The 72,089-nt window shown below is 33.8% G+C and overlaps 1 protein-coding gene across 1 annotated transcript; it reads left to right on the top strand.

The window, feature by feature from the left end:
* Positions 1-42,745: 42,745 nt before the first annotated feature.
* LOC131940231 (uncharacterized) lies at positions 42,746-55,806 on the top strand. The gene is made up of 10 exons (XM_059298860.1): positions 42,746-42,881; positions 48,475-48,660; positions 49,492-49,548; positions 50,755-50,895; positions 51,692-51,880; positions 52,295-52,501; positions 53,724-53,915; positions 54,661-54,792; positions 55,357-55,522; positions 55,635-55,806. The coding sequence occupies exons 1-10, from the start codon at positions 42,815-42,817 to the stop codon at positions 55,678-55,680; spliced, it is 1,383 nt and encodes a 460-aa protein (XP_059154843.1). The 5' UTR covers positions 42,746-42,814; the 3' UTR covers positions 55,681-55,806.
* The last annotated feature ends 16,283 nt before the right edge of the window (positions 55,807-72,089 follow it).

Here is a 72,089-nt window from a genome sequence, read left to right as displayed (position 1 = left end):
CATGTGATGGAATTTTCCTCAACCAATAGTCTTATGACTTTGAAGTAACCTCCTTTGGTTTTGATCTTGTTTAAAACACCTGAACACAAAAGCTCAGTGCAGCTTTTGACCAAAGATCTCGAGAGAGTGCCATGTGTGTGTGACGCCATTTTGTGTTGCTTAGTTTGTGGCGGCATTTTCACCCCTATTATAGGAATTTCCTAGTGCCATTCAGTGTTTCCAATATTTTTTTCTAAGTTGTATTCTCTCACCAATGCCACGTCTGTGATATTTGTTATCTCGTCTAGTTATTTATTTTATCAACTGTGAGTTGGCTGTAAGTTGGCTTTTGGATTACTATTTACTCTTAGTTTCTATATTATTTTGGTATAGACCAAGTGTTATTCTTATAATTGTACTTTTATTAAACAGTAGTTGACAGTTTCTCCTAGTTGTGAGTCACATCATTTCTACGTGTCTATACCCCTAGATCATTTTGAAGAGCCCACGTTGTAATTTGTTGTGTTCATACTCTGTCTAGTAGATCTCTGTCATTAACTACATCAAAACGAACCCGGGGTGTTCGCTAGATCTGCGGCTGTCAGATAGCAATCATAATAGCAGCAAAACTGTGTATGTTGCGATTGTATTAAAATAGAATTGAATAGAGCATAATCCTTTTTCAACCCACACTTCACCTAATAAACCTCACGATACACACCAAATCACTCTTCACATACTATACAAAATTCTTCATACATAACACTACCCATACATGACATGAAGGGTATATTGGAATAGAGTGAAGTAAGTAGATTGGAATAAAGAGGTGTTTACATTCAGTAAACTTATAAAAATTATAAACTAATAGTGAACGCTATGTAGGTCTACATCTGACATTATGCATAGAGAAAACGTGTTATATTATTACTTTAATAAAACTTATAGAAACAGTTTTTATAAATACATACACACACACATATATATATATATATCTATATATATATATATATATATATATATATATATATATATAATTTTTATATCACATATCAGTTAACTAATAGCTAAATCTTCAACGTTGCGTAACAACTACTAAGAACAAACAACTCATTATTCATGAAACTACTAACTAATTTAAAAATTACAAACATTTCTAAAACATGTAGATTCATTGGTAAATATATTGAAAATAGTTACAAATAGCTTCAGAAATATCATTTATATTCATTGGCAATCAGTATTAATGATTTGTTTTATACAATGTATTTTAATTTTTTTAACGTTTGGCAGAAGTTCAGTGTCCCTCACCGCCTATTATAGAGAATGGTAACTGGACCTCATGCACCTATGAATACGAAAGTACTTGTGTTATGATCTGTGAAACAGGCTACAAAGCTCAAGGTAACAGAATAATCACGTGTCAAGCAAACAACCTCTGGACGCCTCATGGAAGATGCGTAGGTAAATACTGATTTAGCTATACACATACAAACATAATGAATAATGCTGCATACCCGTGCTTTGCAATGGTGTGAAACTCTGAAATGTACCCTTAAGGTATAGAAACTAATGGCGCTAAACATAAAAGTAGTAGATCTAGTAGATCTCTGTCATTAACTACATCAAAACGAACCCGGGGTGTTCGCTAGATCTGCGGCTGTCAGATAGCTATGTCCAGGAAAGCGATGTCCTGTCCGCGATTTGATTTGTTCTGTAAGTTTTTAAACTAGTTTAAATCTAAGAGTTAATTTTCTCCTTGTTGTGAGGCATTGTAAACGACCTAAGGTTTGAGTTGTGATCTAGGTCAAGAGGTCAAGTGTGTAGAGCCAGTCATAACAAACCCATTGATAGGGAGTTAGAGGCCAGAGTAGCTTTAGAAGAAAAAGAACTAGATGCCAAGGTAGAGTTAGATAGAGAGATACAATTGAAGAGGTTGGAGTATGAGTTTGGTCCTCTTAGTACTGGTGTGAGGTCAGAAGTGTGACCTACACAGTTGTCAATGGCCCAGATTCTGACCAAGTTCAGTAAATTAGTGCCAAAATGTATTGAGTCTGACTTAGTTGTCTTTTTTAACTCTTTCGAGAGCTTAGCAAAATGTTGTGAGTGGCCTGATAATGCAATCACCGCGTTATTGAGCACCGTTTTGGTAGGAAAAGCCGCCACCACATTCCAAGCACTCTCTCGAGATGTCCAGACCAACTATCAACTGGTCAAAGCTGCCATCCTTAAGGCCTATGAATTGACACCAGAGGCCTATAGAATAAAATTCCGTAAACTCAGGAAACAACAGAACCAATCATACGTTGAGTTTCTATTTGAGAAAGAAAAAATCTTCTTAAGGTGGCTCAACTACGAGAATGTCAACGATTTTGATAGACTCAAATATCTGTTCCTGAGAGAGGATTTCCTGAATGCCATACCCGAGGAGATCCGGCTGCACATCCTAGGCAACAGAATATTTGACATCAAGAAAGCTGCGGAGTCCGCAGATACGTACGAGCTGGTTCACAAAAAACCACTGGGGTCTGGTAACCGATTCAACCCGGTACTCCCCCTCATGGGCAACAGTCCCCCTGTTTGCTAATCGCTGAGGTCTCGCCAGTCACCACAGAAGCCCAGAACCACAGCCAGTCAACGAGTAGTATGCCTAAACTACAAGAAGCCTGGACACATTATCAAGGACTGTTTTCTGAGCCAACGAGACAAAAGAGAGGTTATTTGTACATCAGCGCGTAACGCTCTCCCCCATCAGGCAGCAAGTTCAAAGTTGAATCTCTGTCTGCGGGATGACACTACACCCACGTGTCCACAGGGAAGAAACGAAGTTTCCACCACCTACGTTCAGTCATCTTTTGATTATCCTCTCCACCCACCAGTTACTTCAGAGGCAACCGATTTCGAGGGATCGAGAAGGGTTGGGTTCTCTTCATTCATGGCAGATGCTATTATCAGTAACAGATCTGGTCTTCCGACGCTTTTTCCCATCGACTGCTTCGTCTGCCGAACCGTGGTTGGTGAAAAACCAACTATGTGTCCCTCCACCATACCGGCTGGAGATCCTGAAATTGGCCCATGACAACCAGATGTCAGCTCATCCTGGAGTCAGAAAAACGATGGCTAAAATCAAAGAACTTTTTTTTTGGGCGAAAATGCGCAACGATGTCACCCTTTATTGCAAACATTGCAAAGACTGTCAGTTGGTCGGGAAACCCAATCAAAATATTCCCAAGGCCCCGTTGTAACCAATTCCTGTAGTAGACGAACCATTTAGCAAGATTATCATGGACTGCGTCGGCCCTTTGCCGAAAACCAAAGCAGGGAACGAGTATCTACTCACCATCATGTGCACGAGTAGCCACTTTCCTGAGGTGTTCCCCCTGCGGAACATCAAGGCAAAGACCGTCGTTAAGGCCATGACCAGGTTCTTCACAACCTTCGGCCTGCCAAGGATTGTCCAAACTGACCAGGGCAGTAATTTCACTAGTCATCATTTCCAAGAAGCGCTGGCTAAGCTAGGCATATCGCACGTTGTCAGCTCAGCTTATCATCCACAATCGCAAGGAGCTCTCGAGAGTTTTAATCAGACCATGAAAACCATGTTGAGAACTTTTGTGAGAAGCAATACTCAGTGGGACGAAACTCTGCCCTGGGTGATCTTTGCCGTAAGGGACTGTATCCAGGAGTCTTTATGATATTCACCTTTCCAGCTAGTGTTGGGACACACCGTCCGTGGCCCCCCTCAAGCTAATTCAAGAGCAATAGACTGGCACAGGAACCCACCAGGTAGAGAACTTTGCAGACTTTCACCATCGCCTGAAAACTGTGTGTGATTTGGCCCATAAGAACTTGAGAAAGGCCAAAGTGGTTATGAAAGGAAAGTATGACAAAGGTACTCACAAACGAACATTCAAGCCTGGTAAAAAGTACTTGTTCTTCTACCTAACCTTAACAATGCTTTATCCTTAAGGTACTGTGGACCCTTTACTGTCCGTGCTCTCCCTCTCTCTCTCTCTCTCTCTCTCTCTCTACGGAAACCGGCTCAAAAGGTTGACTTCCATTAGCCAGGCAGGCCTCAGTGTAGCAAACTCCGACCACAAGAGTTTACCACACATCGGTCGCTACTTCCGTCGGCTCTCACCGGGCTTTCCTTCCCCACCCACCAGACGCGGGACGTCGTCCTACCGTCTGGTACCCAGCTTGATCGAGGGGGGCGTTCGGCCAGATCAAAAACCTCTAGCTGCTGTTGGCTACCACTAGCCATTCCGCACCCATTAGGGGGGTCATGAGCTTGGTCCGACTAGTGGCACTCTTCCGAAGCCACGTGAAGGCCGCAGCTGAAAGTCAAAATATCTGGTTAGGGTCGAGAGCAAACCCTTTTTGGTTCCCGGCAGTCTTGCACCTCTCCTCCCCCACGCTATTATGTAGGGGACTTGGGAGTCCGACGTACCAGGCTCTTCGGAAACTGTCCGTGCTAGATTGAATGATCTGAACTACGTCATCAACACTCCAGACCAGAGGAAGAAACAACAGATATATCATGTTAACTCATTAAAGAAGTACTATGATGATAGTACTGATTCTTTTTCCACAGCTAAGGTTATTTTACCTATAAGTGTGTTTAATGAATCTGATGATGTTATTCATGACAAGCTTAAGTCCCCAAAGTTGTTAAATTCTTCATTTTTGACCACTTTGTACATCTGTCCACTGATGAAAGTCAGAAATTGTCACAGTTCATTGATACCTTTCCCTCCATTTTTGGGGATATTCCCAAGGAAGCTAATGTACCCCCTCATGATGTTGATGTAGGTGAAGCTAAGGCCGTAAAGCAACATCCCTACAGGTTAAATCCTGAAAAAACTGTTATCATGAAAAAAGAAATTGATTACATTACATGCTAGAAAACGACATCATTGAACCCAGTTTTAGCAATTGGAGTTCCCCCTGTCTTTTGATCCCGAAAAGCGGTGGCTCGTTCAGATTTGTAACTGACTTCAGAAAAGTCAATGCACTTACCAAATCTGACTCTTACCCATTGCCTAGAATTGAGAATGTAATTGATAAAATTGGTCAATCAAAGGTTATTTCCAAAATTGACTTGTTCTTTGGCTCTTTCTGATAAATTATTGGCAAATTCCCTTGTCAGACCGGCCAAAGATATTTCTGCATTTGTTACACCAAGTGGGTTTTACAGGTATAACGCATGCCGTTTGGTATGAGAAACGCTGGGCAAACGTTTCAACGCGTCATAAACTCTGTTATTGCAGATATTAACAAATGTATGCTTACATTGATGATATTATTGTGTACTCTGATTCCTTTGAGGAACACATTGTCCAGTTAACCCAGTTTTTCAAATAATTGTCAGAGATTAATTTCACTGTTAATCTACATAAAAGCGACTTTTGTAAAAGTTCTATTACTTATCTAGGTTATCAGGTGGGTGCTAACCAAGTTAGACCCATTCAAGCTAAGGTTAAAGTTATTGTAAAATTGCCTCCTCCCAAAAATGTGAAAGAAATCAAAAGATTCCTGGGGATGGCAGGTTATTACAGACGTTTTTGTAAGAATTTTTCAGCTGTTGCTGAACCATTGAATGCTTTGTTAAAGAAAAGTGTTGATTTTGTATGGTCAAATGAGTGTCAGAATGCCTTTTAGACATTAAATGCTTTTTGTCTAATGTACCTGTTATGGCTGTTCCATTGGCTCTGTCTTGTTTCAGGAAGACAACCAAGGTATTGACCACCCAAATGTTTTTTTTTCTAGGAAAGTGAATGACAATCAGAAAAATTATTCCACCATTGAAAAGGAAGCATTAGCTTTAGTCTTGTCCTTACAGCATTTTGAGGTTTATGTTACTTCCTCAATAAATCCAGTCATGGTATTTTCTGATCATGATCCTCTTAAATTCACCACTAAGTTAGGACAAAATAACAACAGAATTTTAAGATGGTGTTTTAATTTCCAAAACTTTAATCTGGTTATTTCCCATATTAAAGGAACTTTGTGGCTGACTGTTTGTCAAGAAAGTAATCTCTTTTGATATCCACATTGATCATGTGAAATTTTGTGGTTTAGTATAACCCAGGGGTCGGAAACCTGCGGCTCGCGAGCCGCATGAGGCTCTTTTGATGTCAAAATACGGCTCTCCAACTCCTTTCACAAATATTAATAATTATATTATTTTATTTTTTTCCAAAATTCAAAATAAATATTAGGCCTACACTGTAAAGAAACACAACTTTAAACAGGATAAAAACACTCATCAGAGAACAGTGAGAATAGGTGCAGTAGGAAGAATACGGACAGCCGCTTGGGCACGGGCCCAGCCCTACAGCCGTGCTATTGACAGCACCGTGGCATCAATTCCGTGCTTGCCACTGCCCAAGTGCCGACTTTTTCAAAATCTTTGAATGGGGAATGTTATTTTATTCAGAATGCATTGCCCTATCGGTTAGTAATCATTAGTTTGACCTGAGTGACGTAGTTGTTTTTTGTTATTAGCCTCCTACGGTCGAGCTGGGTACTGGACGGTGGGGTGCGAGTTAACCCTGGACTCTGTGGGGTGGAAGATAAGCCTGGTGAGAACCAAATGACAGAAGTGACCGATACACTGTTATCAAACCGATATTCAAGCCAGTAAGTAAAAGCTTGCCGTGTTGAGGCCTGTCTGGATAATGGCAGACACATCCTCAGCCCGTGATATCCGTAAAGAAAGAAAAAAAAGTTAACAGCTTCTTATTAAGTGGATTGGGAAAGTCCTATTGTTATATTATTTGATTACTAATTTTATTACTCTGGTGAAACGTGTATGTTTTTATATGAATAATAATAATTTCATATTTAAGCTATTTATTTTAAAAAACAAATCAAATTTATTTACATAATGCTAATCAATTACCATATATAGAAAAAAATGTGGCTCTTTCAAAACTGGAAAATTTTGTAAATTGTAACTTTTCGGCAACGTTTGAGACAGAAGAGCCTAAAGTTACAATTTTCAAATTTTTCCAGGTTTTAAAGAGCCAGTAACACTTTTTTAAAATTTCAATCTATATACTACTAAAAGTCAAGTTTGTTTACATGTTTGAATATTTATTTGTTTTTTTGTTTGTTTTTTTGTTTGTTTTTTTGTTTGTCCAATCGAGTATTGTGATATGTTCTACTCTATCTGGAGAGCTGTAAAATAGTATGTAGGTAGAGAATAATTTTTTAATGCAGACAGACTGTTAATCACAAATTTATTTAAAGACGTTAATTAATTTATTGATTTATTCATACGTAGAGTAACCCTATTTTTAAAAAAAATTTAGAACGACCACTACACTCGGCGGGACCGTGACGTCACAGTTTTTTGTTTACTCTTTAGTACAATAAAATGGCGGCGTCTATCGAAGAAAATTGTGTTCCCATTCAAAAGTTTAACGCGTTCTAAATCTAATTTTCTGTCGGTCATAACTTTAAAAATACGTCCGTTTGCTGTATTTATCACGTTCCAACACTTATATCAATTTTCAACTGTCTTTTTTTCATTTAGTTTTACAATAAATGTCTCTAGATCTAAAGATCAGCTGTCGAAGGAAAGTTATGAATCTAGCCTAGATCTAGATCTAGCCTAGATCTAGGTCACTAGACTTAATGTAAATTCTACATCTAGAATCTATTTCAGGCCTTAATACATCTAGAATCTATTTCAGGCCTTAATTATTTTATATAAATCTTTGTTTGGCTAATTTAAGATAAAATTTAATTTGAAAGTTACTACTACTAGACTAAGATCTAGATCTATGCGCGTAAATCAAGTTGCATAAGGAGACTTAAAGTATAGTATAAAAATTCATTTGTGACGTCACGAGTAAATAGCTAAGTTGGTAGCGTAGTCCGCTCTCATGCGGGTGGCACAGGTTCTAGACCAATATGTCAATGATATTTTTTTTCAATTTTTTTTTAGATGTGAATGATAAAGTTGCCTATCTGAACTTGGCAGGATACAGGGCAGGTGAAGTAGAGTTCATCTGTTTCTTTGTCCTAAGCATATGAAAGGATAGTGTGGTCAGAGACATGCTCGGCTGGAATCGTTTTTTAAACGATAAAAACCTGTTGTCTGAGACTTGGCGGGACACTGGGCAGGTGAAGTAGAGTTGAGTAGGTCACATGTGACGTCAGTATATGAAGGGATAGTCCGAAATCGGTGTTTTCGGTGTTTTTAAAAGATAATAAACATATTTTTGAATGTGGGGTCTGTTTATTGTGACGATAAGTGACACTGCAGTAGCGTAGCGAGGAGGGTGGGGGGGGGGGGGAAGGGGAGGCGGGGGGAGGTGGAGGGGGGAAGGGGGGGACATATGTTGGGGCGCCAAAATGGTTTGGAAAAATAAATTGAAAGGTTGAGGGGGGGGGGGGGGTTGAAAATCGAAATCTTGGGTGGGGGGGGGGGGGGGTTATAATCGAAAAGTTTGTCCCCGGTCGCCGGGAAGGGTCGCTATGCCTCTGAGTGACAGACGTGATGTTTTTTGATGGATGACCCCCGAAACCCACAGTTATCCAACGGATGACGGGTATTCTAGTATTTTTAAAATTAGGATTAGGAAGTTAATTTGATTTATTATTTCAAATAAATAGCTTTATGTATGAAATAATATTTATTCATATAAAAAGATAAACCTGTTTCGCCAGAATAATGAAATTAGTAATAAAAATTATAAAAATATAGGATTGTCCTAATCAATTGTAGAAGCTGTTAACTTTTTTTCCTTTCTTGACGGACATCACCGGCTCAGGAGGTGTCTCCCATTAGCCAGCCAGGCCACAACATGGCAAACTCCGACTAACTGGCTTAGGTTTCGGTTTGATTATCGTTCTGTCCTTATCGCTTCTGTCCTTTGGTTCTCACATGCATTATCTCCCACCCCACTTAACGCAGGGTAAACTCGTACACCGCCGTCCAGCACCCGGCTCAACTGTAGGAAGGTAATAACTGAAAAACATAAAGCAACGGTTTTTTAAAGATTCTCTTGAAGTAAACAATGATTTAAAAAATCAGGGAATAAAAAGAATGAAGTTGAGATTTTAAAAAGAACGCAGCTCAACACTCACGACACCATAAACCACACCCCACACCGCTCTCTTAAACCCCATACCAACCTAGCCCGAATGGACAATTGCCCGAATGCGACAAATGCTTGAAAGCCACTTTTAATATTTTAAGTTTTAATATCTTATATTACCTATTATAGAAGATATTAATACATATGAATTTGTCTTTATGATAATCAATATAATCAACAAAATTTTAAACATAAACTTTTTAGTATTATATGTTACCAAGTAGATATACTTAATAATTTTGTATTTGCCTTATGAAAAGTGTAAACACATTTTTTTCTCCTTTTTAAGAACAACAAAATACCATTTTATCTCATTTTTTTAATAAAATTTATCTCACTTTCTTTATTGCGTAATCGCTTTAGTACATCGTATAAATAAGGTGTGTTGAATGGAAGTAAAACATCAGCGACTATATGTAGTGTTTTAATTTCGCCGCTAAGACTGTTCCTAATTCGTTTGTGAAATGATCGCCCAACAGCACAGGATTTAACACTTTAAATCAGACAAAAGCGTATTTTTTAAAGACGCCGCGCCGCCTTCACTGCGTCGCGGCTATAGTGCTGTGGGATACAAAAAAGATGACTGTGGCTCAAGTAGGAAAACACAAATTAACAATTTTTCGTTATCAAAACACCACCCCTATCACAAACCATATCCGACTTTCTAAAACCATTATTATCGAAATATAACGTGTGATTATGCATATACCAAGATTTAAATTGTGCCAATTTTCTGGAAGAAGTCTCATGGTATTTAGCTAACATTATAACAACAAAAGTACCAAAATTTGCAAATAATTATTTTTACTTTCTTGTATACAGAAGTATAAAGGAAGTATTGCAATCTTGCACAAAAGTCTTGAAATTTTGACAGTTTTCTCCGTTTTACACCTCAGTAATTCATCACATACGTAGTATATGGGACTTATTTTAATCAAGCAAAATTTATAAATCGAGATACATCAAAATTTCGGCGTTTTATGCGTAATCGAAAAAACTGGGCTTTGTCCTTATGTCTGTATGTGTGTGTACATGTATATCTGAAAACAAGACAACTTGAATACCTTTATAGCTAGGTTGATGAAATTTCATATTATATCAAATTTGTAGTTCTGTATTAACTTTTCAGCGATTTCCGATAACCGGAGTAGTGACTTTCCTGAAGACCATTGCGATCCACCGCCTATTATAACCAATGGCCACTGGAGCGCTTGCTCCCATGAATTTGAAGGTGTTTGCTTAATGTTATGTAATACTGGCTACAAAGCTCAAGGTAAAAGAACTATAACGTGTCAAGCTAATAAGCTCTGGACAAGCCATGGAAGATGCAAAAGTAAATATTGCTTAACAAATAAAAGCTGGTTTTAAAGATTTTAACGACGAGTAGCTTATTTACAAATAAAAAAAGGGGTAGGCCTACATATCAAAAAGGATAAGCATGAAATTACTGTGGTTGGGAAACTGGCAGTTTTTTTTAAGTTTTTCACATCAAAATAAATATTATGGTGGACTCAATTACAAATTACAAGATACAGTGTACAAACTTCCCTGTAAGTACCTGATTTAATGTAAGTGTGATTAACAAAAAACCGCCCACTTTAGATATAGTAGATATAGAATAGTACACTTTACACGTGGAGTCCCATGCAAAATTAATATAACTTAATATTATAAATCATCAAAATTACAAAAGTGGTCGCAGCTCCGCTGTGGATAAACCACCTAAGGTCGAACGCCCGGTGTTCTAAGCAGTTAGAGTCCATTGCAAGATCTGGCTGGAATTGTTAAAAGTAGGAATAGTCCATTAACACACATAAGTTATAGTACTAATAGTGAATGTAGGAAATATTAACGCAAACTAAAAGAAATTTCAAATGAAACATTGTAAAACAATTTTTGTTACAAATTCCTTATTATATTACTTTTAAAATATGTTCATTGCCAGATATTTCTTCTTTTGATGGTTGTATGGAAGACTGGTATGGTCCTTATTGCCTTTACAGTGAGTATTATGCATTATATTATGATTCATAAACACTGAAATTACATACACTCATACAAGAATTAAAACCCCCAGTATTAAATCTTTACTCTACATCACATATTTCGTAAAAGTGTCCATAAATGTAAATAGGCCTACTTACAATGCAATAATTTAATTTAGTATTATATAGTATTTGAAGAAAAGGAACCTAATTGAATGGAAATAATATTTATAATTTTTAATCTTTATTAACGAGGTATCCCCTAATTGCAAACCGGTTGGCAAATTCTATTAGAAGATATGTTTATCAAATCTTGGTACATTTTAGCGAATATATCAGACGCATGAAAGAAACTCTGTACACAAACCACTTGTAAGATAAGACAAATAAATTAGGTGGTAATGTTAGTGTATTTATTATCAAGTATCGATGACGTCATTAGTTTTGAGTATTTTTCCGGCAATGGCTTTTTAACTCTAGAATCAATGTCATTATATTGTGTTTACTTTTCCATCTTTCGAACTGTAAATATTTCATTTCGTTTAGAAAATATCATATGTTTCATATTGTGCCTTTCGCTATGCAATGTTTTTAATTTCCTTGTGTTATCTGGAGAGCGTTCCAGACAGACAGAAAGACAGACAGAGAGACGGAATAGCGTAATAATTATAGTTAACTAAATCAATCAAGTTTATGATGTGGAAATCAAAAGAGACTCATTTTGCTAATGTGTGATGAGTTCATCTCTCTTAATCTACCTTGAACACTATAATACATGGCATAAAATATGCTGGTATTATTGTATAATTGTGATTTGTAATATGTAATATCTCTGCCATGAAGTTTTAAGGATATTCATTAAAAGATCTAGCAGTTGCCTAAAAACGGCCAATATTTAATTATATATATATATATATATATATATATATATATATATATATATATATATATATATATATATACGTATATACATACATATATATGTATATACATATAAACAAATATATATATATATATATATATATATATATATATATATATGGTTATTAACTAATTATTGGTAATAAGTGCGTTAGTTTATTTCTTGATTCATTGTTCATTTGTTTATTTTAAATGTTTTGTTTATTTAGGAGAGCTTACCTCTTTGAAATTTGAAACGACTCCATCTGGATTACTAAAGGCCGAAAATTGTTCCGAAACTAATAATATTCAAATGAAGTTTATAGATGAAATATATTTTAAATCTCTAATGATCAGGTTCCAAGAAAAAAGTAAGTTTAAAAAAAAATTGTGGGCTGATTTCCTTTTATTTCAAAAGCCCATTTGGAAACTAATCACAACATTAATGTATCAACATTAAAGCAAACGTTAATACAGGGGCTAAAACAACCCTGTCAATCGAATTTGATTTGCCACAGGTCGTTGTTGGACATTTCTGGCAATTTTAAGTCTTCGTCATAGACAACTTTTTGTGAACGAATAAGTCTGTTGTTATTTGACTGTGTTACTATTCAGGTCTCCTAACTATAAAGCATTACTGTCCTCGGATTTATGTTATAGATTCTTATCTTTCCATGTAAGAAAAATGCGATTCGATTCTTCATCGAGCGTAGGAAGTTCAATGTATATTGCCTAGTTGACACTGCTTTACCTTTCTTCGCGACAGCCTGAGTAACAAGAAATTCTATCCTAACAACTACTCTTATGTTAGAGTATACAAGAACGTTTAAGGGTCCTCACTCCCGCTTTAGGATTTCAAAAGCTTTATTAAACACAGAAAAAGAGAATAATAGTTCAAACGAGATTTACATGAGTTGGTATTTTAAAACAATTTTTAGCACTGCGGTCTACATTTTGTAGGTGGGATATTGTGGCAATCGGGCAAACGTCTTTTTAGACACATTCGGAAAAATATCTTTCGGTTATTTTTTCTTAGCCATCTTTACACTATGTAGAGCAATAATGTGTTTTAATGCAATAACTTTATACTTCTACTAATTATACTTTAGGCACCCTTGTCAATGTAACTGTCTCATTGAAATCATTGGATGGAATCATAATAAAATGTGAAAAGATATTGACCTACTGGATCGATAGTTTTACTATGTGGATCGATTGTGTCAAAGATAGATTTGTGATTGAAGTAAACATAAAATTTACTTCATTTGTTTCCGTTTGTCAAGTCAGATTAAACGGCGGTAAGTAGTGCTATAAAATTAATTTTGTTCGAATTGATGAAATAATAAATACTTATGATTATTATTAATGTTGTTACTATTTTCGCTGCCACTTTTTTCGCTGTTTCTGTTATTGTTATTGTTGTTTTTTGCTGTTAGTGTTGTTTTAATTGTGAAGATTATTATTGTTATTATTATTATTGTTATTATAATTATTATTATTATTATTATTATTGTTATTATTATTATAATTATTATTAATGTAATTATTATTGTTATTACTAGTATTATTATTAAATCATGAGTGATTTAAAAAAAAAATCTACAATGTAATAATTCCATTATTTATAATTTATTATATTTTTTAAAATGCTCAAAAACTCGATGTAACATCTAAACAGGAAGAAATGTTATAAAAGAGTCACACATAGAAATTCATTCGAATGGCCTACGTATTCCGCTGAATAATACAGACTTGCTAGGGGTGTTCGATAATAAAGAAGAAGACATCGATTGTTTCACCATTATTAAACCAGGGCAAGATATCATTTGGGAATCTAACTTTGATTGGCCGAGAGTAATATTTCAAATTTTAATTTTTACCACTGGTAAGAATTTGTATTTTTTGCAATGGTATAAGAAACTAAGAGCAGTGGCGTAGCGAGGTCGGGTGCAACCCGGTGCGGCACTTAATGGTGTCACCCCCCCAGAGGCGTAGCGACCCTTCCCGGGGACAAACTTTCAAATTTTCGATTTGCACCCCCCCTCAAACTTTCGATATGCACCCCCCCCCCCGCTCAAGTTTTCGATTTGCACCCCCCCCTCAAGTTTTCGATTTTCACCCCACCCCTCAAGTTTTTCTCTATATATTTTCCTATTTTTTGCCTTGGTGTCACCCCACTAAATGGTGTCACCCGGTGCGATCCACACCCTTCGCCCCCCCCTCCCCCTCGCTACGCCCCTGACTAAGAGCACTGCCTGATTTCGCATACGTTTTAAAAAATTGATACTTAAAATCTTATCCGCTTTACAACCTAAAATGCTTATATTTATATTCTGGCTTATTGAAAATACAATTTTAAAATGTTTATTCAGTATTTTAATTTGAATTTTTCTCTTAAACCGAGGGAAAGAAATTTATTTCCCAAAAGATAAGAAATAAAAAACACAGTGTTTAACTTTTCAAAATAGTAATTATTACATTACAGCTATGTATGAAGCGAATCATTTAAAAAAATATGTAAACATATTTGTTACTCTTCTAATTAAACAATTTTTCTAAATAAAAAAAACAAAGGTTATAAAATCTTTGTAAAATACTATTTACAACAACCGGAGCTTAAAATTGTCCTTTGTAATGATTTAGAATTTTTAGAACTAAACCTATTTTCAACACATCTAGTCTTATTTTCTTACCAGTCGCGTATTTAATGCGACCAAAAGAAAGAAAGGAATTCAATGACAATAGTCATTCTATTTGATATCGTATCATTTTTATTACAACGTCCATTTAAATATGGGAAACATTTCATTTGTATTTAATTCATTTATTCTTGAACTTGCAGATACACACTATGTTTCCTTTCTCCGGTTGGTAGACGAATAAATCAGATTTTTACAAAGCTTAAATACAATTTACAGAAGCATAGTCTCTCCAAATCTAGTCTTTGATTAACGGTTTTAGTTGTTCATTGATGTATTTCCAATAGATATTATTTTTAGACGTGGAATATATGCAACAACTTTCCGATGCTTAATGGCGATCAGATTACTAGTGCAGCTATGCAGAAACTCCAGACACACAGAAATACAAATCACATTCATAATGTTTGTATGATAATTAGTAGTTAGATCAGATTTTTAAATATATAAAATATTTACAAATTTCATCACATTGTTATTCTTTTCGTTCCGGCTATAAATATTATAGTTTGAAGAATTGTTGGTAATTTTGCTATGTTTATAACATGAATTGTTGCTACTTGGTCAATTTTGAAACCAAGCCACGATATTTTAGGTAAGGCGTTAACTTTAATAAGTCTACGGGAAGTGCCCTAAATAAACTGAAATTTAATACTTTGATTAATCTAAAAATTATAAAAAAAACTTAAACTTTTATTTTATAACAGAAAATTCTCCATTCTCAATTATAAAAGCAATTTTTTCAGGAAATTTGAACACATCAATGCACAAATTTAAAGTCGAACTGTACAACGATGAACATGAATTAGTATTTACAGCTGCAATCGACAAGTTCTCTATACCTTATACGTTAAATATTGGAAGAATTGAAATGATCACGAAAATTGTCCTCATTGCAAGCGAGATTATGGCACTGTGTGAATTACAAGCCTTTGGTGGTAAACAGATGTGTGCATTTGAAAAAAACTTTTACATAAACACACACAATATTTTATATATATATATATATATATATATATATATATATATATATATATATATATATATATATATATATATATATATATATATATATAGGCTATATTGTATAGTAATACTTAGTATATATGCTTAAAATAGTAATTAGTTTTTTTACAGCAGATTTCTCGTAAATCCATTTACAATCCTAATTTAAATCACATTATCTAAACATTTAACATGAACTTGATGTCTACAATGATGTATATACCTAATGTAAGGTAATTTTCTGACAACATACTTAATGTAAATTATTTTATGTGACTTAGTGACCAGTAAGTATGCATTCCAAACCTTAGAAAAAAAGATGATTTTAATAACAATATACATCATTTTCTCTGCATTATTTATCTTAAAAAAACTAGTTAATTTAAAATCGCATTACAAAAACTATGCAAATAACAATAAGCAAACAAGCTTACTGTACATAATTAAATGTTAAAGAGCACTACACTGTTTTGTACTTTAGATCAAATATTTTATTTTATTTTTTATTTTATTTTATTTTATTTTATTTTATTCTATTTTATTTTAAAGTAGTAGTGTAATTTTCAATTTAATCCCAACTAAATATAATTAAATTTGATTGTTTACAAAGAATACATATTCTACATTGTTACTTTATATCAGTAAATATAACTTGATTGACAGATTGTACGAATCGTAGATACGGCATAAACTGTAACCATATATGTATGACGACCTGCAAAAACCAAGAGTGCCAGTTTACAGGTGTTTGCAAATTGTGTGTTCCAGGACGAACTGGGGACTATTGTCTATATTGTAAGTGTTTTGAACAATATCTTTTAAAATATCTGTATATATTTAATAGAAAACTAAAACACATCGGTTTAAACATATGAAATAACTCAAACACACATAACCCTATACCCACACACATACAACACATACTCACACAAACTCAAAGTTACACTTATATTTATTCATACAGTTACATTTATACCACATATTTATAGGTATAATGTTCATGTCTATGGTGTATGTGTGCGTGTATGAGCATGCATGTGCCCGTATTCACACGTGTATTCATGTATACATTTATACACATTCACATACGCAGACGCACAGTCGCAGATATACATAGACATAGACATATATATATATATATATATATATATATATATATATATATATATATATATATATATATATATATATATACATAGAGAGAGAGAGAGAGAGAGAGAGATAGACATACACACAATCATTGTTATAGACAAAAAACTTAAACATAAACATCGACAAAGATATTCATAGACAAAAACAGATAAAGAAAGAAATAAAACATAGCTAAAGACATAGACATAACTATAAAAAAATATGCAAAAAAATATTTTGTTTAGCAAATACAACACTTACGTTGCCAAACAATATGGATGAGAACGTTACGATACAACCACTATTGTACTCCGAGCAACAACCCAGTTCAATGTCATGGGAGGAGCTTTTCGTTATCATTTTGGTCTTCATGCTTTGCTTTTTTGCATTGATGCTTATTTTCTTCAGTTGGTAATTTTCTTTTATTTCAATATGTCGTTTTAATAATACATTAATTATAAATTAAACCGTTACTATCTTACCCTTGGCATTACCTAATGAAAATATGCTATTTGTATCTAGTACCTCAAATCCACGCCTAAATTCTACTCAAGAATAATCTTCTTAAATGGGAACCTAGGACCAAGGATTACTGAAAATACCGATGTTTATTGAATTTAAAGAGATGTCTGATTCATTTATATCTATATTGAATTGAAACATTCTACTCCTGAACACTTTAACTAGTCGTCATTAGGTTCTAGAATGTTTTGCGGTTTTGTTGAATTGATGTTTTCCGAATACGACAAAAGCTCAACAATAATTATTAAAGATCAAATTAAATAGGTATGTTTTGTTAAAAATTAAGCCTTTTGTTTAGTTCCGGTTTTATGTTTTTGCTCATTATAACTAATAAATACAAATGTAATATTTTTCTAGACATGTTTGCAAAAAAACATGTCAAGTCAGATTTATATAAATATCAATTATACTAATTATTATTTTTACAGCAGATTTCTCGTAAATTCATTTACAACCTAAGTAATTTTAAACACATTACCTGAAGTTTTAACATGAACTTGGTGTCTACAACAATGTATGTACCTAATGTAAATTATTTTATGTGAATTAGTGACAAGTAAGTATGCATTCCGATACTTAGAAAAAAAGATGATTTTAATAACAATATACATCATTTTCTCTGCATTATTTATCTTTAAAAAGAAACTAGTTATCTCAAAATCGCATGACAAAAACTATGCAAACAAGCTTACTGTATATAATTATTTGTTAAAAAGCACGACATTGTTTTGTACTTTAGATAAAATATTTCGGGACGACGTGCACTAGTGGTAGCGCTTTAGATTGCTAACGTCCCTGAGTCTGATGGGTACATTAACTCATGTTGGTGAGAGTAAAGGAGGCTGGACATAGCGCTGACCACATTATCTCTTCATATATCGAGATCACTTGCCCTATGGACCGTCGGATTCGAAAAGGGTACCTTAACTTAGAGATAACAATCGTTAAACAATCTTGAAATTAATTTTTTTTTAATTAAGACATTTAGACATACAACCGTTTAAGTTACATCGCGGTAGATCGACTAAGTTACTCAAGATTTGATCGCAGGTAATCACTTCTGGTGGACGAAGTATGATTGGCAGTAAAGTTCAATGAAATGATAACTTTCGAAATTTAACTTGGTTTCTCTCATTACTTGCATGGTGCAATGCATGTATTCTGGGTTTACCAGCATCTAAGTTATGATTGATTAGCACTTACACATATAAAAATTAAATTTATCACTTAAATGTAAGATATTTTTATTAACAAATTATTACTAATATCTGAATAATTAAACTCCTCTACATTTAAAAAGAAACTGGCCATGTAAGGTGTAGTAGTGTAAGGGGTTGCAGTGTGTGAAGAAGTTTAGGAATGTAATGTGTAACAGTGTTAGTGTTGTAGATGTGTTACTTGTAACAAATGTCACATGATGATACACTTATATAAGAAACAGCTTATGTAAAATTATAGAAAGTTAATATTGTTGTCAACTTATTAAATTAACTATGTATTTATTTCACTTTATGTTTAATTGAATTAAAATGTATAAATAAAATATACAATGTGTCTTTCCTGTAAGAAATACGGTAATCGAGTGTTTTTATGTTTTCATTTCTATTTTGATGGGATTGGTTTGCGTGTTCCAAAGCATTCACCACAATGCTGCCTTACTTCGTTTTGGATCAGATATCTATGTAGTAATGCAACTAAGGCGTCCTCTATACTATGCATAGTAAAACCCAGTTTGTGAGCTATAGGGCATCCATTACACTTTCAACAACCTAAACGCTGTTATACTCAATCTGTGCACATATTTTTAAAAATGACTAATAATCTTGAAAGTAATTGAACGAATAGTCTGCAATTAAAATAAAAATACGCATACATTAGAAAAATATAACACAATATACAATGTAACAATGTATCTTACACGTAGTGATATTTTATGGAGGAGCTGGTACTCCAAGTATTACACCTAAGAGATAAGACATATTACATCTCACTTTACCAAATCTTTTGCGGGAAAAATGTGAGTTAAAAAATAATTTGTCCTTCCGGCAAATGTGCTACCAGCGCAAATATACATTGAAGTTAAGCATTGGAGTAATTACTCACCGACTCATGATACTTTTAAATGAATCAAGGTTTTCTCTAAGCTGCTATAAATGGTTTAAAAATTTATTCTTCGCACAGATTCTTTGTGTGTTTGTTTTTGTTGTTGCAAAAATATGTATATCAACTGGTCGAATTATTTTTCTTTCTGTCCCAATAAACAAAAATAAAAAAAAATAAAAAACTCAATACACATACCAAAAGGCCCGTAGGGGATGGGTCGGACACACATTAAGAAAAGTAAAAGAAAACATCGCAAAACATGCTTTGGAATGGAATCCCCAGGGAAAAAAGAAGGGTGGACCGGCCAAGGAAGACATGGAGAAGAACGGTTGAAGAGGCGAAAACAGCTGGGCTTACATGGGCACAGATAAAGGGGGTAGCCCAAAACCGAGTCCGCTGGAGATGTGTGGTTGCAGCCCTTTGCTTACCAGGGCCACAAAGGAATGATGATGCTGATGACATACCAAAAGAAAAAAAGCATTTAATGATGTTTTTTTTACAGTAAAAGATTGTGGAATCATGCTGCTATTAAGGCAGACTTATCACTCTTCAAGCTTGCTAAACTTGAATACTTAATATACTTTCATAAAAATAAACATTGTAATAAATGCTTATATTAGTCTTAAAAAATTGGATTTTGCTAGACTTGAAAAGCTAGTTTCAAAAGGTTCCAAATGTTTGTTGCCAGAAAGCATATTTTTCAACAACCATTAAATATTTTATAACATTTGTGTAATAAGTACAAAATTTCTTCCCGTTTTATTAAGGCAAGAAATAGTCAATTAAATAATCACTAGTAATATAATAGTACTTTAGCAAACGCTTTTATTTATACAAGCTTTTATTTAACTCAATTTCTTGTCAGTCTGTCGTCAGTCGTCAGTCTGTCAAGTTTGAAACGCCCGAGCGAAATTGCAGGCACTCCTAACTGACAGATGGTTCGTAGTTGGTACGTGGGTCAAGACATGTAGACAATGCAACATGACATTAAATTTGACTTAATTTGTTGCTTGATTAATTTTTTATGAGTTAATTAAAATTTTGACCAAATTAGTAGGCAGTCTCACCCAACTTTTCCGCACTTTTATACACGGGATATTACGTTCATTAGGTGCGCAATGGTTTTAGTCATGCAACTCTATTGTAAATTTTAAAAAAGTACCATAAAAAACGTTTAAATCACAAACTTTTATGTAATAATGCACTAAAAAGTAGAAAAAATAAATTTCTTAAAATATATATAATATACTACTATTTATATATCTATAAAGAAAAGCGTGGATCACTTATTAGTAAAAGTATCCAAAAGATAATATACTGACCCACGCTTTTCTAGTCTAGTATGATTACTTGTTTTTACTTTCTCATATCTACGTAGTATAGAGAAAGTATTGTAATCGTGCACAATAATAACATGAAATTTTTAAATTTTCACCGTTTTACTCCTCAGTCGTTCATCACACCCGGAGTATAGAGGACTTATTTTAATCAGGCAAAAATTATAAATACAAATATATAAAATATATTCTGTCCGTATGTCTGTGTGTGTGTGTGTCTGTGTGTAAACACGATAACTTTAGTACCGTTACAGCTAGGTTGATGAAATTTCATATAAAAGTACTTTATAAAAATCGTAGATCCTGATCAACTTTTATGCGATTTCCGATAACCGGAAGTGGTACTTTTTCTACTTTGAATTTTTCAAAAGCCTATAACTTGAGTACTATCTCAGATAGATAAATGAAATTTCACATGTAAGTAAATGATCTATCTTTCTACCTTCTGACAAATTTTGAGTAATTTCCCTTGATTGAAAGTACTAATTTACGCTATTTCCGATTTCTCAAAAAACGAATGTAAATTTATAAAGTACTAATAATATCCCGCACTATTATGCATGTTTTATTTGGCGTTCACCTGTGTGCAGTTCTTTTTTCTACGAGATTTTATTCTATTTTAAAAAGTTTAAGTATTTAAAATTGATTAAAATTCATGTCTATATCCCGAGTTCCCATCCCCTGTTCTTTATAAAAGAATATTCGAAAACGTTTAGGGGAGATCGCTCCAGGTTTATTTTTATGCCTATTGAGTTTGGCATATGGTACAGTTTTTTTAAAGTTTATTGTTAATTTTAGGACATTTTTCTATTTTCTTGATGATGAAATTATGAGTATTAATAGTAGGCGATGCGATTCAATGCCTTGTGCAATGGTGGGGTCGGATCATATCCGGCTAAAAATTATCTTTTAACACTGTTAATATTGCTTTTCAGTAAAAGCACTTTGCTGCAACTATTTGCGCACTTTCTAAAGCGCTGACTTTGTCCTATTCATGAACGGTTGTAAACCAAATATGAACAATACATATCCTTAACTTCATACTATAACTCTTCACTAATTTATTATCTTGTTGATATTTTAAAAACATTATAAATTGTTGTGATGTTTTTTTTAAATATAGATTTGATGTAATCTAGATGTAGATATATATGTTGTGATCATTAGTATCGGTAAAGAGATCTAATAGGAGTGTTAAAAAAGCTCAAATAATATGATTTCTTTTCTCGTTGCCGAATTGTAATGTGTAATGAATAGGATTAATTGACTTTCAGTATTATAAATGTATTAGAACTACAGAAAATTGTTTTAACAAATAGCATTTTACCCATTTTTTGGTGTGTTATTTGCTTTTCAGAATGCAGATTTTTACTATTTCAAAGTAAGTATATGCTTAATTGTTGACTAGAAATATGTGTTTCTTCAATTTCTATAAAATATGTTAAATAGGATATTATTAATTTTAAAGGGCTTGGTTATGTTTGAACTTAGACAAACATTTGTTCCAATCACAACAATACAACACATTTTTTAATGTTGGTGTCTATGTTACATATAGAATACAGTTTGGCAGGTTGTACATGAATTAATTGTGCATTAATGTTCTCTTCTTTTTAATATTGCACATTAGGGTGCTTCTATGGTCTAGTTTACAATTATGGTTGCTTGAAAATATAAATAAACTTCTACCGTCTTAAAGTTTTTTTTTTCAAATTAATTTTTTTCCTTGCTGGTCTAAATTACCCTTTTCCCCCATTTTTAATATATTATGTCAAGTCAAATGTTGTGTCGACTATATCCGCTCCGATATAGAAATCTTAACGACTTCACTAATTATACTCATTTTCGAGGACATAGATACACACACAAAAAAAGGCTTATTAATTTAGAAGTGTTTTTCACATAGCCAACTGTCTTAAAAATTAAGAAAAGACTTTTGAATACTTCGAATGACATCAATCACACTTGCCTTACTCCTTGTCGGACGCTTGATAGAAGAAGTGTCAGGTAACGTATTTTTATTTACGTTTTTCCCCTATTACTTTTAACAGTTGAAACGAAATTACAAAACTATAACACGTTGATTTTAAACGAATATTTTACCGATTAATATTAAGTTAAAGTTGACAAAAAACAACATTTACAAAAATCTGTTTTATGTATCACAGAATGCTGAAAAACCATCACATCCTCTTTATAACAATAATTGCAAACATGTTGTTTTGGTTAACTTTAAAACTAAGTTTTCATAATTTGCAAATCCCAAAATTTAGTTTTTTCTATCTTTTTAGTGCTTTCTCACTTTCTCTTTTCTTTTTTTTAAAATCATTACTACTTTTTGCAGTTGAGAATATATATATATACATATATATATATATATATATATATATATATATATATATATATATATATATATATATATATATATATATATATATATATATATATATATATATATATATATATATATATATATATATATATATATATATATATATATACTAGCTGTATCCCGTGCTGTATCCACGGTAAATCTTTTTTAAATGTACCAACTTGGGAACAGAACAAAACTAAACACAACACAAACGAACGCAAAAAAAAAAAACAAACGAAAAAACAAACATGACACTCATAACATAAACACAATTTAAATGCAATCATAAAGGCATATTGCTCACAGTCTAGCCCGTAGCGCCAAAATCGCGCCCTTTCCGAGCGCCGCCGAACGCGTCTGACACAGTGAATGACTATAAAACGGAGGCGTAGCGACCCTTTCCGGCGCCCGGGGAAAAACTTTCGATTTGACTCCCCCCCCCCTAAAACTAACGATTTGCACCCCCTCTCCCCCGATCAGACTTTCGATTTGCATCACTTTTGATTTGAAATTCCCCCCGCTCAAACTGTTGATTTGCACCCTCCCACCGCCCTCAAACTTTCGATTTCACCCACCCACCCCCCCCACGCAATTTTTTACAACCCACTTTGGCGCCCCCTTAGGTCGGCAACCGGGGACATATGTTTCCCCCCCCCTCTCTACGCCTCTCCTATAAAACCCCCAGCAGTATTTAAAATATCCGTGTTTTACCTACCATATTATATCACTTTATCAATTCACGCATTTTTTTCCCCAGTACTATAAATTTTAAAAATTTACAATAGAGTTTCACAACTAAAACCATTGCGCACCTAATGAACGTGATAATTAATATAATCATGGAGAATAGTTTATTAAAAATTATAATTAGTACACAGTACATTCAGTGAATAAAATAAATAAAAGATAGCCTTTTATCAATCAATGCTAATTATAATACTCCAACAATAATGTACTCTTACACGTCTGCATAATTTGCATTCACATTTTGCTAATTATATTATTCCAACAATTTTTCCGTCTTGCAGATTTTGCATTTACATTTTTAGCGTTAGTTAGTTAGTTAGTTAGTTAGTTAGTCCTCTTTGCTCCTTATGGAGCATAGGGCCTCCACCATTTCCTTCCATTTCTTCCTATCCTCGGCTATTAATTTTGACATCTCCCAAGACATCCCTATTGGCTTCAGTTCTTCAAGAAGACTCCGCCTCCAGGTCTGTCTTGGGCGCCCTCTCTTCCGCTTTCCCTGGGGGTTCCACTCAAGCGCTTGGCGTGTAACATTTGTGTGAGCCTTTCGCAGTGTGTGACCCACCCAGCGCCACTTCCTCCTTCTTACTTGCACACCTATAGGCTCCTGCCTAGCTTTCCTCCATAGTTCCAAGTTCGGCACTTTGTCCTGCCATCTCAGTTTCAGTATCTGTCTAAGGCATCTATTCATGAAGGTCTGTATCTTTGCTGTGCTTGCCTTGGAGACTCTCCATGTCTCTGCTCCATACAGCAGAACTGCCTTGACATTAGAGTTAAATATCCTAATTTTTGTGGTAATGGAGATGGCCGAACTTTTCCATATGGGTCGCAGGACTGTGAAAGCGCAGCGGGCTTTATTAACTCTAGCGCGTATGTCCTCCTCTGTGCCTCCCGTTTTGCTGATCTTGCTGCCAAGGTAGACAAACTCTTGCACATCATTTACCTGTCTTCCGTCTATTGACACTGGAGCCTCCTGTTTATTGTTAATTCTCATCATTTCCGTCTTTTCTTTGTTGATCTTCAGACCTACGCGCTGCGAGATGGCTCCTAATGCATCAACTTTTTCTTGCATGTCCTGTAGCCTGTGCGAGAGTAAGGCAAGATCAGCTGCAAACTCCAGATCTTCTAGTTTCCCCGTGAGTGTCCACTGAATACCTTTTCCAGAACTGGCATAGGCTGTGCGTGTCACCCAGTCGAGAACCACCAAGAAGAGGAGGGGCGACAGCAGACATCCTTGTCTCACACCTGTGTTGACCTGGAACTCTTTAGACAGTTTCCCTGCATGGCTAACTTGGCATGAAAATCCATTGTAAAGTTGCTGGATTATTTCCACTAACTTAGCAGGTACACCATAGTGTCTCAACAGATTCCATATTGTTTGCCTATCCACACTATCAAAGGCCTTCTCAAAGTCAACAAAGCAGATGTAAAGCGGGGCCTGCCATTCTATCGTCTGTTCTACAATAATTCTAAGAGTGGCTATCTGATCTGTACAAGATCTTTCCTTCCTGAATCCTGCTTGTTCCTCTCTTAGCTTAAGGTCAACCACATTTTTAGCGTGAGTTCAATGTATTTTTTAAAATTATCTCCCTTGGCAAAATTACTAAACCGTTTAATTAGATTTTTCTACCCTACTGTTATTATGTTATTAAAATGTATCCTTTTTTTCTATGAATACTAAGGAAAACAATATTTGACATTGATCCTTTTAATACGTTTTAGCAATTTGCGTGTATTTAATATTTTCTTTACGTTATGCAAAAAAGTAAAAACTGTGGCAATTATAAAATAGCTCTATGCCGTTATATAAACAAACCCCACTCTATTACTTATTATAAGACACTGCGGTGCACTGAAAAGCACAGCATGGTGCGTAGTTTACTTTTATAGTCCCAAAATTTATAGCGATGACGGACGGACGGACAGACATAGCCCGCTTATATATATACTAGCTGCATCCCGTGCTCCGCCACGGATTATTTTTTTTAATTGTACCAACTTTGGAACAGAACAAAACAAACAAAAACATAACACAAACACAAACAAAACACAACCACAACACAACACAACCACAACACAACAAAACAAACAAAAACATAACACAAACACAAACAAAACACAATCACAATACAACACAACCACAACACAACCACAAACACAACCACAACACAACCACAACATAACCACAACACAACCACAACACAACACAACCACAACACAACCACAACATAACACAACCACAACACAACCACAATACAACCACAACACAACACAACCACAACACAACCACAACACAACCACAACCACAACACAACCACAACACAACCACAACACAACACAACCACAACACAACCACAACAATAGAATCACCAACGAACAACACGCTTTTATTAGGCATCCGCGCCCAGAGAGAGCCTTTCCAGCATTCTCTATACTATAATTCTAAATTTTCACCATCTGTTAACACCGAAAAACAAAAACAAAAAAATAGTGATTTTGAGAGATCATAGTCTAATTAGAAAATAGTGTAAATAATCTTAACATTTTTTCTATTTTACTTAACATATAATAATCAATGTGGAAGTAATAAAAAAAATTAACTTAATTTATTGAGAGTGAGTTGAATATTTAAAAAAAACATTTTCCCATACGTCCGCGCTCAGAGAGAGCCTTTCCATTATTCTCAAAAAGTCTAATTTCACCATCTGTTTTCGTAACACCGAAAAACAAAAGCAAAAAGATAGTGATTTTAGAGAAATCATAGACTAATTAGAAAAAAATAATAAATAATATAAATAATCTTAACATTTTTCTCTTTTAATTATGAACATTAACATATACTAATCAATGCGGTAGTAATACAAAAAAGATTAACTTAAATTATTGTTGAGTTAAATATATTTTCAAATTACCTCCCTTGAAAAAAATTACCACAAAAAAAGTTGAATTAATTAGTTTTTTCGACCTACTTTTATGGAAATGTATCCATTTATTCTAGGAATATAAACTAAAATGATATTTGACATTGATCTTTTTAATATGTTTTAGCAATGTGCAAATATTTAATATTTTCATAACGTTATGCAAAAAAGTAAACACAGTGTCATTTATAAAATAGCTCTATGCCGCTATATAAACAAACCCTACTCTAATACTAATAATAAGACACTGCGGTGCACTGAAAAGCACAGCATGGTGCGTAGTTTACTTTTATAGTCCCAAAATCTATAGCGATGACGGACGGAAGGAAGGAAGGACACGCTCAGCCCGCTTATATATATATATATATATATATATATATATATATATATATATATATATACTAGGCATACTGCCTAGCTTCGCTTAGGTTTTCAAAAAAATGAGGATTTGAATGATTTGCTGCTATGTTTAATTCTTAGGGCCTAAATCTATACAGTGGGGTAATTGTATGTCACTCTGATGTTGATGGAATATTCGCAAACTTATTACTCACACGGTTATTAGAACTGCAAGGGGTTTCTTAATAGTGTCAATCAAATATTAAAATAAATTACTTTCGTGATTAATTTTTAAAATTTCAGTACAATGCAAAACTTAATTTATAACAAAATATTTATTTAAAACAATGCTATACATTATGATTTTTGTTTTTTTTCTTAAAAAGAGTATACAAAATGTTTACAAATTATTACCTTAAGAAGTTACCTCCCCTGTTCATAGACCAAATGACCAAATCTTGTATAATAAGAATTTCACTCGCGGTCAATTTTAGCCCTCTTAGAGGGTTTTAAGTCTGACCAACAGTTTTTCCATACGGCGTAGTCATCTATAGAGGTGTATACAAAAAATTAGCCAGATGTAAAGAGGATAAATGCCCTAAAGTCTGCGTTGAAATGACCCTCTGTTTTTCCCATAAAATACAAAGATTATATAGGGAAATACAACTGGTCAGTTTTGACCGCTTTACGAAGTTTTCCCAGATATGCCGAGTTTTTTATGACACCCCTAGGTGTTCTTCTACCACCTCACAAAATATCAAGGGGGGTCGTCGGAGGAAATTTTTTTTCGTAATATAGCCTATATAAGGCGCCGGTCAGTCGAGGTCAGTTTTGACCCCCTCTCCGTCGACTTTTCGCCAAACCGTCACCGGCCCTCGTGTTCTATCGCCTCAAGGCACCATCGTGCCAAATTTGACGCGCCTGTGGCGCCGGAAAGTGCCCTATCGGGCACCCGACCACTTTGCTTTATATATATATATATATATATATATATATATATATATATATATATATATATATATATATATATATATATATATATATATATGTATATATATATATATATATATATATATATATATATATATATATATATATATATATACCTTTTAGGCTGTGACACCGGATGGTTTGGTGGGAGATGTCAGTACAAATGTCACTGTAATGAAAACAATTGCGACTATCTAGGAGTCTGCCTTCATGGTGTGCAGTGTTCGATAGGTTGGTATGGTCCGGCCTGTCAATATGGTAAGAAATATTTTTTTATCTTTCTTTGAAAGACATATGATTAATGCATAACTAGCTGATCAATGCATACATAGCTGATTAATGCATAAGATTAATGCATACATAGCTGATTAATGCATAAATAGTTGATTAATGCATACATAGCTGATTAATGCCTACATAGTTGATTAATGCATAAATAGCTGATAACAATTTCGTTCAATTTACAGTGGACTTACTAATTGAGAGAGAATCGATCGAGCCGAATGAGCAAAATCTGACGGACGACAGTCGTGAGACATGCGTTCGACAGCTTGACAGGATTACTGTTTCATGGACCATGTCCTTTGATTTCAATTGGATCAGGATAGTACTAGAGCCGTGTACGTTTTTACATTTGTGGTTTTTGATTTTTGAAATAGTTGGCTAAACACACACAAAAACCCACACGCACACACATTAGAATAATTTATATACACAAGCAATTAATATAAAGCGTTTCAGATCTCTGTTGAATGATGTAGCAAAATGCTTTTGGTGACAGAAAATTTATCACATGAATCATTAATGTATACTAAGTTCAAACTATATTCTTCGGATGTTATGGTGTAATTTAAAAGTCAACTATATCTTATTGAGACTTATTTTTATTTTAGATTTTCAGTGCACTTTTAATTTACTCTCTCTCTCTCTCTCTCTCTCTCTCTCTCTCTCTCTCTCTCTCTCTCTCTCTGTCCCTACTCCCTCACTCTGTAAATATTACGTCTCTTTTACTTTTTGCTTTCCTGAGTTTTCAACTGAAATTATAAAATAGGCATGACAAGTCTATGTAATCACAGTAAACGTTTGAAAAAAATCAAAAAAGATAAAATTATATTTACATTTGTAAAATTGAACCCGTTTGGGAACCATCGATTAATATATATATATATATATATATATATATATATATATATATATATATATATATATATATATATATATATATATATATCGAATGTAAGCCATTGAAAAGTCGTTTAGAATTATTTTATCAATTGAAATGTTTTCAAAAACTGCGCTTAAACTCTAATTGAAGACAGCCGGAATGGCCAGGGAGAGTAAGCCCATAACACTTAGAAAAACAACCATCTCACTTATTCCACTATAACACCATGGCAAAAAATGCTGACCACACCTTCCCATTCTACGCCGAGTTCGAGAAACATATAAACCCTACTTTATCTGCCCAAATAGGATTCTTTGCTTTACCTAATACCATGAGACCGTAACTTCGAAATGTGGGAGGCAGATCTTGTATATATATATATATATATATATATATATATATATATATATATATATATATATATATATATATATATATATATATTTATTTATTTATAATTATTTTTTTTTACAAACAGGTGATACTGATAAATGTGTGGTCAACCATACGTTTAAAAACAGTGACGTCATTGTCGACATCGCTTCAATTTTTAACGATCAACCTGAGAATAGAATACTGGATGTATATTTCAACTTAAATAACTTATCAAATCAAGTGGAGATAACTTTTGAACCGAAGAGATCTGTTTGTACGATTTACGTTAGCGGAGGTTAGAAGCAATTAAATTATTTATAGTTAAACAAATATTAACGTCTTGTAATACTCGACCAAACGTTAATGATTTCTTTGTTTTTTAGTGCTAAAATAGTATGTAGAACACCAGTCATCTGTACGCTATTAATATATAAATTACACATGTTATTAATTTTTATGTTTAAAATATTTGTTATGAGTTTCATGTTATTTTTAAGTGACATACATTAAAGTACTTAATGTTAATAGGCATTATTCCTAGCTTTGCCTAGGCTTTCGAAAAAATACATTACCTATACATTACCCGTATACCATCAGTAAGCAGTTCTAAACTTAACACAATTTCTAATTTAATACACACAATTTCAATATAAAATTCGTATTATGTTCATCATGACGTGGATTGTAATGACTGACGAGAAGCCGCGTTGGTTGTTAACAGTCTTTATTATGTACAGACGCCATCATGGTAAGAGAGAGAGAAATGGCGAGAGAGAACTATTTATAGATAACAACATGTAAGGGACATCACTCAAGATAACAATATAAATATAATACTAATACAGAGAGTGAGTTCCCTTGACCTCACAATTATTTCAATCTATTACATCCCTTTACCCTTAGAACACAATAACACATCTCTCAATAGAACAATTGATAGTATCCTAAAATCACCAATTATATTGTAACATGAACACTATGGTAGATTACATCCTTGCAAACAATGCACAATATGCTACAACATAATCAAGATACAAAACAATGATGTCAAAGTCCTTTTGACCTTTAAAATCATAGGTCTAACTTATTTGGGACCTTGATTGTCCTGCTTGACCTTCTCAGTGGCTTTTGATTTGGTGACTCAATATTCTGACCATCTGGATTCTCTATCTCAGGAGGTCTAGGATTTAAATTATTAACTCCAGAATTCTAACAGAACTTGGTTGTTGAACAAACTGAGTTGGTGTGAACTGATCAGACTTGGTGGGATTGATAGATTCACACTTATTATCTGCACAAGTTATTTTTAACTTTATAATGCACAGGTCCTGTACATTGAACAATTTGACCTGGTATCCATTTTTCCTTTCTCCCATAATTTCTTAGATACACATTCTTATTAACACCAAATTCTCTTTCAATGCATGTGTTGTCATGATTTAATGGAACTATTTTTGAATTGGCATCTGGAAGTATTATGCTGTTATTCAGGTCCTTAATTGACATAGATTTCTTTGATTGATCAATTTCCTCAGGTAATCTGATAGTGCTTTCCTGGTAACCAAAAATACTGTTTAAAAGTAATATCCTGGACAATATCACTTTGCAACTGTGATCCAGTATTTGAAATGGGTGTATTAAATGGCAAAAATCTTTTTCTTCTTTTGATGTTACCCTTTTAGTTTCTGTAAGTGCTAATGATGTTAGCAAAGTTGTTTGATGATCACATTCCTTCTTACTAATGTATTTTCTTTAAAACATTTGAAATTGCCATATCACCATAATCATTTATTAAGTTACAAATACTTTGTTTAGGTAGCTCTGACTGATAATGGACTGTATCTTCTCCATCTTTTATATTATCTTCACAAAGGTTTTTATTTCTTATTTAATATGGCCTTAAGTCATCATTCACAGACTCTTCAGGCCAACCATTCTTACAGTACTCATATACTTTTATTAAGCACTCATCTTTTTGTGTTTCTCTCTTAATATCATTCACATTTATATTGGAGTTATCCATGATAGTGAAGAGAACAAAAACATCTTCTGGTACATAGCTCAGGCTTTGGTTTTTTAAAAGGTAATCTGCTAAGACTATCTGCACTATTCTCAGATCCAGGTTTGTATTTCAATTCATAATTGTATGCAGTTAGTGTGATAGCCCATCTTTGAATCCTTGGTGAGGCATGCTCAGGTAGGGTTTTGTTTTCTCCAAATAAACCTAGCAATGGTTTATGATCTGTAAAGATGGTGAATTTCCTACCAAACAGAAACTTATGAAATTTCTTTACACCAAAAATGATGCCTAAGCCTTCCCTATCTAACTGAGAATAATTTTTCTCAGCCTGGTTCAAAGATCTACTGGCAAAAGCAATGGGTCTGTCACCCTTCTCATCCATGTGGGACAAGACTGCTCCTACACTATCTGGTGAAGCATCACATGTTAATACAAGTCTTTTCCCTGGGTCATAGTGAGTTAGTAAGGTGTCAGCAGACAAAGCCTCTTTTGCTGTATTAAAAGCAGCTTCTTGTTGTTTACCCCAGTGCCAAGTTGCATTTTTCTGTAGCAGCTTGTACAGTGGTGATAGTTTACCAGACAGATTTCCTATGAACTTTGCATAGTAATTTATCAAGCCCAAAAAAGCTCTTAGTTGTTGGGTATTTTCAGGTTTGGGTGCTTCTTTAATGGCTTTTGTTTTCTCAGGTTGAGGTCTGATACCTTGCTTGCTTAATATATAACCAAGAAAACTAATTTCTGTCAGCATGAATTGACATTTATCTTTGTTTATCTTTAAACCTTTTTCACCAACAATTTTCAAGACTTTATCAAGTGTTTTAAGATGTTCAGTGTCATTCTTACCAGTTATGTACACATTGTCAAAGTACACACAAACATTTGGAATGTCCTTAAAAATACTGTCCATGACAGCTTGGAAAATTCCAGGGCTGGATGATATGCCAAAACATAGTCTTTCATATTGGTAGAGTCCTTTATGTGTGTTTATTGTCGTATAGACTTTTGAATCTGGATGCAGTTCTAGTTGAGTGTAAGCATGACTAAAGTCTAATTCAGTGAATTTGTCTCCTCCTGCCAAATTCAAAGAAATTTCCTCAATGTTAGGTATAGGGTACCTATTTAGCTCTATTTGCTTATTCAGTGTAGTTTTATAATCTCCACAAATTCTTATAGAACCATCCTTCTTTAACACTGGCACAATGGGTGTCGCCCAATCGGAATAGTCTACCTTCTTTATGATGCCATTAGATTCCAATCTACTTAGCTCATTTTCAATTTTATTCCTCATTGCATAAGGTGGAACTCTAGCTTTGCAGTATCTTGGATTTGTGTCTTTAATGCTTAACTTCACTGTTCTATCATTTAGTAATCCTGGATTACCAAAAACACATTTATTTTCAGATATAACTTTATCTAGTGAAGTAAGACTAGATTCTCTTACATTCTTCAATGAACAAATACTCTCCCAATTTAACTTAAGATCACTTAACCAGTTCCTACCCAGTAATGGCGGTCCATTTCCTTCAACCACAAGAAGAGGAAGTTTAACACTTTGACCATTATAACTTACATGAACCATACACTCTCCTATTACCGGAACATTGTCACCAGTGTATGTTGTTAGACACTTGTGACACGGCTGTAGAGACACTGATCCTTCTGTGACAGCGTCAAAATCTTTCTTTGTTATGACTGTTAGAGATGCTCCAGTGTCAAGTTGGAAGCTGATGCTCTTACCGTTGATATTAACTTGTACATTGATGGGAGCATGACTCATTGATTTCACAGAGAACAGGTTGAAATCCGGCTGCAAATCAATTTGAGCATTTTCACAGGTAGAGTGGTTCATTGGTTGGGTTAGGTAGTCTTGGTGCGAGTTAACATAGTGCTGCCTTTGGTTGCGGTACTGTCTTGACTGGCTAGATTTAGCAACAGACGAAGACTTTGCAAAGCAGGCCTTAGCAATGTGACCTTGCTCACTGCACTTATAACAAGTTGCTAACTTGAACTTGCACCGATGAGATGCATGGGGACCTTTGCATCGATGACATTTTTGATAATTATTACTAGATTTAGATCTAGGATTTGAACGAGCAGGCTGTTTAGCATAAGTTGGAATGCTCTGATGGGGATGATGTTTATTGACTAACCTGCTGTTTACTGCATGGATCTCTGAAGGTGCTAAAGATCTCGCCGCATCTGATGACTGCTGGATTGAAGTTGCGAGTTGTATTGCTTTTTCTAATTTTAGATCTGACTCGAGCAGCAACCTTCTTTGAATATCAGGGCTGTTTACACCTGTCACAAACTTTTCACATAGTCTGTCAGACAGCGTGTCTCCGAATTCACAGAATCTACTTAAATGACGTAAAGCAGCAACATATTCTGTTATTGACTCGTTTGGTGGACGAGTCCTACTGTCAAATCTAGCTCGACATAGAAACTTTAATGGGGTAGGCGCATGGTGGTCTGTTAGCAATTTGCTCAGCTCGTTAAAGCTCTTGGTAGTTAGACTAGCTGGTGCGCATAAGTCTTTTAGTAGCCTAAATTGTTGAGGCCCTATGACTGTTAACAAAACAGCTCTCTTTTTGGCTTCTATCGTCACGTCGTTAGCTTCTAGGTAAAAGCTTAACCTCTCTAGGTAATCTTGAATGATTTCATCATTCGCATCAAATTCTTTTATTTGGCCATACAGCGCCATAATTCTAGAAATAATTAGCTAATAAGCTCTAGCAAACCTCTTTTTTGCGTAATTAGGTGCTCTTTCTAGTAGATGTTTATCCTTCGTCGCCAAATGACGTGGATTGTAATGACTGACGAGAAGCCGCGTTGGTTGTTAACAGTCTTTATTATGTACAGACGCCATCATGGTAAGAGAGAGAGAAATGGCGAGAGAGAACTATTTATAGATAACAACATGTAAGGGACATCACTCAAGATAACAATATAAATATAATACTAATACAGAGAGTGAGTTCCCTTGACCTCACAATTATTTCAATCTATTACACATCATAATATTTTTTCCCTTTATTTTCGGTTACTTTGAATACGTTTCTTTGTGAAGGTTTGGATAAGGTTGAGGGGAGAAGGTGGGTATTAGCACACGACAGCTAACCCAAATCTGTAGGACGTGCCTCATCTCATTCATCCCCGACTGGTATTTATTAATTTAGGGAAAGTAAAATCGGCTAAGCATGGAACTTACAACACTACATCGCATATGCTGAAAACACATACATACGTACATAGAATTTACTTCACCTCAGGTCCGAAACTTTAAAAAATAAAATAACCACAATCAGAGTATCGATTTGGTGCATACATCAACTTAATTATGCTATCACCTCTATCTCAGGTCGCAACGTGGCTTTAAAACAACACACGAATCAAACTGGTGCATACGAAAACTTATACTCCGGCCTGGCGGTAGACGGAAACACTTTACAAAATTTGGATAATCGAACTTGTTCGCACACGGGTCCTAGCATAGAGGAAAGGAGGAATTCTAAATGGAGTTTGTTTTTTGAGAGAAAAATGAATTTACAACGAATTAAAATTTGGAACAGAGGTATATTTTATAGAATTGTTGGCCATTTTTAAAAGTGCGATAGTTGACTTTTCGATGGTGAGTTTTACTGCTTTTTTTGGGAGGGAAACGATTAAATGCAAAGTGGCTGAAGTGAGAATTTTCTACATTCATGAAAACATACAGTATTTAATATCGTGCACGAATCAATTTAAATTAACTTAAAGTTCTATTTATCTATTTATCTTATAATGGTCCATATGTGATTCTGTTATGTGTAATGATTTGCAAAGTTTATGTTCTGCGTTTGCAAGACTATATATATTTATATCAGGGGCGGAACTACAGTGCCGCCAGACCCCGCAATGCGGGGGGGCCCAGACCAATTGGGGGCCCAAAAATCCTGGCTAAATTATTTTTTAAAAAATAAAAAAAATAAAAAAATTAGGTGGAGGTCGAGTTATCTTTCTTCTACAGTTACAAACAAACACGATAGTCGGCAAACGTCTTTGAGAAAAATGCACTGACTATAGCTCGAGAGACCGCCAGACATATAGACAACTTCAAAGACGAAGCATCTGAAATTTGACTGTGCCAGTACGCTTTGAAATCGGGCTGGGGAAATGTTGCGGCGAGGCGACTATCCTGGTCTTCTAGACGATCGGAAAAAGTCGGAACTATTGATGTAGATGTTTATCGGCGCTTTCTTGTCCCCTTCCCTTCCCAACTCTCTCTCCCCCCCTCCCCCCTACCCCTCACTTCTACCCCTCACCACACCCTTACTCTTACAATAAGATGTAATGCATAGATTAACGAACCGTCTATGAACTGTAAACTGACCACTTCTGCACATTTTGTTAAAGACACTAGTCAGTAGTTGTTCATTTACCTGATGAACAGGGGCGGAACTACAGTCCCGCCAGACCCCGCAATGCGCGGGGGGGGGGGGGGGGGAAGGCCGTTTAGGGGCCCACGGCTGACCAAATTTTTTTTTTTTAATTTTGAATTTAATTTTTGCCTTAATATTTGGTTTGTAAAAGAAAAACACTGTAGCTGCGGTACGATTATCTTTATTTTACAGTCACTATACCACGCTCTTCCGCAAAAGATAAAATCCATTACACAAACTACAGTGTAAAATATAGGCAACTCTTCAAATTTTGAATGACTTCTTTGACTCGTTGCCCCCCCCCTCCCTTTGATAGCTAAATAGAGGACACGTAACTGTTTGACCGATCCTCCAAAGTATACTGTTGGCGGATGGGGCAGGGGATGGGGACCAAAAAGGGGGTTAAAAAATTGTCGACAAATTCTTTACATATTTAAAACAGTTATTTATAGTTCTATTTTTTAACCATCGTCAAGGCCGAGTTCTATTTCCCTTACAATCAAACACACGCTGTCGCCGGCAAAATTCTTTTTAAAAAAACAACAAAGTCCATAGCACGAAAAGCCGCTACGTATGAAGTGGGCTTTCAATACTTTCATGATGCGCGGTTCTTATTTGCGGCATTGGTAGGGGACCCGAAATCCATTGTACATTTTTCAATGTTAATATGTGTTTGTGATAGTGGTTGAATTTGTATCCTGTACTATCTTGTATCGTACAAATAATTTAAAAAAAATAATATAATACTAGAAACTTCAGTTTTATATACGTTTACTTGTTTTTGATTTTACAAGAAATATAGTAAACTTTTAAGGCCTATACTTCAAATTATCTCCCCTGAGTAAGTTTTACAATGGGCGATGCTGGCGTACATAGATCAAGGCGTTTTGTTGTCCCTTTCAAGTTTTTTCCCGAGCCGACCCATATCCCATCCCTCTTTCTCAACCTCACAAGTATCGAGGAGATAAATGTATCGTTTATGAACTACTTCCTAACCGTACGATTCACCACTTCAGCACATTTTGTCAGACACTAGACAGCACTAGATCTAGTCAACACAGATTAATTTACTTTCATAGTATTAGGCACATCTAATTCACAAAACAGGGCAGGTAAGATTATTTTTTATATAATTATTTAGAAATTAATTAGAACGTTTAGAATTAATTGAACATTGTTAATAGTCATTGAGGTGGGGGGTGTGTGAGGGTCTGGCTTTTTGTTAATCCCCCCCCCCCTCCCCTAAATCAGAAGGTTATCCAACGCGTGACCTGGCCACATACAGTTGTACATGTGAAAAACATTTTTCTCTCTATTATTATTATGCATTACTGCATCATTCACCCAATCGCCATGAAAACTTGGGAAGCTGTTGAGTACAGCCCCGCAAAGGTTTCTGTCATAGGCCTAACATTTGTACATATTTGAGTGGGGACTCCTAACGGAAATATGTGATTTAGCGCCCCGTGATCCTGCATAAGCGGATGAGGTTACTACTTGAATACAACTGGCGTCAGTGTCATCCTGAGCGCATCACATATGAGCAAGTTGGCCCCCACAGACAGTCGTTTAAAAGTTCCCACAACACTAGGAATAAGTCTCGCTACTACACTCGATGACTAAATCTAATTAGGTCTCGCACCAATGTTTCTTCCAGGGGAGACTGTTTTCGGGGAAGGGGAGGGGGGAGCTCTGCCGGAAGAAACAATGTGTCATACCCATCACCCGTGCAGTAATGTAACCGGTAGCTCCAAGAGCCCCTGACTCCACTGACACCTGGGCCGTCGCCGAGGGATTTACAGCATGCCTTGGCGTGTCTAGTTGGTAGTGTGGACAAACCCGCGCCCTAAGATCCAAGAAATGAACTGCCGACATTGTTAACATTTAATTCAACTTTTGGAAAACAGGGCACACGGTTAGTAACGTTTTGATGAAAGCCTCAGTTTGGTGTGTTGGACTAGATTTAGAAAGGGGCCAGCTCGTGTGTTTGAAAACCTCTGATTTATTCGTGTACCAGATGGAATTTTTTTAAAATTGAGAGCGAACCTTGTTATATATATATATATATATATATATATATATATATGGGCCCAAAAAAATTCTTCGGGGGGGGGGGGGGGGGGGGGGCTTTTTTTCTAGTTCCGCCACTGATGCACATGACATGTTGTTGTGATTAGATTTAATTGAATTTTTTTTTTCAAAACCCGATCAGGCCAGAAATGAGTATCCTATGTTCGTATTGTGTGTTTATATATATATATATATATATATATATATATATATATATATATATATATATATATATATATATATATATATATATATATATATATATACATATATGGGGGCCCAAAAAAAATTTTTGCGGGGTGGCCCATTTTTTTTAGTTCCGCCACTGATTTATATATATATATATATATATATATATATATATATATATATATATATATATATATATATATATATACATACCAGTGGGGTACCTAGGATTTTTTCGCCCCAATGCAAAACTTATCAGTGTGCCCCTTCGTCAACCGTTAGGCTACAATGGAATTAAACGAATAAATCAACTGCTAATCATGATAAAGGATTTTAAATAATATAAATATTCTGTACATTTTATGTTTTATACTATATTACTATGTATTTAAAAAAAAATATTACGGGCTTACAGTTAATTTGGTTTTTTTAAGTAATCTAATACAGTTGCGTGATTTAAGACTGTTGGTAGAGGTGAGGTCTGCATTTGATGACAACATTTATACCTGATACTTTGACAAAACATTATAAAATTTATTGTCATAGCTGTGTTGTATCCAGCTAAATTAATAAAAGATTAATGAGAGTAGGGTGAAATGTAAAATTGCTGTGCATGATAGGGGGACACCTTTAGTAAACGCGTAGGGTAACACTCAACTTTTTGACGCCTCTAACCAAACACATTTTAAAAAAAAATTGCTTATGATTTATTTAGATATGTTTTTTTTTCATACTTTTAATTTTGTAAAATGATTAATAAATTCATTGAGATCTACTTTAGCTGCTTTTGAATGTTTGCTGTTTAGAATAGCCAAGCTACTGACCGAATGGGCTTATCTAAAATTTGTTTCATAATAAATAACATCATCATAATGAGCAAATAATTACATTTAAAAAAGCCATCATAGACATCAAAATCTCCTTCCCGATCTCCGTGGAATGTTAAAGAATGTTTTAACTAACTAGCGTACCCGTCCGCGTTGCTGCGATCTAGTACCACATACCATGGTAATAAAACAATTTGTAAAGGTTTCATCAAAGTGTTACCAATTGCATATTTTTAGTCATGTGAACTTGTTTTTTAAAATTGAGATAGGCCTAGTTAAAATGTAAACAACACCCCTGCTGTTTGTTTCGGGGCTCGGGCTGGTCCACTCTACTGCTCAGATGCACTTGCGTGTGATGTATGAAAGCATTGAGTGTACGTTATTTATCCTCTGTAATAGTGAGTTGAATACTTTTCGGCGACCGCCTGAGTGTCCGGGGCGTCGCGGGAGTGACTAGTTACACTACCGTAGGTAACCAGATGCAACCTTTGGTTCGTTTTATTCATCGAAAGTAGAAGCCCTAATGTAGAATACGCGTGTAATTGTTGTTAAAAATTGTCATCCGTACGCCGAGGGCGTCAAAAGCTGCCCCTGTTGCAGTTTAACCATTGAATCAAGTAGTACCTTGCAAGATGCCCAATCTACGGATCTTGTGTACTCAGGTAGCCGCTGGGGAACTCAGGACACCCATCCTTTACTACTGCTGATGTGCTGGAGAACACCCCTTCATTCGATTAAGGAATCAAATTTAGTTTGTCAGCGTATCCCTAATGTATGGCGCTCATTAAAATAGGCGCCGTAGTGTTCATGGAGGGAGCCCGGGACGCACAGGGTTACACTACCGTCGAGTGTCGGACACCCAATCAACGGACCCCAGGTGCAAAAATAGTCACTGGGGAACTATGATTTTTTTAAATGGCTCAATTGTTAGCATGGATGTTTAGTAAGATATAATTTCCTGGAGGGCAGACAGTTGGGAGAGAGGTTCAGGTCTCTGGTGTGGGGTAGGGAATTACCCAGTTAGTTGAGGTTTGTAGCAATGCACGTAAATGTACGGATGCTGGATGCCGAACTCACAAAAGAGTCAGTTCAAGTTTGTTTATAGGCTAATTCTCTCAATGGCTTGCACGACCATGCGGCAATGCCTGAAGTGATATTATTATGGATTGGTCCTGTTCGACCCCCTTCCACACACACACACACACTAACACACACACACACACACACACAATCTGAATCCCACTACTTGTAAAGTAAGGAATGACAAGGGGCCTTTTTGGGACTTTTAATTATTTCTATAATAGAAAAGAAACTGGATTTTCATTTTCTTTTTAAAACTATTTATATAAAACAAATAATGAAATTGCAATGTAAACGTTTTAATTTTTCAAAGAGGTAAAATGGACCCAAAATGCTTTGGGCCCCTATGCCTTGCTTACGCTAGCTTTACGGTAACTACACCACTGATATATATATATATATATATATATATATATATATATATATATATATATATATATATATATATATATATATGTTGCAGCCTTTTTTTAAAAGTTAGAAATGAAGCTTTCTCAACATCGTAACAACTTGTAATTTCACTTAGCACAAAACTAACGCATTTATTATAGTGATCATTCAATATGTAATAAACATATCTTTAAGGGAAAGAGCACAGTTTGTTTCTCTTTTTTACTATTTAAAATCTGAAGCATTTAAAATACTTTTGACCTATTTGGAACATTAAAGCAAGTGCTAAGCACATAAACAGAGTTAAAAACAAATTAGGTTATTATGGAAACCCGAAAAAACATCGGCCATTTTGAACTACTCCTCACTTTTATAAACACTAAGGCTTATTTATGTAGTTAAAGCAATCTAATTTACACCGCTAATATCTCAATACATATTAAAACTTTTGTCACGACAACGATTTGATAGGGCTATTGCTCTGAATTCTACAATGTCCAAAATATTGCACTAAACTTGACATTCGAAAATTTGAATATTGTGCATATTTTTTACTATAAACGTTTTTATTTTTGAAAGCTGTTACAATTCCCTCGTGAAAAAGATTTATTACAGTAAGAATAAGTACTAAGAATATGGTAGGAATTTGAAAAGTAGTAGGCTTTATTGTCAAAATATTTCAAACTGAAAAAAAACCGGAAAAACTATCAGAATCTAGGTCATGAAAATACAGGTTCTGTGTGATTTGCAAATCCATTTGGAAGCTTTGGTGTGTCTGATTCGAAAGAAATTACAAATAACGGATACCGGAGAAATCCGGCTTTCCAGTGATGCCACAAACAATATGAAGGCGGATATAAAACAGTTCGTAGCTAACGTGTAATAATGGGGAAATATGATTTTTTACATATGTAGGCCTACTCATACAAATATTTTTTTAAAACTTTAGAATTTTTTTTCTAATATAAGTTCTTATTTCTGAATTAAGAAATCGACAAACAAACAAGAATTAAAAGAAACATATTTTAACAAAAAAAATCAGAATTTTAGTGGGTTTTTTTTTTCTAGATCCTTTCCCCATATCTTGTTAAATTACAACTTTAAAATTTTAAAAGTAACATCAAAGACCACGCCTTTTTTTCCCCAGATAGACACCAGTGGCGTCTGTCTGGATTTGTACTAGAAGCGCTAGACAGAAAAAGTGGATTATCACAATATATCTATAGAGATCTTCGAAAACATGGGGAGCAAATATATCACTGGAGTATAAAGGGCGTTCTTGCTGATCATGTGCAGATTTATTTGACAAGAGTTCATGCAATAACACTGTGTGAAGTTGAACTTTTTGGAGGTAGAAAATGAAATTTGTTACATGATCCTATTGCAAATCTTTTATGGGGAGATAAAAGTATTGAATGAATGATAAAGAAGTGTGAGGGAGCGAGTTTAAACAGTCGAGTGAATCAATTTAGAAATTAATATTTTTTTAAGCAAACATCGAATACATTTTCCACTTAGGACAAGAACTACATAGTACAGTCTCGGGCAGATGAGGCTCGTTAGCTGGGGATAGCCACTCTTCTAGGAGAGACAACTCCAAAATTAAACAACTGCTGCCTTGTAGTTAGTTCTTGGTTGGACAAAGGATATGGAAGCAAATCCAAAAAGAAAAGCAGGCTGAAATCGGAGTCAATGGCCTCAATGGCGCATAACCAGTTGACAAATAACGCTTAATTGTGTTGGAGCAAAAAGCTCATGGTTGATAAATTCGAATAAATTCTCTAGATCCTCTTCAACACCAATAATTAAGAACGAAGAAGAAGAAAAAGAATTTTCCACTTAGGACAAGAAGTAGGCCCTACATAGTACAGTCTGCATAAACAAAATAACATGACATTGTTTAGATAACATTCCTAAATTATAATTTCTTTGGGTAACGACCTTAAATATTAGAAACAACATTTAACATGTTATGCAATTAATCAAGCACAACCAACCGTTCTTTACTAGAAATTGTACATGTTTTATTAACTTATTCTGTCATTAATTAATTCTGCTATTTAGATAACAAGTGTGAACACAAATATTTTGGTCTAGAATGCAACAGAACATGTCATTGTAGAAATGTCACAGATTCCTGTATGCAATCTACTGGGGCATGTCCATCAGGCTGTGCTGTGGGATACACAGGAGAGGATTGTAGCTTACGTAAGGAATAGAATATTATATATATATATATATATATATATATATATATATATATATATATATATATATATATATACTAGCGTACCCGTCCCCCGCGCGTTGCCGCGGGGATAGAAGAAGGGTTTCATCCATACGTTACCAATCCAATATTCTTAGACGCGTAACCTTGTTTTCTAAAAGAGAGTTATTTAAATGTAAACAATGCCTGCGCTTCGATCATAAACACCGTGACACGGGTTTACCTACACTACCGCGTGAAAACCTTATGTGTACATTAATCACTCACCTAAATAATCAGGTAGAACACACTTCGGTTACCACCCATGTGTCAGGGAAGTAGAGGGGCGCTCTCAGGAGCATCTGCCCTCGATTACACTACTGCATAAGCGCCATGTACGGCCCCTGGCTCCTTAAAACTAACTGGCGCCATCGTGCCAAATAGCATCGTGTTAATAATGATGCAGATTGCGTCATTCACTAAAGTGACACAAACGAACAGGATTTTTTTCTTCAGCACGTAAAAAAATTATTTGACGTGTTTTAAACATCAGTGTGACTGATCAATATTCAAATTTATATAAATTTATTCAAATTTATTCAAATTCAAATTCAAATTTATTCAAACAGCGTTTACAATTGTAGGCACAAAGGCCTTTTTTCACATTGGCCGTTTAAACAAATAAAACAATTCAATAACACATAGCAGTAACACAGCACTAAAAATGTGGAATAAAGAAACAATGGTACATAACTATCATACATAATGAGATAAAAAAGAGAATATAATAATATGCTAGCGTTACTAATGGTCTATTATTAGATGCTCGATCTCAATTTTTCTGACTGGATTGTCTAATAATAGATGCTTATTGCATCATTCGCAAAGTGACGAAACTCTACAGTAGGCTCCTCATATTTATAAAGTTATTTTTTCATCTTTGGCAAGGTGACAAAACTGTACAGAAGGATTTCCTCGCGTTACAAAGTTATTTTTAAAAGCCTGTTGTAGTTTTACCGCTGAATATAGTAGTACCCTTTACTCGGTATGCAGGACGCTCGATTAACGGATGCCAAGTGCCAACATCGTCGCTCTAAAACTCTGGGCGCCAAACCGTGTATTGACGAAAGTTGTACCCTATATCGCGCTGCCCATAAAAAAATTAAGTTTTCTTTTTCGCAGAAATATTCTCGGGAGTATTCTCATCTACTTTCTAAAGTTTTATTACACTAGGGTGAACAGCATCAGAGTTTGTTTTTTTTAAAATACCGTGTATAGAGAAAAAAAATCGCTACCCCTTGGGGGCGCCGCCCTTGCAATATTAAACAATATTTTTTGCAGAACCCTACAATAGAGTAATCTAATCATCTCCTCAAAGTTTCATGGTACACGGATGAACGGTGTGAAACCGAGATTTTATAAACCGTATATAGAGAAAAATCGCAGCCTCCCGTGGCGCCGCCCTTGCGAAATTAAAAAGGATTTTTTTTACAGAACCCTTCGCTGAATTTGTTCTAATCAACTCCCCAAAGTCTGATGGCTATCGGATAACGGTGTCAGACCAATATCGAGTTTTATTTTTATAAACCGTACATAGAGAAAAATCACACCCTCCCGTGGCGCCGTCCTTGCGAAATTAAAAATGATTTTTTACAGAACCCTTCCCTAGAGTTTTATAATGAACTCCCCAAAGTTTCATGCCTATCGGATGAACGGTGTCACTGCAATTCACTTTTATTATTTTTATATACCGTATATAGAGAAAAATCGGACCCTCCCGCGGCGTCGCCCTCGCGAAATTAAAAATGACTTTTTTACAGAAGGATTTCACCAACGCGTTACTAATCATATGTTCTTGGACGCGTGCCGTCTTTTCTAAAAGTGAGTGATTTAAATGTAAACAATGCCTGCGCTTGGATCATGAATACCGGGACACGGGTTTACCTACACTACCGCGTGAAAACCTTATGTGTACATTAATTACTCACCGAAATAATCAGGTAGAACGCTCTTCGCGACCGCCCATGTGCCAGGGACTTAGAGGGGCGCTCTCTGCAGAACCCCCACCCCCCGATTACACTACCGCATCGGCACCACGTACGACACCTGGTTCCTTAAAACTAACAGACGCCATCGTGCCAAATAGCATCCTGTTAACAATTATGCAGATTTTATCATTCGCAAAAGTGACATAAATGAACAGGATTATTTTCTTTAGCACAAAAAAAGTATTTGACGTGTTTTAAACATCAGTGCGACTGATGCAATATGTTAGCGTTACTAATGGAGAGCCACCCCTGCGAATTTGAAAATGTATTTTAAGCAGAAATCTCCACAGGAATATTCTCAACATATTCCCAAAGTTTCATGGCGATCGTGTGAACGGTGTCACTGCAATTCACTTATATTATTTTTATATACAGTATAAAGAGAAATAAGCACCCTCATGTGGCGCCGCCCTTGCGAAATTAAACATGTTTTAGCGCAGAAACCTCCCCATGAATATTCTCAACATCTTACCAAAGTTTCATGGCGATCGTGTGAACAGTGTCACGGCAATTCATTTTTATTATTTTTATATACCGTATATAGAGAAAAATCGCACCCTCCCGTGGCGCCGCCCTTGTGAAATTAAAAATGATTTCTTTTACAGAACCCTTACCCAAAAGGTCCTAATGAACTCACAAGAGTTTGATGGCGATCGGATGAACGATGCCAAATCAAAATCACCTTTTATTTTTATATACCGTATATAGAAAAAAAAAACAAATCGCGCCCTGTTGGGGAGCCACCCCTGAGAATTTGAAATATTTTTTTTCGCAGAAACCTCCCCAGGAATATTCTCAACAACTTCCGAAAAGCTTCACGGTGATGTGATGAGAGGTGTAGTAATGCATAAAGGACCAATAGACAAACAGACACAAACATATATTGCTTTATATATATATATATATATATATATATATATATATATATATATATATATATATATATATATATATATATATATATATACTAGCGTACCCGTCCCCGCGCGTTGCCGCGGGGATAGAAGAAAGTTTGATGAAATATATTAGGATTTCACCAACGCGTTACCAATTATAATTATATGTTCTTAGACGCGTGACCTTCTTTTCTAAAAATGAGTTATTTAAATGTAAACAATGATTGCGCTTGGATCATAAATATCAGGACACGGGTTTACCTCCAGTACCGCATGAAAACCTTGAAACGCAGAGGGGCGCTCGCAGGGCATCCACACCCCGATTACACTACCGCATAGGCACGGCGTACGACCCCTGGCTCCTTAAAACTAACAGGCGCCATTTAAAAAAATTAATAGACGTGTTTAAATATCAGTTTGACTGATGCAATATGCTAGCGTTACTAATGGTCTATTATTAGATGCTCGATCTCAATTTCTGACTGGATTGTCCAATAATAGATGCTTATTGCATCATTCGCAAAGTGATGAAACTCTACAGTAGGCTCCTCATATTAAAAAAGTTATTTTTTCATCTTTCGCAAGCTGACGAAACTGTACAAAAGGATTTCCTCGCGTTACAAAGTTATTTTTAGAAGCCTGTTGTAATTTAACCGCTGAATATAGTAGTGCCCATTACGCGCTATGCAGGAAGCTCGATTAACTGATGCCAAGTGCCAACATAGTAGCTCTAAAACTCTGGGCGCCAAACCGTGTATTGACTAAAGTTGTACCATATATGGCGCCGCCCATAAGAAACTTTAGTTTTCTTTTTCGCAGAAATATTCTCGGGAGTATTCTCATCTACTCCCTAAAGTTTCATGGCACTCGGATGAACAGCATCCGATTTTTATTTTTTATATACCGTGTATAGAGAAAAAAATTGCCCCCCCCCCCTCCGGGGGCGCCTCCCTCGCAATATTAAACAATATTTTTTTTGCATAACCCTACCATTGAGTGATCTAATCATCTCCCCAAAGTTTCATGGTACACGGGTGAACGGTGTGAAACCGAAATTAAACCGTATATAGAGAAAAATCGCAGCCTCCCGTGGCGCCACCCTTGCGAAATTAAAAATGGATTTTTTTTTACAGAACCCTTCCCTGAATTGTTCTAATCATTTCCCCCCAAAATCTCATGGCTATCGGATAACGGTGCCACACCAAAATCAACTTTTAGTTTTAAATACGGTATATTGGGAAAAATCGCAACCTTCTGTGGCGCCGCCCTTGCGAAATTGAAAAAGGATTTTTTACAGAACATTTCCCTAGAGTTTCATAACGAAATCCCCAAAGTTTTATGCCTATCGGATAAACGGTGTCACTGCAATTCACTTTTATTATTTTTATATACCGTAAATTGAGAAAAATCGGACCCTCCCGTGGCGCCGCCCTTACGAAATTAAAAACCATTTTTTTACAGAACCCTTTCCTAGAGTGGTATAATGAACTCCCTAAAGTCTCATGGCTATTGGATGAACGATGCCAAACCAAATTGACTTTTAGTTTTATATACCGTAAATAGAAAAAAAAACTAGTCGCGCCCTGCCGGGGCGCCATCCCTGCGAATTTGAATTTTTTTTCTCGCAGAAACCTCCCCAGGAATATTTTCAACAACTTCTCGAAGTTTCACGGCGATGTGATAAGAGGTGTGGTAATGCATAAAAGACACACACACAGACACACACATACATTGCTTTATATATATATATATATATATATATATATATATATATATATATATATATATATATATATATATATATATATATATATATATATATATATATATATATATATATATATACATATATATATATATAATACTAGCGTACCCGTCCCCCGCGCGTTGCCGCGGGAGTAGAAGAAAGTTTAACGAAATGTATTAGAATGATCTCACCAACGCGTTACCAATCATATGTTCTTAGACGCGTGACCGTTTTTTCTAAAGTTTAAATGTAAACAATGCCTGCGCTTGGATCATAAATATCGAGACACGGGTTTACCTACACTACCGCATGAAAACATTGAGAGTACATTAATCACTCACCGAAATAATTTGCTAGAACACACTTCGGTGACCGTCCAATTGTCAGAGACGTAGAGGGGCGCTCCAAGGGTTCCACCCCCTCGATTACACTACCGCATAGGAGCGGCGTACGATCCCTGGCTCCTTAAAATTAACAGGCGCCATCGTGCCAAATAACATCCTGTTAATAATGATGCAGCTTTCGGCATTCGCTAAAGTGACACAAATGAATAGGATTTTTTTTCTTTAACACGTAAAAAAAAAATAGTTGACTTGTTTTAAACATCAGTGTGACTGATGCAATATGCTATCGTTACTAATGGTCTATTATTAGATGCTCGTTTTTTATCAAATAATAGATGCTTATTGCCTCATTCGCAAAATGACGAAACTCTACAGTAGGCTCCTCATATTCAAAAAGTTATCTTTTCATTTTTCGCATGGTGACGAAACTGTACAGAAGGATTTCCTCGCGTTACAAATATATTTTTATCGCTGAATATAGTACAACTTGAGTACCTTTATAGCTAGGTTTATGAAATTTCATATTATATCAAATGTGTAGTTCCGTATTAACTTTTCAGCGATTTCCGATAATGAAGGTCATTGTGATCCACCGCCTATTATAACCAATGGCCACTGGAGCGCTTGCTCCCATGAATTTGAAGGTGTTTGCTTAATGTTATGTAATACTGGCTACAAAGCTCAAGGTAAAAGAACTATATCATGTCAAGCTAACAAGCTCTGGACAAGCCATGGAAGATGCAAAAGTAAATATTGCTTAACAAATAAAAGCTGGGTTTAAAGATTTTAACGACGAGTAGCTTATTTACAAATAAAAAAAAAAGTGGTAGGCCTACATATCAAAAAGGATAAGCATGAAATTACTGTGGTTGGGAAACTGGCAGTTTTTTTTAGTTTTCACATCAAAATAAATATTATGGTGGACTCAATTACAAATTACAAGATACAGTGTACAAACTTCCCTGTAAGTACCTGATTTAATTTAAGTGTGATTAACAAAACCGCCCACTTTAGATATAGTAGATTTAGAATAGTACTCTTTACACGTGGAATCCCATGCAAAATTAATATAACTTAATATTATAAATCATCAAAATTACAAAAGTGGTCGCAGCTCCGCTGTGGATAAACAATCTAAGGCCGAACGCCTGGTGGTCTAAGCCAGGGGTCTCCAAACTACGGCCCGCGGGCCGGATGCGGCCCGCGATGTCCTCTCATCCGGCCCGCGGAGATCTTTTTGTCCACGGAAAAAAGTTTTGTTGGTGATGGCTGAGGAACTTTGTCCAGAAAAATCAAAGACATGCCTGGAAGAAACGGCCCTCGAAGTGAAATTTGATAGTTAATGCGGCCCTCGGACTGAAAAGTTTGGAGACCCCTGGTCTAAGCAGTTAGAGTCCATTGCAAGATCTGGCTGGAATTGTTAAAAGTCGGTATAGTCCATTAACACACATAAGTTATAGTACTAATAGTGAGTGTACGAAATATTAACGCAAACTAAAAGAAATTTCAAATGAATCCTTATAAAACATTTTTTTACAAATTCCATGGTATATACCTTTAAAATATTTTATTGCCAGAAAGTTCTTCTTTTGATGGTTGTATGGAGGACTGGTATGGCCCTCATTGCCTTTACAGTGAGTATTATGCATTATATTATGATTCAAAAACACTGAAATTACATACACTGATACAAGAATTAAAAAACCCAGTATTTAATCTTTACTCTACATTACTTACTTAGTAAAAGTGTCCATAAATGTAAATAGGCCTACTTATAATGCAATAATTTAATTTAGTATTATATAGTATTTGAAGAAAAGGAACCTAATTGAAAGGAAATAATATTTATACTTTTTAATTTTTAAATTTTTATTAACGAGATATCCCCTAATTGCAATCCGGTTGACAAATTGATGTTAGAAAATATGTTTATCAAATCTTGAAACATTACAGTAAAGATATCAGACGCATGAAAGAAACTATGTACACAAACCACTTGTAAGATAAGACAAATAAATTAGGTGGTAATGTTAGTGTATTTATTATCAAGTATTGATGACGTCATTAGTTTTGAGTATTTTTCCAGCAATGGCTTTTTATTTCTAGAATCAATGTCATTATATTGTGTTTACTTTTCCATCTTTCGAACTGTAAATATTTCGTTTCGTTTAGAAAACTTCATATGTTTCATATTGTGTCTTTTGCTATGCAATGTTTTTAATTTCCTTGTGTTTTCTGGAGAGCGTTCCCGACAGACAGAAAGACAGACAGAGAGACGGAATAACGAAATAATTATAGTTAACTAAATCAATCAAGTTTATGATGTGGAAATCAAAAGAGACTCATTTTGCTAATGTGTGATGTGTTCATTTCACTAAATCTACCTTGAACACTATAATACATGGAATTAAATATGCTGGTATTATTGTATAATTGTGATTTGTAATATGCAATATCTCTACCATGAAGTTTTAAGAATATTCATTAAAAGATCTAGCAGTTGCCTAAAAACGGCCAATATTCAATTATATATATATATATATATATATATATATATATATATATATATATATATATATATATATATATATACGTATATACATACATATATATGTATATACATATAAACAAATAAATATAAATATATATATATTTATATATATATATATATATATATATATATATATACATATATACATATATATATATATATATATATATATATATATATATATATATATATATATATATATATATATATATACATATGGTTATTAACTAATTATTGGTAATAAGTGCGTTTGTTTGATTCATTGTTCATTTGTTTTTTTTTTATTTAGGAGAGCTTACCTCTTTGAAATTTGAAACGCTTCAATCTGGATTACTAAAGGCCGAAAATTGTTCCGCAGCTAATAATATTCAAATGAAGTTTATAGATGAAATATATTTTAAATCTCTAATGATCAGGTACCAAGAAAAAAGTAAGTTTAAAAAAAAATGTGGGCTGATTTCCTATTATGGCAAAAGCCCATTTGGAAACTAATCACAACATTAATGTATCAACATTAAAGCAAACGTTAATTCTGAAAAACAAACTTCAGGTATACGACCTGAGGGTATATATATATATATATATATATATATATATATATATATATATATATATATATAAATATATATATATATATATATATATATATATATATATATATATATATATATATATATATATATATATATATAAATATATATATATATATATATATATATATATATATATATATATATATATATATATATATGATTTGCAAAGGGCCTTGTTGGACATTTCTGGCAATTTTAAGTCTTTGTCGTAGATAACTTTTTGTGAACGAATAAGTCTGTTGTTATTTGACTGTGTTACTATTCAGGTCACCTAACTATAAAGCATTACTGTCCTCGGATTTATGTTATAGTTTCTTATCTTTCAAATTACTCTAATGTTAGAGTATACAAGAATGTTAAGGGTCCTTACTCCCACTTTAGGATTTCAAAAGCTTTATTAAACACAGAAAAAAAGAGTTCAAACGAGATTTACATGAGTTGGTATTTTAACATAATTTTTAGCACTGCGGTCAACATTTTGTAGGTGGGATATAGTGGCAATCGGGCAACCTTTTTTTCAGACACATTCGGAAAAATTTCTTTCGTTTATTTTTTCTTAGCCACCTTTACACTATGTAGAGCAATAGTGTGTTTTAATGCAATAACTTTATACTTCTTCTAATTATACTTTAGGCACCCTTGTCAATGTAACTGTCTCATTGAAATCATTGGATGGAATCATATTAAAATGTGAAAAGATATTGACCTACTGGATCGATAGTTTTACTATGTGGATCGATTGTGCCAAAGATAGATTTGTGATTGAAGTAAACATAAAATTTAGTTCATTTGTTTCCGTTTGTCAAGTCAGATTAAACGGCGGTAAGTAGTGCTATAAAATTAATTTTGTTCGAATTGATGAAATGATAAATACTTATGATTATTATTAATGTTGTTACTATTTTTGCTGCTTCTTTTTTCGCTGTTTCTGTTATTGTTATTGTTGTTTTTTGCTGTTGCAGTTAGTGTTGTTTTAATTGTGAAGATTATTATTGTTATTATTATTATTATTATTGTTATTATTATTATTATTATTATTATTATTATTGTTACTATTATTATTATTAATGTTATTATTACTATAATTATTATTAATGTAATTATTATTGTTATTATTAGCATTATTATTAAATCATGAGTGATTTTAAAAAAAAATTCTACAATGTAATAATTCCATTATTTATAATTTATTATATTTTTGAAAATGCTCAAAAACTCAATGTAACATCTAAACAGGAAGAAATGTTATAAAAGAGTCTCGCATAGAAATTCATTCGAATGGCCTACGTATTCCGCTGAATAATACAGACTTGCTAGGGGTGTTCGATAATGAAGAAGAAGACATCAATTGTTTCACCATTATTAAACCAGGGCAAGAGATCATTTGGGAATCTAACTTTGATTGGCCGAGAGTAATATTTCAAATTTTAATTTTTACCACTGGTAAGATTTTGTATTTCTTGCAATGGTATAAGAAACTAAGAGCACTGCCTGATTTCGCATACGTTTTAAAAAATTGATACTTAAAATCTTACCCGCTTTACAACCTAAAATACTTATATTTATATTCTGGCTTATTGAAAATACAATTTTAAAATGTTTTTTCAGTATTTTAATTTGAATTTTTCTCTAAAACCGAGGGAAAGAAATTTATTTCCCAAAAAAAAAAAGAAATAAAAGACACACTGTTTAACTTTTCAAAATAGTAATTATTACCTTACAGCTATGTATGAAGCGAATCATTTAAAAAAAATATATAAACATATTTGTTACTCTTTAATTGAACAATGTTTCTAAATAAAAAAACAAAGGTTATAAAATCTTTGTAAAATACTATCTACAACAACCGGAGCTTAAAATTGTCCTTTGTAATGATTTAGAATTTTTAGAACTAAACCTATTTTCAACACATCTAGTCTTATTTTCTTACCAGTCACGTATTTACTGCGACCAAAAGAAAGAAAGGAATTCAATGACAATAGTCATTCTATTTGATATCGTATATTTTTAATACAACGTCGATTTAAATATGGGAAACATTTCATTTGTATTTAATTAATTTATTCTTGAGCTTGCAGATACACACTATGTTTCCTTTCTCCGGTTGGTAGACGAATAAATCAGATTTTTACAAAGCTTAAATACAATTTACAGAAGCACAGTCTCTCCAAATCTAGTCTTTGATTAACGGTTTTAGTTGTTCATTGATGTATTTCCAATAGATATTATTTTTAGACGTGGAATGTATGTAACAACTTTCCAATGCTTAATGGCGATCAGATTACCAGTGTAGCTATGCAGAAATACAAATCACATTCATAATGTTTGTATGATAATTAGTAGTTAGATCAGATTTTTAAATGTATAAGATATTTACAAATTTCATCACATTGTTATTCTTTTAGTTCCGGCTATAAATATTATAGTTTGAGGAATTTTTGGTAATTTTGCTATGTTTATAACATGAATTGTTGCTACTTGGTCAATGTTGAAACCAAGCCACGATATTTTAGGTAAGGCGTTAACTTTAATAAGTCTACGGAAAGTGCCCTAAATAAACTGAAATGTAATACTTTGATTTATCTAAAAATTATAAAAAAAACTTAAACTTATATTTTATAACAGAAAATTCTCCATTCTCAATTATAAAAGCATTTTTTTTCAGGAAATTTAAACACATCAATGCACAAATTTAAAGTCGAACTGTACAACGATGAACATGAATTAGTATTTACAGCTGCAATCGACAAGTTCTCTATACCTTATACGTTAAATATTGGAAAAATTGAAATGATCACGAAAATTGTCATCATTGCAAGCGAGATTATGGCACTGTGTGAATTACAAGCCTTTGGTGGTAAACAGATGTGTACATTTGAAGAAAACATTTACATAAACACATAAACAATACTATATGTGGTTACATGACAAATGATCTCAGAACAAATGATCTCAGACAAAATATCTCAGACAAAATATCTCACTAACAAATGATCTCAGAACAAATGATCTCATGACAAATGATCTCACGGGCAAAAGATACCAGGACAAAATATATCAGGACAAACGATATCATGGACAAATGATCTCAGACAAAATATCTCAGACAAAACATCTTACAGGGAAATTTGAATAGTATGTACGATGATTTTAGTTGATTTGAACTTTTTTTTATTGACAGTTAATATAGGTTGTTTACTTTTTTTAAGCATAATAATTGTGAATAAAATGAATTTGCTAAACCTAACAAGCCATCAAAAGATTTATTAAACTTTTTCGTAGCATTTGATTCGAAAAAGTAAAAATTATAACAAACTTACTCCTTTAGCCTGAAGGGTAGATTAAATGATAATGTATAAAACAAATAAAGTAATGGTTGTTTTATACAACGTTAAGGTTCAGAACACGCGAAATATTTTTCAAAAATGTGAATGGGTCTTCAGGTTTTATTCTTTCTTCTGTTGATTTGTTCATTTATCATGGTTTAAGTAATGGTGTTATTATCAACTTAATCCAATTAAATATAATTAAATTGGATTGTTTACAAAGAATACATATTCTATATTGTTACTTTATTTCAATAAATATAACTTGATTGACAGATTGCACGAATCGTAGATACGGCATAAACTGTAACCATATATGTATGACGACCTGCAAAAACCAAGAGTGCCAGTTTACAGGTGTTTGCAAATTGTGTGTTCCAGGACGATCTGGGGACTATTGTCTATATTGTAAGAGTTTTGAACAAACTTGCTTCACTGTTAGTTTTAGCAATATCTTTTAAAATATCTTTATATATTTAATAGAATACTTAAACAAATCGGTTTAAACATATGAAATAACTCAAACACACATAACCCCATAACCAAACACATACAAACGCACACTTACACACACTCACACTTACACTTATATTTATACATACACTTACATTTATACTACATACGCAGACGCACAGACCCAGATATTCATAGACATAGACGCACACACACACACACACACACACACTATATATATATATATATATATATATATATATATATATATATATATATATATATATATATATATATATATATATATATATATATATATATATATATATATATATATATATATATATGTAGACATAAACAAAGACTCAAACTTAGACACAATAATTGACATAGACAAAAACATAGACATAGACATCGACAAAGACATAGATAGACAAAAACAGATACAGAAAAAATTAGACACAGCTAAAGACATAGACATAAATATATAAAAAATATTCAAAAAAATTATTTTTTCAGCAAACACAACACTTAAGTTTCCAAACAATACGGATGAGAATTTTACGATACAACCACTGTTTTACTCCGAGCAACAAACCAGCTCACTGTCATGGGAGGAGCTTTTCGTTATCATTTTGGTCTTCGCACTTTGTCTTTTTGCATTGATGCTTATTTTATTCAGTCGGTAATTTTCTTTTATTTCAATCTGTCGTTTTAATAATACATTAATTGTAAATTAAATCGTTACTATCTTACCCTAGGCATTACCTAATAAAAATTTGCTATTTTTTTTCTAGTACTTCAATTCCACGCCTAAATTCTACTCAAGAACAATCTTCTTAAATGGGAACATAGGACCAAGGATTACTAAAAATACCGATGTTTATTGAATTTTTAAGAGATGTCTGATTCGTTTATATCTATATTGAATTGAGACATTCTACTCCTGAACACTTTAACTAGTCGTAATTAGATTCTAGAATGTTTTTGCCGTTTTGTTGAATTGATGTTTTCCGTATTGGTCAAAAACTCAACAATAATTATTAAAGATCAAATCAGTATGTTTTGATAAAAATTAAGCCTTTTGTTTAGTTTCGATTTTATGTTTTTGCTCACTATAACTAATAAATACAAATGTAATATTTTTTCTAGGCATTTTTGCAAACAAAACAACATGTCAAGCTAGATTTATATGAAAATAAATTATACTAATTAATATTTTTACAGCAGATTTCTCATAAATTCATTTACAATCCTAAGTAATTTCAAACAGATTATCTAAACCTTTAACATGAACTTGGTGTCTGCAACAATGTCTGCAACAATGTATGTACCTAATGTAAGGTAATTATCTGACAACATAATTAATGTAAATTATTTTATGTGACTTAGTGACAAGTCAGTATGCATTCCAAAACTTAGAACAAAAAGATGATTTTAATAACAATATACATCATTTTCTCTGCATTATTTATCTTTACAAAAACACTAGTTATCTCAAAATCGCAAGACAAAAACTATGCAAACAAGCTTACTGTACATAATTATTTGTTAAAGAGCACGACAATGTTTTGTATTTTAGACAAAATACTTCGGGACGACGTGGGCTAGTTTGCTAACGTACCTGAGTCTGATGGGTGCATTAACTCATATTGGTGAGAGTAAAGGAGGCTGGACATAGCGCTGACCACACTATCTCTTCATATATCGAGATCACAGAAATAGAGTAGCTCAACTTCACTTTCCATAGGGACCTTCGGATTCGAAAAGGGAACTTCACTTAGAGATAACAATTGTTTTACAATCTTTAAATTATTTTTTTTTAAAAATCAAGACATTTAGATATACAACTGTTTAAGTTACATCGCAGTAGATCGACTAAGTGACTCAAGATTTGATCTCAGGTAATCACTTCTGGTGGAAGAAGTATGATTGGTAGTTCAGTTCAATGAAATGATAACTTTCGAAATTTAACTTGGTTTCTCTCAACACTTGCATGGTGCATTGCATGTATTCTGAGTTTACCAGCGTCTAAGTTATGATTTATTAGCACTTACACATATAACAATTAAATTTATCACTTAAATGTAAGATATTTTCATTAACAAATGAATACTAATATCTGAATAATTAAACTCCTCTACATTTAAAAAGAAACTGGCCATGTAAGGTTTATTAGTGTAAGCGGTTCCAGTGTGTGAAGAAGTATAGGAATGTAATGTGTAACAGTGTCAAGTGTTGTAGATGTGTTACTTGTAACAAATGTCACATGATGATACACTTATATAAGAAACAGCTTATGTAAAATTATAAACAAGTTAATATTGTTGTCAACCTATCAAATTAACTGTGTATTTATTTCACTTTATGTTTAATTGATTTAAAATGTATAAATAAAATATACATTGTGTCTTTCCTGTAAGAAATACGGTAATCGAATGTTTTTATGTTTTCATTTCTATTTTGATAGGATTGGTTTGCGTGTTCCAAAGCATTCACCACAATGCTGCCTTACTTCGTTTTGGGTCAGATATCTATGTAGTAAAGCAACTAAGGCGTCCTCTATACTATGCATAGTAAAACACAGTTTGTGAGCTACAGGGCATTCATTACACTTTCAATAACCTAAACGCTGTTACACTCAATCTGTGCACATATTTTTAAAAATGACTAATAATTTTGAAAGTAATTCAACGAAAAGTCTGCAATTAAAATAAAAATACGCACACATTAGAAAAATATAATATAATATACAATGCAACAATGTATCTTACATGTAGTGATATTTTATGGAGGAGCTGGTACTCCAAATAATACACCTAAGAGATAATACATATTACATCTCACATTACCAAATCTTCTGTTGGAAAAATGTGAGTTAAAAAAATAATTTGTCCTTCCGGCAAATGTGCTACCAGCGCAAATATACATTGAAGTTAAGCATTGGAGTAATTACTCACAGACACATGATATTTTTAAATGAATCAGGGTTTTCTCTAAGCTTCTATAAAATGATTTAAAAATATATTCTTCGCACAGATTCTTTGTGTGTTTGTTTTTGTTGTTGCATACAAATGTATATTAACTGGTCAATTTTTTTTTCTTTCTGTCGCAATAAACAAAAATAAACACAAAAAAAATAACTCAATACACATACCAAAAGGCCCGTAAATGGGGATGGATCGGACACACATTAAAAAAAGAAAACATCGCAAAACTTGCTTTGGATTGGAATCCCCAGGGAAAAAGAAGGGTGGGCCGGCCCAGGAAGACGTGGAGAAGAACGATTGAAGAAGATGCAAAAACAGCTGGGCTCACATAGGCACAGATAAAGGGGCAGCCCAAAAACGAGTCGGCTGTAGATGTGTGGTTGCAGCCCTTTGCTCCCCATGGGCCACAAAGAAATGATAATGATGATGACATACCAAAAGAAAAAGTATTTAATGTTTTTTACTTTCTCGTATATACGAAGTATAGAGAAAGTCTTGTAATCGTGCAAAAAAAAAAAATAATCGAGATTTTTAGAAATCTCGACGTTTTACACCTCACTGATACAGAAAACTTGAGTACAGTTGCAGCTAGGTTGATTAAATTTCATATATAAGTATTTATCAAAATCGTAGATCCGTATCAACTTTTGAGCGATTTCCGATAACCGGAAGTGGTACTTTTTCTACTTTGAATTTTACAAAAGCCTATAACCTTAGTACTATTTTAGATAGATAAATGAAATTTCACGTGTAAGTAACAGATCTATTTCTCTACCTTCTGTCAAAGTTTGAGTAATTTCCGTTGAACGGAAGTTCTAAAATACGCTATTTCCGATTTCTCAAAAAGCGCATGTAAATTTATAAAGTACTAATAATATTGCGCACTACTATGCACATCTTTATTTGGCGTTCACTGGTGTGCAACTCTTTTTTCTACGAGATTTTATTCTATTTTAAAAAGTTTAAGTATTAAAAATGTATTAAAATTCATGTCTGTATCTCGAGTTCCCATCCCGTTTTTTTAAAAAGAATATTCGAGAAAGTTTAGGGGAGATCACTCCCGGTTTATTATAGAAAAAGAATGTGGAATCATGCTGCTATTAAGGCAGACTTATCACTCTTTTAGCTTGCTAAACTTGAATACTTACTGTACTTTCATAAAAATTAACATTGTAATAAATGCTTTTATTAGTCTTAAAAAAATTGGATTTTGCTAAGACCAACACAGAGAAGCGACAACAATAGACTTGAAAAGCTAGTTTCAAATGGTTCCAAATGTTTGTTGCCAGAAAGCATATTTTGCAACCACTATTAAATATTTTATAGCATTTGTGTAATAAGTACAAAATTTCTTCCCGTTTTATTAAGGCAAGAAATAGTCAATTAAATAATTACTAGTAATATAATAGTACTTTAGGAAACGCTTTTATTTATACAAGCTTTTATTTAACTCACTTTCTCGTTAGTCTGTCGTCAGTCGTCAGTCTGTCTGTCTTGTTTGAAACGCCCGAGCGAAATTGCAGGCACTTCTAACTGACAGATATGGTTCGTAGTTGGTACGTGGGTCAAGACATAAAGACAATGCAACATGACATTACATTTGACTTAATTTGTTGCTTGATTAATTTTTTATGAATTAATTAAAATTTTGACAAAATTAGTAGGCAGTCTCACCCAACTTTTCCGCACTTTTATACACAGGTATTACGTTCATTATGTGCGCAATGATTTTAGTCATGCAACTCTATTGTAAATTTGAAAAAAAGGTACTAAAAAATATCATAAAAAAACGTTTTAATAACAAGCTTTTATGAAACAATGCACTAAAAAGTAGAAAAAATAAATTTCTTAAAATATATTATAATACACTAATATTTATATAACTATAAAGAAAAGCGCGGATCACTTATTAGTAAAAGTATCCAAAAGATAATATACTGACTTACGCTTTTCTAGTTTAGTATGGTTACTTGTTTTTTTTTTCATGCCTATTGAGTTTGGCTTATGGTACAGTTTGTTTTTTTTAAAAGTTAATTGTTGATTTTAGGAAATTTGTATATTTTCTTGATGATGAAATTATGAGTTTTAATAGTAGGCGATGCGATTCAATGCCTTGTGCATTGGTGGGGTCGGATCATATCCGGCTAAAAATTATTTTTTAACACTGTTATTATTGCTTTTCACTAAAAGCACTTTGCTGCAACTATTTGCGCACTTTCTAAAGCGCTGACTTTGATCTATTCATGAACGGTAGTAAACCAAATATGAACAATGCATATCCTTAACTTCATACTATAACTCTTCACTAATGTATTATAATGTTGATATTTTAAAAACATATCGATCTCAATACATTATAAATTGTTGTGATGTTTTTATAAAGATCTAGATTTGATGTAATCTAGGTCTAGATATATACGTTGTGCTAATTATTATCGGTAAAGAGATCTAATAGGAATTTTAGAAAAGCTTAAATAATATCATTTCTTTTCTCGTTGCCGAATTGTAATCTTAATGTGTAATTTGTAATTAATAGGATTAATTGACTTTCAGTATTATAAATGTATTGGAACTACAGAAAATTATTTTAAAAAATAGCATTTTAACTATTTTTTTGGTGTGTTATTTGCTTTTTAGAATGCAGCTTTTTACTATTTCATAGTAAGTATATGCTTAATTGTTGACTAGAAATATGTGTTTCTTCAATTTCTATAAAATATGTTAAATATGATATACTTAATTTTAGGAAATCCAATAGTTGTCCTTTTAAGGGCTTGGGTAATTTTGAAATTAGACAAACATTTGTTCTAATCACACCAATACAACACATTTGTAATGTTGGTGTCTATGTTACATTTAGAATAGACTTTTGCAGGTTGTACATGAATTAATTGTGCATTAATGTTTTCTTCTTTTTAATATTACACATTAGGGTGCTTCTAGGGTCTAGTTTACAATTATGATTGCTAGAAAATATAAATAAACTGCTTCAGTCTTAAAGTTTTTTTTTCAAATTAATTTTTTTCATAGGTGGTATAAATTAATTTTCCCCCCATATTTAATATATTATTTCAAGTTAAATATTGTGTCGACTGTACCCGCTCCGCTATAGAAATATTAACGACTTCACTAATTATATTCATAATCGAGGACATAGGTACACACACAAAATAAGTCTCATTAACTAAGAAGTGTTTTTCACATAGCCAATTGTCTTAAAAATTAAGAAAAGACTTTTGAATACTTCACATGACATCAATTACACTTGCCTTACTCCTTGTCGGACGCTTAATAGAAGTAGTGTCACGTAACGTATTTTTATTTACGTTTTTCCCCTATTACTTTTAGTAGTAGAAACGAAATTACGAAACTATAACACGTGGATTTTATACGAATATTTTACCGATTATTATTAAGTTAAAGATAACAAAAAAAAAAACATTTACAAAAATCTGTTTTATGTATCACAGAAAAAATTATTCTAAAAAACCATCACATTCTCTTTAAACAAAAATTGCAAACATGGTGTTGGGGTTAAGTTTAAAAATTTACATTTTCATAATTTGCAAATCCCAAAATTTAGTTTTTTCTTTCTTTTTAATGCTTTCTCACTTCTTATTTTTTAAAGAAATCATTACTTTTTGCAATTGAGTATATATATATATATATATATATATATATATATATATATATATATATATATATATATATATATATATATATATATATATATATATATATATATAATGTGCTCTTTAGGTAAAAGAAAGAAACACCGGTTTGCAAGTTGCTGAAGTCCATTCCTGTATTAGCGTATGTAGGCTCGTGTGCATGCCATATATGGGTAATGCAAGTGACGTTTTCATACCTGCCAGTCTACCTGACGGCCGTACTGGATGTGTCAATACAGGAGGTAACACCAATGTCATTGTTGCGGTATAAAGTAGATTCAGTGTTAACGTTTGTATAAAGTAGATTCAGTGATAAGGTTTATATAAAGTAGATTTAGTGTTATGGTTTGTATAAAGTAGATTCACTGATTACGTTAGATTTTGAGTAAATATCTTCCAATATCTTCATTACGGTCTTCTAGTATGTTGATCAAAATGACCGAGTTGGACGTGTTATCCACGCAAGTAATTGTTGATTTATCCAAAACTGGATAATTACATCTGACATGCAAATAATTCTAATAAGCAATATTGTTTTAATTAACAAATACCTATAATAACATATAAATAATCATCTAATCATTTAAATAAACAAGTTAATAAAAAGTCTAGTGACAATTTAAGCGCAATTTACTTATGTTATCCATAACAATTTTTAATTTTTAATTTTTTGTAAATATCATCCTATAAATATAAACTCCTGCACGATGCTCAGTTTAAATAATCCTAGGCCTACAAGATGCTCAGTTTAAATGTTCTTAATTAAATTTTTGTGACCGAACGAAAGGATATTTTTGAAAACTTTCTTCGGCAATATAGGTCTAAATTATGGCAGGAATCGATTGGTAAATGTTTTAAGTCGCTAAGTGGTCTGGTTGCCGAGATATGGAGCAAAAACTGCATTTGTTCGAGGTTTTTTGGCTTTTCCGGGAAATCCAGGAAGGAATTCCGGGAATTGTTTTGGCCCACAATAATCCTTGGAACTTGCTTAACATATTTGCTTTGGAACTAGTCCTCGATATTGCTTTGTTGAGGAGGAGATACGACTTAAAGGCTGCGGACACACATCCACACATCCATCCAGAAATGTCGGGTTATTAAACGCAATTCTCCAGTATGGAAATTGCGCTAAAATCACACTGGGCAATATTGACAGTTCTGTTTTCTAACGGATTACTATGAAATATTTTCTTTTTATAAAATAAGTTTGTATTTTCTTTTCTTTTATTACTAAAATAGCGGAAGTGGCTTTATGCTTGCTAGCTATTTAAATTTTGATTAAAAGAAAACTGGCTACTTCGTATTTGCTTCCAAGTATTGCTTGCCGAGTGGTATGCAATAAAAGCTTGAACTATTTTTTCGCAATTAGAGCTAATTTTAAATTATACGTTTACGAATAAGGGTTGTGTTTTATAAGTGTAATGTTTTGTCAATGACTACTTGTGCCATTGGCAGTTGTTTGTGCCAGTGGCAATCAGTTTACGTCAAGTTTACGTCAGTGACACGGAGAATCAAATGTTTAAGATCAAATTGAGATTTAATTTAAAGCTAAACTAGTGCTTACGTATCATCAGAAAAAAGGTTATTCTAAAATTAGAATTTAGCGATTTTGTTTTAGTAACTGCTTCTTGTAGGGATAGGATAAAAAACAAAACTTTCACTTCTTGTAGTCAGACAATTAGACGGAGCTGTAGGCTGTATTACTATAACGTTCTAGAGCAGTGGTTCTTAACCTGGGCTCAAACCCCAGGGGTTCGGTGAGTCAGCCTCAGTGGTTCGGTGAGTCAGTCTCAGTGGTTCGGTGAGTCAGTCTCAGTGGTTTGGTGAGTCAGCCTCAGTGGTTCGGTGAGTCAGTCTCAGTGGTTTGGTGAGTCAGTCTCAGTGGTTCGGTGAGTCAGCCTCAGTGGTTCGGTGAGTCAGTCTCAGTGGTTCGATGAGTCAGTCTCAGTGGTTCGGTGAGTCAGTCTCAGTGGTTCGGTGAGTCAGTCTTAGGGGTTCGGTGGAGGTCATGACGCACACCCGACTCATATGATTGACTTTTGTCAATGCTGGGGGATAGAAGTATTATAAAGGATTTGGGGAATGCACTAATGAAACTTTTGTGGGTTCGGTACCTCCGAAAAGGTTCGGTACCTTAACAGAGACATAACAACTCTCATTCTGTCAGACAGGTGTGATTTTTTCTGGAGTCGCCATTTGTAGATTTGTGGGCATTTTTCTTTGGACACTGCTGGGCAATTGGCTATTTGCACGGCGCTGTTTGAGCAACAGCACGGTCAAGAAAATGTGTATATGTAGTGGTAGGATTGAATTCTTTACAGGATTAACTTAAGACATATAGTACAGCTGAATGTAGAACAAACTAATACATATTTTAAGCCAGTATAAACAGTTCTATCTTTGAAGTAAAAGTAGAATGTATATAAACACTCCCCAGGTAAACTGATAAATATTTTAAACCAATATAAAGGGTTCTATCCGTGAACTAAAAGTAGAATGTAAACAAATACTCCCAAGGTAAACTAATACATATTTTAAACCAATATAAACAGTTCTATCCGTGAAGTAAAAGTAGAATGTAAACAAATACTCCCCAGGGTTTTTAATGTGTAGCGTGCTGAATGTTGGGATCTCATGTAAAAGTAGAATGTAAACAAATACTCCCCAAGGTTTTTAATGTGCAGCGTGCTGAATAAACAAATACTCCCCAGGGTTTTTAATGTGTAGCGTGCTGAATGTAAACAAATACTCCCCAGGGTTTTTAATGTGTAGCGTGCTGAATGTTGGGATCTCATTTTTCGACAACCGGACCAAAGGTTTCGCCATAGCTCTGTTGATGGTTGACGTCATTTCTGGCAGCATTGATAACTGTTTTCTAGCGGGAGTACCGCTCGATATGACACCCATGTGAGTCATTTACATGACCTGTTATATGTACTTATAACACACATTTTTATAATGTAAATCAATTGTCATGCGTTTATGTGATTTTTTGAAATGTAACCATAACAGGTGAGCTATATATGTGTGAGCGGCTGGAGTGTGTTTATCTGTTATTATAATTATTTGTAACTAAGAAGGCGAATGTCGCTTTTTATGTTCCTTTGAGGATTGTTGTGGTTTTTAGTTAAGTAGTCCGCTATTATGGCGCTGATATGATTTCGATTTTACAATGGTTTGTAGCCTGGTTATTGTGTCTTGTTTATATTTTAATGTTATTATTTATGCAAACTTTGTTTTGGATTGTTGCTCCACTTTGCTTTATGTCCTGAATGTTACTTATTATTGTATTAGGGACTATTTTCTTGTGCGTAGCATTGGTTTCTTTGTTCGTAGTATTGGTTTCTTTGTTCGTGAATGTGGTGTGTCGACATGGAGGGACATTCTGCTGGAATGTCGAGGCCTATGTGTTGAAGAGTTTCTGTGTCACGTTTATGTGGTGTATGGACGGTGGTCCGAAATTGGGTGTTTTGTTCCGTTGAGTTCTGTTTCTGTTTTGTATGTCTCCAGTGTTCTGTTTTACCTAAATTCTAGTTTGTTTATAAGCTTGGTTCCATATTTATTTTGTTAAATAAATTTTATTATATTGTTTAAGTTTTTGTTTTATTTTTAGTAGTTTTATTATTTAGACTAAGGTTAGGTTATTAACCAGTCTGGGTTTATCCGGGCTTGCACTGACCGGACAGTAGTTAGTTAGATAAGCCTAGAAGGGCAGATATTAGGTATCCCCCCTAGCAGGGCTTACATATGCTGTGTACCTGTATTTAAAACACATAGGGAGTCACTTAGGTAAATGTAATTATGACTTCCGCTTTTGCTGATGTAATGTAATTATGGCACTCAGGTGAGTTATTAGTGTGTTGGAGTACCTGCCATTATAACATATATTTTCATTGGTGTAATGTAATTATAACATTCAGGTAAGACTTTCGGGCTAGTAGCCAAAAGACATACTATGGTTATAGTATAATGCAATTATGACAGGTGAGACTTTCGGGCAAGTAGCCAAACGATCTAGCATGGTTATAGTATAATTGTAGGAAATTTTAGCAGGAAAATGTATTACCATCATAAACCTGCGTTTTAACTGTAAATTTGTTCTTTATCATATTTTGATTTTATTTGAAGAACTATTTTTAAAAACTGTAATAAAAAATGATTGATTATGCGCTACGTTAAATTATTTTTTTTTTCAACTTATTCTGACATTCAGGTATGCAGGTGCTATAAACGGACTGAATTACTCATTCGGAATGTTGCTTGTCTTCTTCTTCTTCTTCGTTCTTAATTATTAGTGTTGAAGGGGATCGAGATTTATCTGCCAGTGGGTTTGAACACGAGACTTTGTTCGAATATATCAACCATGAACTTTCTGCCGACTCGACCACACCTCCAACACAATTAAGAGTTACGTGTCAACTGGTTATGCGCCATTGAGGCCATTGACTCCGATTTCAGCCTGCTTTTCTTTTTGGATTTGCTTCCATAGCCTTTGTCCAACCAAGAACAAACTACAAGGCAGCAGTTGTTTAATTTTGGAGTTGTCTCTCCTAGAAGAGTAGCTGTCCCCAGCTAACGAGCCTCATCTGCCCGAGGGTTCGAACTCGAGACTTTTCGGTTTAGCAACCATGAGCTTTTGCCGACTCGACCACGCCGACCCCCAATGTTGCTTGGAATATCAGCATCTTTGTGGGTGGCTAAAATAACTCCCAATGTAAGACTTGCTTATTTTATGCTTAATCGGATTCGACCTTTTGGCTCTCTCTCTTTCTTTCTCTCTCTCTCTCCCTCTCTCTCTCCCTCCCTCCCTCCCTCCCTCCCTCCCTCTCCCTCCAATCTTTCTCTCTCTCCCTCTTTTGTATACGGTCATTACAGATTCCAGCTGTTCCTATTAGACAGGATGACTGCAAGAAAAAGCTGTTCGGTCAGAGGATAGAGGCAGTTCGTACATGGGATAGGGGCAGATCGTATAGGGGATAGGGGCAGTTCGTATAGGTGATAGGGGCAGTTCGTACATTGGATAGGGGCAGTTTCGTATAGGGGATAGTGGCAGTTCGCATAGGGGCAGTTTGTATAGGGGATAGGGGCAGTTCGTGTAGGGGATAGGGCAGTTCGTATAGGGGATAAGGGCATTTCGTACAGTGGATAGGGGCAGTTCGTATAGGGGATAGAGGCAGTTCGTACAGGGGATAGGGGCAGTTTGTACAGGGGACAGGGGCAGTTCGTACAGGGGATAGAGGCAGTTCGGGAGCCGGACGTTTTCCCGAAAGACACTTGCCCGAATGCCGTTTGCCCGAAGGCCGATTTCCCGAATGGACACTTGCCCGAATGCGACAAATGCCCGAATGGACACTTGCCCGAATGCGACAAACGCCCGAATGGACACTTGCCCGAATGCGACAAATGCCCGAATGGAATTTGTCGTAGACCCAGGCAGTTCGTATAGGGTAAAAACATCGAAAAATACGTCAAAATTAAATTAAAGGAACACAATCGAGTAGAAAATAGGAATTGCTCAACAAAATGAGTACTTAGTAAAGGTAAACGATTGATTTTTTAAAGTTAATTACATTTCTACTTAATTATCATATTATGTCACATGGCAATGCCATTGACTGTTTCCTACGTGCAAATATTTAGAACAAATTGTTCCGGTAAAGTGGTAGAAATTTAGTTCGCCATTTGCTAATGACGGACGATAGACTGAGATATCTGATTGTTTATTTTGTTTTTTTTAATAGGAATCCACTGACAAATTTTAAAGACTAGTAAATAACATCATATAATTATGTATGACATTTAATCCACTTAACCTGAATGATACACATGTTATAGGTATTTTATAAACCAGAAATTCAATAAAATCATCGTTGATAATATAAGAAAATATTTTCCAACACGAAAAAATATTTAAACCGACTATTTTCTATTTAGAATACTTTTAAAAATGTTGAAAGCATATGCTCTTGATCAAACCCCTAAATTTAGCTCTAATTGTACTAAACCATCAACTATGAAACAAGGTAATTAAAAAGTCTAGTGACAATTTTAGCGCAATTTCCTTATGTTATCTAAAAATAGCTCTGTCGTAGCGTAAATCAAGAGCAGGGTTAGTAAAACCATTGGTTAGTTATTAAAACGTTTTTTATTAATTTTTTTTCAGTATTTTACATGTTTTATTTACAATAGAGTTACATGACTAAAAACCATTGCGCGCCTAGCTACTGAACGTGATGACGCAGCTATTGAATGTGATGGCGCAGCTATTGAACGTGATGACGCGTGTGGTGTGGTTGGATAAACATGCCTACTAATTCGGTCCAACTTTTAATTAATTCAAAAAAATTTTGTGACCAAACGATAGGATATTTTTGAAAACTTTCTTCGGCAATATTGTTCTAATTTATGGCAGGAATCGATTGGTACATGTTTCAAGTCGCTAAGGTTGTCTGGTTGCCGAGATATGGGCCAAAAACTGCATTTTTTCGAGGTTTTTTGGCTTTTCCGAGAAATCCATTTTAAAGAAACCCGGATTTTTTTTTTGGCCCACTATCATCCTGGTAACTTGCTTAACATAATTGCTTTGGAACTAGTCCTCGATATTGCTTCATTGAGGAGGAGATACGACTTAAAGCTGCGGACGCACATTCATACATTCATTCATACATCCAGAAATGACGGGTTAATAAGCGCAATTCTCCAGAATTGAAATTACGCTAAAAACCATAACCATCATTGACTATTAAGTGTCGTCATTTTAGTACGTCTCATTACGTTTAGTTCTACAAAATGTAATTTTGACCATTAGATGTAGCTCAAAATTCGTAAGAACATACCTCTGTTCCAAAGTTGAAACCTCTCTCAAACGCCAAAGTCCAAAAATGCCTTTATTCGCACGTTCAGTGTGTGAACATGACATACTCTCAATAGAATTTATAGTTTCTCCATCCACTGCAAGGCTGGATAAGTAGGAATGGGACGTGGTAGACTGCTGTGTCTGTTGCTTCAAGGCAACATTGCGACCTAATTTTTTTCGGAATATAGAAAAAGAAAATTGTACAGAAATAAGAACTTATTCTGTTCGGTTAATATAATATTAAAAATCTATTTGAAACTATTTTTTTTTATCAAAAGCATTTGAAGCCTTCATCTTGTTCTGACAACTCGAGTGTTTGACTTCATAGATATAAACAAAATTTTGTTCTGTTTAATTATTGTATGTACTAAAACATTATACCAACACTTGCCAGAGAATATGTCGATTTTTGTTTTTGTAATTTGTGTGTAAATGAACTACTTTCTTACCACCGCTAATGTAAATGGCACAAACAGATTTCTGCGGTTCAAAAGCTATTTCCACATGATTTGATAACATTGTTAAGTCGAAAACTACATCAATCATTCGGGTGTCAAAATGATGAATGAAAATTGATTTCACGTCGACAATGCCAGAGTCGTTTGTAAACTTTAGGTCGACCACATCTTCTTCATCTGTTGAAATTTATAAAATACAATGTATATTAGACAATGTATATTAGACCTAATTTCCAAATCCCAACCTCCATATTCTCATTAGTTGGTAAAGGCAAAGTGCGGGATAGCTCGAAATTGACGATTTTCTACAACCACTAAGTAGACCATCACAACTCTATAGTAATTTTTGTTTAGTTAATGATAGCCATTTTCAATAGATATCAATGTTTACAGAAACCAGAATTGCATGCTTAATGCAACAGACGTAAGTAGGAATATATATATATATATATATATATATATATATATAAATATATATATATATATATATATATATATATATATATATATTAATATGGTATGTCTTGGTCGATTTGTAGAGCATTCGGAATTTAGCACGAAAGTCTAATTTCAGATATCGGTCGGGCTTGAAACGGTAGAACATCCAAGAGTCCATCTAGCTTTTATCATTATCATGGTTATGCCGATATCCAAAAACATATTAACTCCACTTAATTTACCTAATGGATCTTAAGGCCTAAAAGAAATTCTTTACACACACACACACACACACACACACACACAAACACACACACACACGAAAACACACATATATGCGGCTTGTGTAAAGTGCCACCACTGCATACTTCTGTTAAGCTATCTCTCTTATGTGGTTTTTTTTGTATCTAGTAAATTAGATTATTTGCGTTGATTTAACAAAAGTTCATATTCATTTAAACTGCTTTAAACAAATCAATTTATAAATTCAGGTAAAATATATCATGCTTACTTGAATACGAATCATATATAAATAATAAGATGCATATAAAAATTTAAAATAACCTTATGTTACATTTTGTTCGCTATTTCACTGTTACATATTTACAGTTTATCTTTATGTAACCTAAATAAAATAATAAAATTGAATGCTCTATTAGCAGCTTACTATGTTTTCAGTAAGTCAGTTATGTATCTATTAGATTATATCTATCAGAGTTATATATATATATATATATATATATATATATATATATATATATATATATATATATATATATATATATATATATATATATATATATATATACATACATATATACAGGGGCGGAACAACAGTGCCGCCAGACCTCGCAATGCGGTGGGGGGGGGGGGGGGGGCACGCCATTTAGGGGCCCATAGCCGACCATGATAAATTGTTAATATTTTAAAAAAAATTCTTGCATTTTTACTTTCTCGTATATACGAAGTATAGAGAAAGTATTGTAATCGTGCACAAAAATAAATTGAAATTTTAACAATTTTCACCGTATTACACCTCAGTCCTTCATCACATCCGAAGTATGGAGGACTTATTTTAATCGGTCAAAAATTATCAATCCAGATTTATCAAAATTAAGAGGTTTTATGCGTAATCCAGTCTGAAAAACTGGGCTTTGCAATTCTGTCCGTATGTCTGTGTGTCTGTCTGTCTGTCCGTGTGTAAACACGATAACTTGAGTACCGTTAGAGCTAGGTTGATGAAATATATAAGTATTTTATCAAAATCGTAGATCCGTATCAACTTTTGAGCGATTTCCTATAACCGGAAGTGGTACTTTTCCTACTTTGAATTTTTCAAAAGCCTATAACTTGAGTACTATTTCAGATAGATAAATGAAATTTTACATGTAAGTAAAAGATCTAATTCTCTACCTTCTGTTACATTTTGAGTAATTTCCGTTGATCGGAAGTAGTAATTTACGCTACTTCTGATTTCTCAAAAAACTAATGTAAATTTTTAAAGTACTAATAATATTGCGCACTATTATGCACTTTTTTATTTGGCGTTCACTTGGTGTGCAATTCTTTTGTCTAGGAGATTTTATTCTATTTTTAAAACTTTAAGTATTTAAAATGGATTAAAAATCATGTCTATAGCCCGAGTTCCCATCCCGTTATTTTATATAAGAATATTCGAGAAAGTTTAGGGGAGATCACTCCCGGTTTATTTACTTGACGGTAGAACTTTTGTAAATAACAAACAGATCTACTGCAGTAGTTATGATAGGCTATACAGTAGCTAGCACATGCCGTTGCGTAAAAAAATATATGCCTCAGCTGTAGTGTGAAAGAAAGGCAAACGTTCAAAACACTTCCATGACTTATTTCCCATTTTTAAATAATTAATAGGGGTGCTCCTAAGCTCCTTTTTTAAATATATTTGCACTAAACAAATTAAAAAGCAATTCATTCTCTTAATTATTATTTTTAGATACATACTAAAGAACGACTTAGTATAAAAAAGAAATATATTTAAAACAAATTATATAAATACAAAAAAAAACATACCACTAAAAACCAATACACATACAAAGCTTTCACGTTTTATATTATCTTGGCCGGTTAAAATCTAGAGGGTAGGCAGTATTACTATTTACAGCAAACATTTTGAATAAACTAATTCTAAATCTAAAAAAAAAACAGAAAAACAAAATTCAAAACAGACTAATGCACATTTTTATTTTTTCAAAACCCGATTAGACCATAAATGAGTCTCCAATGTTTGTATTATGTATAAATATATATATATATATATATATATATATATATATATATATATATATATATATATATATATATATATATTTAAAGGGGAGGGGCCCAGAATTTTTTTTGCGGGGTGGCCCTTTTTTCTAGTTCCGCCACTGCATATATATATATATATATATATATATATATATATATATATATATATATATATATATATATATATATATATATATATATATATATATATATATATATATATATATATATATATATATACATATATATATATATATATATATATATATATATATATATTGTTGTGGTTGTGTTTATGCAGGTAAGTAGATGTATGAACGTTCAGGTATTAAATATCAAAATTTGCAAACTTATTATAAGATTCTAGCACTATTCTGATTCAATTAAAATTGTGCATCATATTCCATATTTTAATTTTATCTAAAAACACGCATGTCTCACGACTGTCGTCCGTCAGATTTTGCTCATTCGGCTCGATCCATTCTCTCTCTGTTACTAAATCCACGGAAAATTAAAGGAAATGATCATCGGCTATTTATGCATTTATCAGGTA

The sequence above is a fragment of the Physella acuta genome, unplaced genomic scaffold (genome assembly GCF_028476545.2).
Source record: "Physella acuta isolate Inbredline_101_S28 unplaced genomic scaffold, ASM2847654v3 ptg000312l, whole genome shotgun sequence".
Lineage (NCBI taxonomy): Eukaryota > Metazoa > Mollusca > Gastropoda > Physidae > Physella > Physella acuta.
This window is presented reverse-complemented; position numbering and strand designations above follow the sequence as displayed.

Excerpts from the sequence above, each read along its gene's own strand:
- LOC131940231 (XM_059298860.1), top strand. The coding sequence starts at position 42,815 with ATGCAATCTACTGGGGCATGTCCATCAGGCTGTGCTGTGGGATACACA. Across the intron at positions 49,549-50,754 it reads TGGCCCTCATTGCCTTTACA|GAGAGCTTACCTCTTTGAAA; the intron begins GTGAGTATTATG and ends TTTTTTATTTAG. Across the intron at positions 53,916-54,660 it reads TGAATTACAAGCCTTTGGTG|ATTGCACGAATCGTAGATAC; the intron begins GTAAACAGATGT and ends CTTGATTGACAG.